This window comes from Lutra lutra, chromosome 5, assembly GCF_902655055.1.
Source record: "Lutra lutra chromosome 5, mLutLut1.2, whole genome shotgun sequence".
In the NCBI taxonomy this organism is placed as follows: Eukaryota; Metazoa; Chordata; class Mammalia; order Carnivora; family Mustelidae; genus Lutra; species Lutra lutra.
In genome coordinates, this window is record NC_062282.1 from 51,215,605 (window position 1) to 51,287,520 (window position 71,916).

The 71,916-nt window shown below is 45.6% G+C and overlaps 2 protein-coding genes across 2 annotated transcripts; both read left to right on the top strand.

Annotated features, from left to right (window-relative positions):
• Positions 1–3,249: 3,249 nt before the first annotated feature.
• ADRA1B (adrenoceptor alpha 1B) lies at positions 3,250–52,395 on the top strand. The gene is made up of 2 exons (XM_047731586.1): positions 3,250–4,584; positions 51,290–52,395. Exons 1-2 carry the CDS (start codon positions 3,636–3,638, stop codon positions 51,895–51,897), a joined length of 1,557 nt encoding a protein of 518 aa, XP_047587542.1. The 5' UTR covers positions 3,250–3,635; the 3' UTR covers positions 51,898–52,395.
• Positions 52,396–65,975: 13,580 nt separating this feature from the next.
• On the top strand, positions 65,976–67,580 carry LOC125100881 (actin-related protein 2/3 complex subunit 1A-like). The gene has a single exon (XM_047731368.1). It carries the CDS (start codon positions 66,094–66,096, stop codon positions 67,204–67,206), a length of 1,113 nt encoding a protein of 370 aa, XP_047587324.1. The 5' UTR covers positions 65,976–66,093; the 3' UTR covers positions 67,207–67,580.
• The last annotated feature ends 4,336 nt before the right edge of the window (positions 67,581–71,916 follow it).

The following is a 71,916-nucleotide window of genomic DNA, read 5'->3' on the forward strand; positions in this document are numbered from 1 at the left end:
CTGCCTCGACCACACATTTCTTAATATCAAGGAACCCTTGAAATTGTGTATTTTGTGCATTTGGGGATCTCTGGAATTTGGTGGGAGAAGTTTAAAGTCTTAGATTAAAACATAGAGAGGTGTGTGATAACCATGTATTTATATTTTGTATTATATATTAAATGTATTCATATTTTGTATTATAAGTTTTTCTAATAAAAAAGAGGTTAAGAACCTACCTCTAGGTTGAGGAGTTCAAATGTAAATCACCCTGAGTGACTTCCTGTTTCCCCACCTCTGAATATCAAGTTAAAGTGATTATCAAGGGCAGACAGTGGGAAGCCCTAGATGTGGGCTTCTGGACGAGAGGAAAAGAAGGCATCAAGCTAAAAAAAAAAAAAAAAAAAGAAAAAAGAAAGGATGAATACCCAAGTTTTGTAGCAACATGGACGGGACTGGAAGAGATTATGCTGAGTGAAATAAGTCAAGCAGAGAGAGTCAATTATCATATGGTTTCACTTATTTGTGGAGCATAACAAATAGCATGGAGGACAAGGGGAGATGGAGAGGAGAAGGGAGTTGAGGGAAATTGGAAGGGGAGGTGAACCATGAGAGACTATGGACTCTGAAAAACGATCTGAGAATTCTGAAGGGGTGGGGGGTGGGAGGTTGGGGGCACCAGGTGGTGGGTATTGTAGAGGGCACGGATTGCATAGAGCACTGGGTGTGGTGCAAAAATAATGAATATTGTTATGCTGAAAAAATAAAAATTAAAAAAAAAAAAAAACCTGGTGATTCACAGACCTGTACCCCTGGGGCTAATAATACATTATAAGTTTATAAAAAAAAAAAAAAAAAAAAAAAGAAGGCATCAAGCTTTACCTTTCAATCTACAGCTGTCACCACATTGCTCTATCACAAGTCCACTAGCTACATGACCTCAGCAATGTACTAACCCTCTTGGAACCACAGGGTTTCTATTCTGTCAATACACTATGGTTACGACCCTCTCAAAGCATTGTTGTGAAAAATAAAAGACAATGAGCAAATGCTTGGTTCTCAGTAGAAGCTCAATCGATGTGAGTTCTCGCTTAAAAATAGCCACTCAGGTCCCAAAATTTTACTACCTGGAAGACAGCTCCCTCTATAATAATCAATCCACTCCCTTCCTCAAATATAAATTGCTAGAGTCACTTTGGAACACAGTATGGAGGTTCCCCCAAAATTAAAAATAGAACTACTATATGATCCAATAATTCCACTTCTGGTTATATAGCCAGAGCCAATGAAAATATAATCTCAAAAAGATATCTGTACTTCTGTGTTCATTACAACATTATTCACAAGAGCCAAGATATGGATAGAACCTAAGTGTCCATCAAATGGCGGATAGATAAAAAAAAGTTACAGTATACATACACAATGGAATATTATTCAGCCAAGAGAAAGAAGGAAATCCTGCCACAGCTACAACATAGATGAAACTTGAGGGCATTATGCTAAGTGAAGTAAGATAGAGAGAAAGAAATACTATATGATATCACTTATATGTGTAATCAAAAAACCAAACTCACAGAAACAGGGTTGAAGGGTGGTTGCCAGGGGTTGGGGACAGTAGAATGGGAAGATGTTGATCAAATGGTACAAACTTTCAGTTGTAAGATGAGTAAGTTCTGGGTATCTAATGTACAGCATGGTGACTATAATTAATAATACTGTATTATATACTTGAAAGTTGCTAAGAGAGTAGATCTTAAATGTTCTCACCACAGGAAAGAAATTATATTTATGTGACATGATGAAGGTGTTTGCTAACACTAAAATGGTAATCATTTTGCGATACACATCAAATCAGCACATGGTATACCTTAAACTCACACAAGGTTATATGTCAGTTATATCTCAATGAATCTGGTGGAAAAAAATCCACCCCTGCAGTGCTTCCAGGCGAAAAGTGTGACACAGCTGCTGGGTGCTCAACTCTAGATAGACCTTTATTTGGATCAAGTCCTAGCTTCTCTCCATTATGGCTGTGTGAACTTGGGCAAAGAGTTAACCTTCTCTGTACCTTGTCCCATCCACAAAATGGAAATGATGATGAGAATAGCCCTTCCTTCTTAGGATTATGAGAAAATGCGAAATGTACTTAGCACGCTGTTTGTGACATGACAAGTGTTGAATAAATGTCAACCAGCATAAGGCTCTCCCTCAGCCAGTATCTTCTCCCCTAAGTACCATATGCTCACCTTTGGGAGTGCATCCCTATAACTGAATGTCCAACGGGAACATCAGACAGAAACGGGGAAAAAAATTAATAATCCAGATGTCACAAGTCCCTTCCCCAGATGCCTGGCCTCTGCCTCTGCCACCACCACCCTCACCTCCAGATAGCCCAGTAGCTCGTCCCTCATTTCTTCACGTCTTGACTCAAACATCACTCCAGTGACATCGTGAGAACCCCTTTAAAATTTCCAATACCCCTCCCCACAACACACACCATCCCACCTTCCCTTCCTTGCTTTATTTTCTATTACACTTGTCCGCATCGGACACTCCTCATAATTTATTTATTTGTTTCTTGTCTGTCTCCTCCCAGTAGATTGTAAGCTCCTGGAGGGCGGGGGTCTTTGTCTCCTTGGTTCAATTGCTATGCCCCCAGCTCAGGCAGTGGGGACTCGTTAACAATTTGTTGAAGGAGTGAGGGAGTGAGGGAGTGAATAAACGAATGAATGAAGAGGAGCCCCTGGACTTTACCATAAGACCAGAGAGGTTTCACAGGGAGCTGGGGGGCGGGGTGGGGGGGAGTGTCCAGATCTTACTCAAACCCCTCTCACCTGCCTAACCTTGCAATCCTTCTTCTAGGTGCCACACAAGTTGCACATCCCCCTAAATCTGGGCGCTGACTCCAGACGCCCCCCATTAGCGGCAAGCACCCCACGCCACTTTTGAGACTGAAGGGAGACTAGAAGGGGCAACAATCCCAGCGGGCCACCTCAGGGTGGGGGACGGGGGTCCTCACGCTCATGTCGCTCCTCCCCCTCCCCAGCCCGAGGCCCGCGTTGGGAGGTTGGGGGGTCAGCGAGTGAGGTGGGGGTGGGGGTGGGGGCCCGCGTCCGGCCCCGGGGCTGCCCAGGTGGCGACGTCGGGGCTGCGGGCGCCTTCGCTGGACCCGCATTGCCCCCTAGTGCCGCGCGGAGTCAGGGCGCCGGGCTCCCCCGCCTGATGTCACCGCCGTGCAGTGAGCCCAGAGGCGGCTCGTCGCGAGCAGACCCTCCTCGGCGCTGCCCGGGCTGGCCGCCACTGCCCGCACACCCGCCGCGGGCCGGGCCGAGCCGGGCGCCCCCTGCCCGCCGCCCCTCCCCCGCCGCTCCCCGCCCGCCCGGCCCCGCGTGCCTGACGTGGACCATTAAACTTGGAGCCGCCGCCTCGGCCCCTCTCTCGCCGCCTCCCTCTGACAGCCGGCGAGCGGGGCTCGGTGCAGGCAGGCAGGCAGGAGACGCGCCGCGGGGCTGGGCTGCCCGGGGGAGATGACTCCTCGCCGGGAGGGCGCCTCTGGGAAGAAGACCGCGGGCGAAGCAAAGTTGCAGGGCAGCTGAGGAGCTTGGCCGCAGCCCTTCCAGCCCGCTCACCCCAGGCTATGGAGGGCCGACTCTAAAATGAATCCCGACCTGGACACCGGCCACAACACATCAGCACCTGCCCACTGGGGAGAGTTGAAAAATGCCAACTTCACTGGCCCCAACCAGACCTCGAGCAACTCCACACTGCCCCAGCTGGACATCACCAGGGCCATCTCCGTGGGCCTGGTGCTGGGCGCCTTCATCCTCTTTGCCATCGTGGGCAACATCGTCGTCATCTTGTCGGTGGCCTGCAATCGTCACCTGCGGACGCCCACCAACTACTTCATCGTCAACCTGGCCGTTGCCGACCTGCTGCTGAGCTTCACCGTTCTGCCTTTCTCCGCGGCCCTGGAGGTGCTCGGCTACTGGGTGCTGGGACGGATCTTCTGTGACATCTGGGCCGCCGTGGATGTCCTGTGTTGCACCGCCTCCATTCTGAGCCTGTGCGCCATCTCCATCGATCGCTACATTGGGGTGCGCTACTCCCTGCAGTACCCCACACTCGTCACCCGCAGGAAGGCCATCTTGGCACTCCTCAGCGTCTGGGTCTTGTCCACGGTCATCTCCATCGGGCCTCTCCTTGGGTGGAAGGAGCCGGCGCCCAACGATGACAAGGAATGCGGGGTCACCGAAGAACCCTTCTACGCCCTCTTCTCTTCCCTGGGCTCCTTTTACATCCCTCTGGCGGTCATTCTGGTCATGTACTGTCGCGTCTACATTGTTGCCAAGAGGACCACCAAGAATCTGGAGGCCGGAGTCATGAAAGAGATGTCCAACTCCAAGGAGCTGACTCTGAGAATCCACTCCAAGAACTTTCATGAGGACACCCTCAGCAGTACCAAGGCTAAGGGCCACAACCCCAGGAGTTCCATAGCTGTCAAACTTTTTAAGTTCTCCAGGGAGAAGAAGGCAGCCAAGACCTTGGGCATTGTGGTCGGTATGTTCATCTTGTGCTGGCTACCCTTCTTCATCGCTCTACCACTTGGTAAGTTGGGGACTGGCGGAGGGGAACTGGGTATTTTCAGATCTCGGGTTTACTGGTGAGCTTACCGTAAAGGTTTTTTGTGGGTTTTGTTTTCTATGCGGTCTGTGTGTGTTTGGCGATTGAAGAATACTGTTTGTTCTGCAAAGGCTTTGCAGACTGGGTAGCTGGTTAAGAACCAACTCAGGTGTTAGTGGAACACGCTAAGAAAGGGGCTAGTCACTTGAAATAGAACCACAGGAGGAAAATCCGGTATGTGGAATGACTCATTCAACGGCGTCGGTTTAATAATTAAAAAGGACACTGGACTTGAACATCACACCAGCGTTATCTCAGTAGTAATGATGTGCCCGTTAAGGCAGCATAGCTAATGCAGCATACAAAATAGTTTGTAGTTACCGCAGACGCGGCATTTGGGAAGCAGGCAGGCAGCTCGTACGCAGAAAGGCAGTTTTCATTCAGCATTTCCAGGGCTCTTGCAGAGACCCACGCTCCCCATGAGCTTTGCAGAGGCTGCGTCCTCCCCCTCTCCGTTCACCGCTTGCTCTCACCTCAATGCACTCCTTTCGTTATGAGTTAATAAGAACATTTTAACAGCTGCACCGCCCCAATCAGCCCTTGAGTGAGCTAAAGCTTGAGATTTGAAAGAGAAGGAAGACAGAGGGTCACATGTTTTCAATTTTTACCCGAAAATGTTCCTAACTCTGGTGATTCCTGGAATAGCCAGATTTAAATTACAGGGGTCCCTCACCTTAGGCTGCCAGGCACCAAATCCTGCTGGGATGAAATTGAGTTCATCCTCTCCTATACAAATATGTCCATCTTCTTTTGTTTAGTGGTCTAAGTTGTTCAAAAAGCTTCCTGATTTTTCCTACGAAGATACAGTCTGGCTAGGAGGTAAACCTAGAGGAGGGTACCGTGACATGCTGTCCACATGGCTTGGGAAACACTTGTCCTTCCTCTAAGGCACTGATCTGCTGTAGTTTCCTCTTCATCCCTGGGGGACACTCCAGAAAATGAATGGAGGGAGGTGATCGTTGCAAAGTCATGTGCCATGATAGCAGAAGAGGTAACGGCTGCTACTTGCCATGGACCATATATGCCTGCGATCACACCCGGGGCTCCGTTAGAATGCAACATAACCAAACCCCTCAAATAACTAAAATTCTGTAGACACACTTCCTTCACCAGAAAAGGGCAAATGGAAGGAAAGCAAATTGACATCTGGGGTTTCCATTTTAAACAGATAAAGAAAAAAGGTATTTAACCTACACTCCATGTTGTCATTTCTGAGGCAGGTTTGCAAATTAATGCCTTTTGGAAATATTTTTAGTGTGTTACATGGGAAGCATTTGAAGCTGTATGTGCCCCCCAAGAGTGGTCACATCTCACTGCAGAGAAGCTTTCTTTTTTTCCCAAGGTCTTGGGGTCCTTTTGTAGGCCTGTTGGGTTAAAGTGGGTAACAGTTCACACTGCTTTGGGCTATATAAAGATCATGGTGGTTATGTGGAAGTGATTTGGTGATGCGTTAGCATGGACCTTGGGCAAATGACCGCTGGTGTGTGAGCCTCAGTTTCTCCATCTGCAAAATAGGGCTAATTACTGTTTGCTCCATGGGGTTTGCACTAATGCATGGAAAGGACTTAATGCAGTGTCTGGTGCATAGCAAAAGCTCAGTGAAAGTTAGCTTCGTACTACAAACTAAATCCCAATCACCCCTCAGCCATAAGTGTGTTTCTCCTGCTCAACTCACTTGTCAACCCCACAACCGTTATTAGAGGCTCAGAACTGAATCTTTCTCCTTTCTTCCTTCTGCCTCTGCCCCCCAGCCTGCAGAGGCTATGACCAGAGCATCTTCAGGAAGGAGAAGACCCCAGCAGGATGCAGGGAATGGATCAAAGGTGCAAGCTTTCACTTTAGAGGGTGATGGAAACAGGTCCAAATAGGTGAAGAAGCTGCCCGCATGCTGAAATGGAAAGAGCACTGCCCCAGGGGTCAAGTGCAATAGAGTTCTCATATGAGCTTTGCCATCAGTCAGCTCTGTTACCCTAAGCTTGTTGCTTTACCTCTCTAGACTTCAGATCTCACTTCCAGGGAACAGAAGGGTTGGACTAAATCAAGGGCTCTCAAATGTTAACAAAGATCACAATCATCTATGGCACTTGATAAACATTCAGCTTCTTAGACATAATCCACAGACAATCTGATTCAGTAAATCGGATGTGTCTCAGGAACCCTCATGTTTAACCACCTACCAGGTGATTCTGAAGAGGTGATCCACAGACCAGGCTTTGAGAATCACTGGCCAGAGGACCTCTCAGCTCCCTTCGGGTTCCAGCCTCCTGGACACAAGTTAAATGTTGCAGAGCTTAGCCCTTCTGCAGGCACCCGCTGGTGCAGGAGGATGTGGCTTCTCTGTGGGTCCTGCTCTCCAAACTCACCCTCAGTTTCTTCTCAAGCACCCTATCTCCATTTTTCCTCCTTTTCTGTTCATGACTTTCTGAGACCATAACCCCCTAACATCTCAGGTCCTTGGTTCCCATGGTCTGCTCTCAGAGCTTGTTTCTCCTCTCCTTGCCATGAAACCTTCCCGAACACCACTGCCACTGACTCCCAGAGATCTCCCAAGGTGCTATCCCTAAGCTACTCTGTCTGCATCCTCTCCCTTGGCTGCCCAAGCCTGGGCAGGTAAGAAATATGGACTCCAGGCATTGGGTTTGGGATGGACTTTGAAAGATACTCAAGAGCTTCAAACAGAGAAGGTGCTTAATTAGCATGTTCTTAATAATTTAGGAAGACCATCCCAGTAAAATGGTGGTGCGGGTTTCTACTTCCCCTGAGTTCAAATAACACCCAAACAATGGGAGCATGATGTAAAACAGTAACTCTTTTGGAATCTGAACAAGGTTCCAGATTTGAAATTTTCCATGAAATGCTTTTCACTCAACAAGGAGAGAAAGCAGATCTAGGGGGAGATAGTCATTGGCAAACAGGGAAGTGAAGGTAGGAGGAACATCCAATTAGCAACAGACTTCCAGGTGCTTGGATAGCATGAGATTTCCATAGCTGTGTTTGTCTTCTCTGTGGGAGAGAAGGGTTGGGATCCCTCCTGGGAAGGAGGGAAAATAGCCATGCCCTCTGCAGAGTCCTGGGCAAGGGCCCCATTTGTTTTCCTTCCTCCCTTGTTTTTATTTTTGGGAGCAGGGCTGGGCTGCCTGTAGGGCTGGGCCCCTCATCTCCTGTGGAGCTCTCCCCACCTGTAATACCCTGCCTACCCCCTCCCCACCTGTAATACCCTGCCTACCTCCTCCCCACCCTTCCCCTATGGCCTCAGACCAAGTCAGGCTGGGGACCAGCTCTCACTTACTTGGGAGCAAGGATGGACTCCATCAAACAAGGACCTCTTTATTCAGCCCCTGGAATTGGGCCATGGAGGGACAGGAAATAATTGGAATATAATATAGCAGCATTTCTACTCAAGGGGCCATATGCAAGATGTCCAAGGAATCTTCAGCCGCTGGGCATTAGAGTGAAGTCTAGCTCCCACCCACCTGGGGAAGACCTGGTCAGGAGTATTCCTGGTCAGGAGCCACTCAAGGAGTGGCTGGGCTTCTCGGGGATGTGCACTGCATTGAAGGGATGGATTGGAGTGGGGGTGCGGGCCGCTGCGGGTGGCAGGAAGTGCTGGGCAGCCAACTGGTAGCTGGATTTAGTGCGTTGTTTAGAAAACACTGGAACCTTGCCTTGCTCCAGATCTTTCTTCCGTCTTTCAAAATGCTGAAAGGCACCAGGAAGCCATTATTGAACTAACTGCTTTCCCCTCCGAATAGATGAAGGTCAATTTCAAAGAAACGGTTGTGTTCTCCTAGTACTGGGACCAAATAGGAATCCCTCTCTGCCTTGATTTGTTTCTCTAGTCCTCTCATTCAGATTGGAACTGATGAATTCCTGCAGAGGGGAGGGCGAGGGTCTCAGAGATGACTCAGGGCAGAGCCACCCCCACAAACACACACACACTAACCTTTCAGCTCTGAGGTTTTGAAACACGGGGATTTGAGGTGTCCGCAAGGAAAGCAATTACTCTGAATGAGGAAGAAATTTTTATACAGAGGAAAAGGAAAGTCCTTCTGAAGGAAAATACATTCAGCCATTTATGAAATCATTAATAAAGACTTCCTAACGCAACTACTATGTGCTACCTGGCCTCTGCCTGCAAGATGTTTACAGCTTCATGAGGTCATATTTTTACGAAGCAGGTACTATGTGCCAGATGTTCTTCTAGGCTCTTCACAGACATGATCTCATTAATCCTCACAGCTACCCTGACAAGGGAGAGTAATTACTCCCTCTCTAAAGATGAATATGCAGGAGCTCAGAGAGGTCAGTCTTCTTGCCTCATGTCACACAGTAAGTAGATGATAGAGCCAAGGGTTGAAACCCGGTCCATCAGGACAGGCACATACCTGTTCCACTGACTGCAGCTAGGACATGTCTGGCCTTCTTCCTCCCCAGTCCCCATCTGCTCTCCTCCAAATGTGCTCCAAAACTCCAGAGCCACCTTGTCAAAAGCTGGGTTATTGTACTTCTGTTACAAAGCCCTGTCTTTCTTCCACTCCCTGCTCACTCCTGCAAAAAGACTCACCCAGAAAATGTCAGGGAAGGTCATCCCAGTCTTGCTCAGGGCTAGATTTGCTCCCCATTTCCGACACTGTGTAGGATGTGGGTCTCCTGACGCTGGGCCTTTTATCACCCCGGCTCGGGGAAAAAGTGGAACCTTGCCCTCCATCTGAGAATCTAACCTTGCATCTTGAATCATTCATTCAATCATTCATTCATTCATTGAATAAGCATGTATTTATGGGATGCCTGCTGTGTCCAGGTATTGTACTAAAGATAGAGTGGTGAGCAAAACAGCTATGTTCTATGTCCTCATAAGATTTAGTTCTAGTGGGAAACACAGATCATTTGGAAAACGCATGCACACAAACTGCAACAAACAACTTGAAAGTAAAGGGCTGAGATGCTATTAGATGTAAATTACCAGAGTCAGCACATCATAGGAGTCCCTGAGTGACAAGCTGTGGAGGAGCTAACTCAGTGAAGGCGGCAGGTAGAAAGAGAGGGTCCGGACGGAAGGACGGGCCTGCCCGAGAGTCCCGAGGCTGGAACTGGTGAGGGAGTAACAAGGCGGGAGGGTAGGGAAGGACAAGGGCAGGTCAGGGCTGCAGGTGTGGGCAGAGGCCAGGCCGCACAGGGATTTTAGGCCACAACAAGGACTTAAGAGTTTATCTTAAGCTACACTGGTCACTACTGCAACATTTGAAGCAGACAGGCAATACCATCCGAGTTATGTCTTGAAACGATGAACCAGGCCTCTCTATGGAGCACGAGTCTGGGGCATGGCCGTTTAGAGGCCACAGGCCCACCGGGAGCTGAAGGTAATTCAGACTTGGCTGGGGGCAGTGAAGGCGGAGAGGAATGGAGACATTCAAGGACTCGGGGATGGTTTGGTTATATGATTTAGGAGGGTTAGTGAGAACAAAAAACGTGTCTGGAATAACTCTGAAGTTTCTGGGTGAGGCAGGTATCATTTGTTGGGAGGCCAACAAAACACAGCCAAGAGGATTCCTTCCAGAACCTTCCTCAGATCCTATTCATCAGGGTTCATAGGACAGTATGCTAAGAGTGATCTTCCAGACACTCTTGCAAGTAGGTAGAATGTCCCAACCCAAAAGCTGGGCGCTGTGACCAATAACTAACCAGCTGTTCATCAGAAACATCTGGCAGAGGGCTCTTCCCAGAAGCATAGATTCCTGGGCTCCACCACAAACCTATTGTATCAGAATTTCTCATGAGGGAGTGGAGAATCCCGATTTTTAGCAAGTTCCCAGGTGATTCCTATGCAAGGGCCTAGCACCAGTCCACTCTATGGCTGGGAAATCCTGGAATGAGCACCTCATGGAGAGCCAAGAAAACTTGCTTATGCTCTCCACAGTGTGGCTGGAAGCACCTCCAATCCTGCCCAGTCCCCTGGGCTAGTCCACATGGTGGAAGGCAGAAGGCTGGGAGGAAGGAAGGTGAATTCTTTCAACTAGAGCTTCCCTGGACAAGAAGAAGAGAATGAGCGCAGCAGGAGCATCTCTTCAGTGACCTGGGTCCACTGCTCACTGCTGAACACTATGTCTTGCTCGCCATCCTCAAAAACCCTTCTGCAGAGCAAGCATCATCATCCCTGCATTTATAGCTGAGAGAACAAGAGATCAGAGAGGTTTGGTAACTGGCCCCAGGTCACACAGCTAGTAAATGGTACAGTCTATCAGGCTCCACATTGGGCACTCTGTAAGCATTTGTTATATCGTTCTTATTGTTACTACAGAGCTTTCTGAACATTTGTCTGGGGTTTGGTGCCCATGGGCATAACATTTTTACTGGCTCGTGACAAAATGAGGAAAGCCATGAGAAAAAGCCTGTGTTTTTCCAAATGTATTCGATATAAACGACTGTCCTTTTATGCTAGACTATGTCCTTTCTATTTTGAGACACTGAAATAGCATTTCTTTGATGGAATGATGGTAATCAGTAGTGATGATACTCCTGTGTGTACGTGTGTTTAATGTCCTATTTGGAAAAAAAAAAAAAAAAAACAAGTTGTAGCCCTATGTCTATCCCCACCAAAGATGTTTTTGCAATTTTATTGTGAGTCTTTTAAACTCCTAGCATCATGGAAGATACCACGGTGGTGAGACACAATAAATATTCGGGGGAGAAAGCAAGAAGCAAAGGAGGGAAGGAGGGCACAAGGGAGGAAGGGGATGGATAACGAGCATCTGCTTTGCAGTGACATTCAAATGACTGGGGCAGAAGGGCAGGAGGGGGAGGGATGATGTGCAAAGGCTACAACAGGAGAGGGGGCCATTTGTGGAGGCACTGAATCCTGCTGGATTCAGGCCACAGAAATGCCAGTGGGTGTGGGTGTAGCTGCAGCCCCGTCACAGATGGGCTCCTTCCGATCTGTAATGCAGGAAATGCCTTTACCTGAGTGTGTATGTGGCTCATAAAAATAACTGATGTCTGCTGGGCCACACTGGGAAATTGCTTTCTCGGGTCTCTGCAGCATGTTTCCGCAGTCACTGTGCTCCCAGACCATGTCAGATAATAATAATACTAATAGATCCCATTTATGAGGTCTTGCCATGTGCCAGGCTCACTGTGCTACACAGGGCTGGGGGTTGCTTCTGGGCGTTCTCTCACTGACTCCTCTCCAGCGATTATTGTCCCCATTTTACAGATAAGGAAACTGAAGCTCAGAGAGGTTGAGTGATTTACCTCAGGCCACCCAGGTGATGAGGGATAGAATCTGGATTCACATCGAGGTAACCAGATAAGGCCAAAGGGTTATCACTGGGTGTACCCTGAATGTGGAGCTCTGAGCTGTGATTTGTGGAACCCTGAAAAGGAGTTGGGGGAAACCACAGTCTACTCAGAGAAGGAGGAAAGGGAGGGGACATGGCAGCTTATCATTCAGCAACCAAGAGGCACTGTGTCCTGGCAAGAACATAAGTATAAAAGTGATTGGGTCTTTCCCCTACCACGAGAACTCGAAATTCCTCTTTTATTATGGATACTTCAGACATTTTGCAGAGTCCTAACTTATGATTGGTAATTTCACATACTTTTTTAAGACTTTTATAAAATTTGGGAGCACCTGGGTGGCTCAGTTAGTTGAGCATCTGATTCTTGATTTCCGCTCATGTCATGGTCCTGAGGTCATGCAATCAAGGCCTGCATCTGACTCCACACTCAACATGGAGTCTGCTTTTCCCTCTCGCTATGCTCCTCCTACTGTTCTCTCTATCTCAAATAAATTAATAAATTTTTTTTAAAAAGACTTTTATCAAATTTAGGAAAACATAGAACTTGGAAGACTTTTTCACAGTTAAGTTGAGTTTCTGGCTGAATATATTTCAGACCATGATTCACCTCTGTCCACCCACATACATGTGGACCCAGCACTACAGGACTTATATCGCGACTTAGCCTCTGGCCCTACCTCTTAATGTCACAAGTCCAGGTGAGTCAGCAGATTCAGCATCATGAACAAGAGAGTATTTCTAGAAGCCATTTTTCCACCTTGCAGTAACTGACTAGTGATGACCAAACTATACTGAAAGAAAAATCTGCAAACTACATATATATACGTGTATATGGTATATATATATGTGTGTGTATACACATATATATGTATATATATATGATAAAACCCAATTGAAATATATCTCAACTCTTAATAGCTCCAAAAAATGCTCATGGCCCCTTCACCAACACCCATGTAATGGAAAATACAATAGAGGGAAGTCAGCCTGGAACAAGACAGAGGCCCTAATCAATTGCACTTAATAGATCTTACTTTTGAAAACTTTACAAAACCATACAGCTATGAAGAAAATTCCTGGGGTCCCTCCCAGTTCCTTGGAGTTCCCATAAAGAGATGGGTGCCTAGGGTACCTGGGTGGCTTAATTGGTTAAGTGACCAACTCTTGATTTTTGCTCAAGTCATGATCTTGTGGTCCTGGGATGGAGCCCCACGTGGGGCTCTGTGTTCAGCAGGGAGTCTGCTTCTCTCTCCCCCTCTCTCTCTCTATCCCCCCATAAAATAAGTAAGTGTTAAAAAGAGAGAGAGAGGAACACTGAGGCTAGGCAGGAGCCCTTCACCCACACCCAAGCACAGCAGGGATGACTGGTCAATTTACCTGTCTCCTCTACAGACTATGACTGTCTTATAAGCAGTAACCACATCTTTCCTCCCTGCCTAACACAGGTGTTCACAAAAGCTAAGTGAATGAAAAAATCAACAGCACTATAGTTTAGTGGGAGGATTAGGAGCGTACTGTAACTCGAATAGAATTAGTCGTCATTTCCCAAATACATCTTGTATCTTCCTTCCCCTGTGCATTTGCTCAGACTGTTTCTCTCTACTAGAAATGCTCTTTCTGTACCCTCTGAATATCCCAACGCTGCCTACCTATAAAACCCCGGTTCTGCAGACACCTGTCTCACGGAAGCTTCCTCGGTTCCCATGCCCTTCCTGGCAGCAATCCCTCCCTCTACCCTGTGTTTATGATGCTGTCCATAGAGGTGTTTATACACCTGTCCATAGAGATCAGGGCGATGTGTAAATCATTGGCAGTGCTCTCGGGCTGCAAACCTCTGGAGAATAGGGTCCAAGTTTGACTCATCTCATCCTCCACACCTGAAGACATGTACCCAGTAGACTCTCAGTAAAAATACCAATTGCAGCTATATGATTCATACAGTGCATTCCAGGCCTTATCTACCATTCTCCCATCAGACAGGTATTGGTGTCATGCCCATTTTATAAATAAGGAAATGGGCTTAGAGGCATTAAATGACTTCTCTCATTCCTAGAAATGAGCATAGGCACATTGAAAGGAGACTGTCATGACTGCTTCTTGTAAAACCAAATGCAAGTATGAGCCTTGTCATGGGGCCAGGGAAGAAAGATGGGCTATGTGAAGACCAGAGTGGACACAGGCAGGAGCTGGAAAATTGAACATCTTCATTCTTTATTAAAAGGTTACCATTCCACCCACTCCAGGGGGAGACCTTGTCCAATCAACCCCATTTCCCCTCACATTACTGGCCCTTGTCAAGTTCCTCTCACCTCTTGGAGGAATATGGCCAGACCTGGTCCCTGTAGAAGGAGGGGAGGAAGAAACAATTCTGGGGACTTTATAGCAGGGCCAGGTTAAGACCTTTATAGAGGTCCAAGGTAATGAGAACTGAATGATTCTCCCACCTCCACCTATAATTCTGAATTAAAACGCATACATGTATACACACATATGTAGCCCCACTACATTCTGGCTTATTACATGAAGACTACTTTGATTTCCTTGATATCAAATTATATCCCAAAAAAGTGGAGATGTCTCAGGTTTGCTAAAGCTCTAAAGATTTACTGGGTCTGCTTGTCGGGTAATACAGCATTGCTTACAATGACGTGTCCAGACAACCCAGCCTCCATTATGTCTGCTAACAAAACATGATGATGATGATTATCATAACCTCCTCTTATTCTCAAAATAAATTTATCACTCAAAATTTGAATGATACAAGTACCTTCCTATTTGAAACCCCAGAGTAAGAGCGTCTGCAGAGGAGCATGCAACATTGCCTCAGCATCACTGAGGAGCCAGAGGTGGGGGAGAAGAGAGAATCGGGCCCCACAGCCTCAACCATCTGGTGAAAGAGAAAGAATGAGAACTAAGTGAGCAACAATTTCAGGAGGAAAGATGAAACTTCATGTGTCTCTCCTTGGTGGGCAAGAGGAGTTACTGTAAATGTTGATTTGGGATTTTTAGATCTTCATTCAGCTAACTTCCCCTGGTTACACCAGTATTGGAGGCGGGATCTGGAACCATGGCTGGCTAGACCTTAAACGCTTAGTAAATGAAGGAATGGATCCATCTCACCCAAGAGAAGTGGTGTGACCTGAAGGACGCATGTCTCTAGAATGCAGAGACAAGAGAAGGGGTAGGCTGAGATAATAAGATCTGGGGAGCAGAGGGGAGAGTGAGCTGTGTCTGAAGGACTCCTAAGGTTGGACTCTCTCTCTGTAGGGGGAAGGGCATCTTCACTCCATCCATCATTCCCACTCCTGGCAGGACGGAGTGTGAGTCAAGCCAGGGCAGAGCGCTCACTGGCAGGCCGGTGTTCCTCCAACTCTGTCAAGAGTACGTCTGACCACGCCCATCAGCAGCACATCTGAGCCCCCTTTGAACCATCAAGCACCCCTCTGTTGTGAGCACACAAGTTGTGCTGTAAGTTTGCATCAAGGAACCATTCAGGCCAAATTGTTCAGAAACAAAATGTTCTAACACAAGGCAACCATTCCTCACGGATCCCCACTTAAGTTTTTCCAAGGGTATCTGCTCCCAGCATCTTGCTCCCCTGAAGATAGGATGCGTTGGGGCTTGGCTTCGCATGATTTTTTAAATTCTTCTTTAAGATAGAGCTTCTTGCCAGGCTGACGTGCATTGCTCAGAGGCTGAGCTCAGCACCCTGGCTTTGCCCCAGAAGGAGGTTAAAATGGGACCAAGGGCAAGCCGGGCTTACTGTCATTCGCAGGCATGGGCCCTAGGGCTCACACCACCGGCACAGCCGGGCAAGGATCCAGGGAGGCAGCTGGTGGGGGGAAGGAAGTTCCACCAACTAGAACAACAACAACAAAATTATATCTCCAGTTCATATATTCAGGCCATAAATCGCCCCCTGGCATCAAGAGAACGTGGTAGGGCCCCTCTCCCTGCTTCCAAGTACACCCTCACAGCAGCCATTTGTGACTTCTTGTCCCTAGCCTTTCAGAAGTTACCTTAACACTAGGGTTCTTGGGCTTTCTTGTTCCCTGGGCCCCTTTGGCAACCTGGTGAAGCCCCTTCTCACCATAGACAAGAAAAATAAGAGACAGGATTGCAAAAAAAAAAAAAAAAAAAAAAAAAATTATGTTGAAATGTTTATTCCAATGTCGAAAAAAACAAATTTATGATAGAATAAAAAATGTTCTTCTTTATTAACATATTAAATAAACAAGATCTAACAGCAAGTTAAATAAATAACCACTATCATTTTAAAGTAGTGACAAGTGCAAATATTTCTAGATATCTGCAACAAATGTAATATGATATCATAAATCTGATTTCTACTGGTGACAAATCCTGCTAATTCTACTGTGGTTTGCTGCCCACATTCCTCCTGAAGAAAATGCTAACTTTCAGCCAAAGGTTAGTTTAAAAATTTTTTAAAGAGTGATTTTCCCATCCAAGTTCACAGACCCCACCCCATAGCCCCAGAGTAAGAACCCTGCCACAAGACATTATAAAGATGTACTTCAGGATGTAAAGTTCTCTATACATTTTTCTTTCAAACAATGAAGTCTTAGGACCACAGGGAACTTGGACAATGCCATTGTGCTTTGTAACTATTTTGCAGAACTACTTGTAGCAACTTTTTATCAGCTAACTTTTTTTTTCTTAAGATTTTATTTATTTGGGAGAGAGAGAACATGAAAGAGGGGAGAAGCAGAGGGAGAAGCAGACTCCCTAATGAACAGGGAGCATGATTCAGGACTGGATTGCAGGACTTCAGGATCATGACCTGAGCCAAAGGCAGACGCTTAACCAACTGAGCCACCCAGGCATCTGCTGTTTACCTTTACAAATGGTATCATTTTGTAAAAACTATCAGATAGTGAAGATTACACTCAACATGGTGTCTTGCACGTAGTTCTATGTCAATGTATAGAGTTACTGCCTTCCTTTCCATGGCTGTATCATAATCAATTTTACGGAGGATCCTATTGTACTTACCAATTTCCTCATTGATTGACACTTAGGTTATGTTTGGCCTTTTACTACTACAAACACTGTTGCAATGAATATTTTTGTATATTTGTCTGTGCCCACATAGTCAGGATAAATTCCTAGAAATGGAACCACTGCAGCAAGGAATGTTTGGTATTTTAGGTTTGGTCTGAGTATGTTTAATTTTACATAAATAAGAAATTTAAAATATAGTAAAATGTAAAGTGTCATTAAAACAAATAGGTTAGGGGCATCTGGTTAAGCATTTACTTTTCATTTCAGCTGAGGTCATGATCTCAGGGTGGTGAGATCAAGCAAGCTCCTTGTCTGGCTCAGCTGGGAGTCTCCTTCTCTCCTTTTCCATCTCCCTGTGCCTTCCCCCAACTCACACTCATGCTCTCTCACTCTCTCTAAAATAAATAAATAAAGTTTAAAAAAAAACACAAATAGGTTAGGTCTATGTCTACTAATCTATTATTTAGGAAGATTATTCATGATATTTAAGTTATAAAAGTAACTTGTTTTGAAAGATCTTTTGAAAAATCTCATTGTTCAAAGCCATTAATTCCATCACCTTAGGGGTAGAATGAAGGAAAGAATAGTGCATTATTAACTTTTTTATATACTTTTTTATTATTTCATGTGTTACAACAAGCACATATTCTGTTTGTGATTAAGAAAATGTAATAGAATATAAATTGAGTTTCAATAGAGTTGGGATGAGCTATTCATTTTTTTATGATCTTAAGAGAAAAAAAATCAATGGCCAAAAAGAAAAAATTACATCATTTTTAATCTAATTTTACTTTACATACATTTAATATTTTTGATAAACATATATATGAGTGTGTGTATAGGTGTGTGTATATATATACTATTATGCGATCACCACATAATTTTTGAGTGGAAAATAACTTTTAAGTGGAACACTTAAAAATTCTTTGTCCCCTTTCTTTGTTGGATACAGCCCTGCCCGCTGCCCCAGTTCAAAAATATGTTGTCAAGTTGTTTGTTGTTTTTTGGTTTTGTATGTTCTTTTTCAAAATGAGAAGAATTTTGTCACTCTTGATAATGAAAAATAATTTAGACACAACAGCAAGATATAAAAAAGAAAGCAAAGGTCATCCATAATCCTTCTCTATATAATCAACTTCCCAGAATTTTCTTTTTTTTTTTTAAGATTTTATTTATTTATCTGACAGACAGAGATCACAAGTAGGCAGAGAAGGAGGCAGAGAGAGAGGAGGAAGCAGGCTCCCCGCCGAGCAGAGCAAAGAGCCCGATGTGGGGCTCGATCCCAGGATCCCGAGATCATGACCTGAGCTGAAGACAGAGGCTTTAACCCACTGAGCCACCCAGGCACCCCCAGAATTTTCTATATGAGTGTGTGTGTGTGTGTGTGTGTGTGTGTGTACATACAAACTGAATCACCTAGTGCTTTTATCACTAAGCATCAGTGTTGACTTCTTGCCATTTCAATAAATCTGAATCTTTTCATTTTTTTTATTTTTCACATTTTTAATGCTGCATTGCATTCCATAATGGAAGGTACCATAATGTGTTTAACCAATCCACTTATGACAACTCATTTATGTAAGGAGGTGAGACATACACAGGGTATCACATTCACAAAGTGTAGAGTGAGAAATATATATGTCCCTCTCACTTCAGTGGCCCCCAGCCATCCACTTCCCGTCCCTGGAGGCAGCTATTGTCAATTTCCTGCATAGCCATTCAGAGATATTCTATGAGATACATTTATATGTTCTTTTTAATGGCAATCACATACTAAAAACACTACTTTGCACTTTGGGTTTTTTCCACCAAATAATGTATCTTGGAGGTCTTCCTATATAAGTACTTCAATGTAAGTACAGCAACTTCATCCTTTTCAATAGCTGCATACTATTCCATTGTGCTTCCCCACCCCCCCTCCCCCCCCCCCCGACCAGTGGGCCTCTATGGAAGGATATTTAAGTTGTTTCATAATTTTCGTTATCACAAACACCACTATAGTAAATATTCTTGCACACACTTCATTATTTCCTACACCATCTATAGGACAAAATCCTGGAAGTGGACTATTCTGAGTAAATTTTTACATTCTTATAAATATTGCCAAGTCATCCTCCATAGAGATTATACCAATTTGCATTTCCATAACCAGTATTTGAGAGTGCCCACGCATTTGCCAACAGTGTGTTAGCAAGCTTCCTGACCTCTGCTGCCTTGATAGGGGAAATTTAGTGAAAATGAGGCTAAGCATCTTTTTATATGTTTGGAATAATCCACCCTCTCTTGATGTACCTTTATTTTGAGTTTTCAGCTGTGACAAATATTCTTCTATATCCATTTTTCCTTTAGGACTTTTTTGCACCTGCTCTTTAGGATTTCCTTAGGATAAAGGCCACTTTGAATGGTTAGATCAAAAAGGTAGATTCAGGTTAAAAGGCATCAAACATATATCATCAAATAACCTCTGAAAAGGGTGTCGCAATTTGCTCTCCCACTAAGTTGTCTCAGCATAGCGAAGGAACTGCTTTTCACACTGATAGCTTCTCACTGCCAGTGGAGAAGTTTCAGGCATTCTCGCATGACAAGTCAGCCTCCCCTCAGAGATGGTAAGATGGCTTGAAAGCTTCATATCCTTCCAACTAATTTGGTGTCAGCTTCCCAAGTTCAGGGCTAGCAATCTGCCCTCTTGGGATGCAACACCCCATCCATCAGGGGAGCTAGAGCAGGCAGCAGCTTTGGAATGTGTGTTATTTTACCCAGGATGTGAGAAGAAAAAGCAGTCACCCACGGTGTGTAACGGGTTTGATTTTTCACAAGGCTGCCAGGCCCACCACTGTCCACATCAGTGGCTCGAGGTTCCAGGCCTCCTGATTTAAATCTATAACAATATAAAAGAAAACGCAGTTCCCCACCCTTGAGGAAAACACTTGAGTTTGAGGCCCTTGGAGAATGAGTTAATAAGGAAGGATTTCTCTGGGCATCTGAACTTGCCCCGCCCCCTTCCCCCCCACCCCCCGCCCCCAACCATGAAGGCCTGTGCAGATCCAGGGAATGCAGTGGACAGTCTATATTTAGACAAGAGCGTGGCAAATGCACCACATTTTAGTTGCAAAATTCAAATTGACTGTGGAAGATGCCAGCCTCATGAACTGAAAATTCAGTTGAGCACTGCTCAAGAAGTAAGGAGATGGCCTGTGGAGCAGACTCGGCTGGGAGAGGAGGCTTTTTGAGAAGCGGTCAATGGGCCCTGGTCAGCCAGGGGTGAAATTTAATACTGACCTTGAACTGTTGATCTGGAAGGAGAGGCAGTGTTATTTTCAGACTGTACTAAATCTAGAAGTGTTGGAACCAGCATCTGGGACAGGGCAGGGATAGGACGAACTTTGACCCACTGCCACTGGGCCAGAGATCAAGGAGAAGCTAAGCCAGGTGTCTGGGACCAGCCAGGGGTTCTCAGAACTGACCAGGAAAACCTTTCCTGCCACCTGTCTCCTGTTGCTGCCATCTCACCCCCTCATCCAGTGGGGAGGGCTGGCACCTTTCCTTCTCTGGGACAGCCTTGTGGTCCTTGGTAACTCCTGTTTGAGTAGCAGCTTAAGGTACTAGAAAGAACAAGGATATTGAAATCAGACAAATCCAGGTCTGGAGTCCTGGCTGTGCAGCTCATCTTTCTAAGCCTCAATTAATTCATCTATAAAATATGACCAAAATCATCTTAGGATTGTAAGGCAAGCAACAAGAAAGGAAGGACGAAAAGGACTCAGGGGGGCACCAAACACTAGTAAACATTGCATAAACATGAGTCACTAACATACGTGAGGGCTCTAACACAGTATCCACTTTGGAGGGGATATTTAATAAGGTCCTGTCAATACTTTCATGATTATGACGAATTCTGCAAAGGAGCTATGCCTTTTGGGAAAACAAAAATATGATTGATTCCTTCACATTAGAAGGCCGGGGGATCCCTCTGTTAAGAAAGAGGAAAAGAATAAAACCTGAGTAAACAGAGTGCCAACTGTGATGGTCACATGCTCAGAAAATATCAGAAGATATTTGCATTTCTACTCGTTTTGCTCTTTTTAAAATTATTTTGATATTTAATTATGAGCTATCTCATTTTTTCCAAAAAGTACAAAAACATAATTTAAGAGATCCATGACTCCTCCCACCCAGACTTCACAAATGTTAACATGTTGCTGAATTTATGTATCTTTTTTCTTCTTTGAAGAAATGAAATGTTATAAATACATCTAAATGCCCCCACCCCTCTCCTGGGTTCACCTCTCTCCTCAGGAGCAACCACCAGAACACATGTATGTGATTAAATAGACTCTCCTCCCTACATTTTCTTAAAGTGAACTCTTAGAAGCAAGAAGAACATTCAAGACCGAGGCTCTGGATTATGTCAGTCCTGAGTTCAAATTCTGATCCTGCTCCTTTACTAGCTGTGTGGACTTTGGCAAATTGCTTGACCTCTCTGTTCCTCCTTTCTACTCTAAAATGAGACAAATAACAGGTCCTCCACTGGGCCCTTGTGAGGATAAAATAAGATTGCTCATGTAAAGCAATTGTTCTTTACAAAAGATGATTCCCCCCTCTGCCTCCCATGGGACATTTGGCAATGTCAGGAAACATTTTTGCTTGTCACAACTAGAGTGTGTTACTGGCATCTAGTGGAAGAGGCCAGGGACACTGCTTAACGTCCTGTGCTGCACAGGACAGACAACTATGTGGCCCAAGATGTCAGTAGTGCCAAAGCAAAGAAACATTCATACATATAAAAGCATGCTGTCACCATTTTATAAGGGCTCAAAAAACATTTATTTAATGAACATAGCAAATCATATTTTTTTATTTATAAGACATTATGCTGGACACTTTCACGTACATTATCTCACTGGTATCCAGTGAGATGACCCTTCTTGGTAAAAAGAATGGTGGAAGGCAAGTACTGTTGCTTCTGCGTGTCTGAGAATATCTGTCCTTTAAGCCAGTGAACAGCTTTTGAAACAATGTAAATTTTGAGGCTAATAGATGAATTAGAAGTTGTTACTTAGAGCCTAACCCCTCCTTGTTCTCTGTGAAGAACAAATTGTATCAGCGCATTCCACCACCAAATTGGTTCATTTAAACCACAATATCCCTTCAACCTAAGCAGGCTCAGAGAACAGCACGGCAAAAAATAAATAAGGCATCATAATTAAGTGAACATTTTTGGCCCCTGTTTGCAAGGGCTGGCTCCCAATGGCTCAAAAAACCACAGAACCAAGGTAAAAACGGGGGAAGATCTCTGCTTCTCTGCTTCATCCCAGACTCTGGGGGACTCAGAGTATGATGCCCATGGCCATCCCAGCTACTGGAGCGACCATCTATGTTGGTCAGAGAGCAACCTCTGTGAGTGACCTTACCCAGTGAGTTTCCAAGGCGGTCCTCAGTCCAGCAGCACCAGCATTGCCCAGGAACATGTTAGAGGTGATAGTTCTTGGTCCCCACCCCATACCTACTGATTCAAAGACTGGAGTTGCAGCCCAGGTGATGGGATGGGGGTGGGGAGGGGTCTCCTGAGCCCCACAGGTGATTCTGGTGTGCACTCAAGTTTAAGAACCATCAAACTAATAAGACTGGATCCCCCCCTTCTCTGGGAATCCATTTCCTATTGCCTATGGCCCTCCCGCTGTAGCCACACAGCTCATCAGTTTAGAAGTGGATAAGAGCTCCTTACTGGCACTTCCTTGGGCTGAATGCTTGACACATGGCCTGTAACTTCCACAACAGGAATATGAGGAAGACACCAGTATCCTTCTGTCCAGATGAGAAAATTGTAGCTGAGACAGCTTAAACACCTTGCCCAGGTTCAGACCTACAGAAAAGAGCTGGAACTGGCCTCTGTGTTGGCATCACTGAGGCCAAGCCCATGCTCTTAAGGCCAGCATATTGCCCACTGATGATGGAGGGAGACAACACAAGCACATCAGACCCATCAGGGTCAGAGGGTGAGCCCTGCCAGGTTTGTTTTTAGTGTCACTCAGTCACTTGTCCTGGGGTTTTTTTTTTACCTACCCACAGATAATACCACTCCACCCCCAAGGGCTGAATTTAATCCCCAGTGTCCTGGTACTGCTCCCCACACTGATACCCTCTCCAAGCCTTTGCCTGCTGTCCTGGGACTTCAAATCCCCACTCTCTCCCTTACTATCTGTGCAACTTTGATGTTGGCGAAACCTCTCTGTGCTCCTTGCTTCTTTCTGTAGATCAGTTATGATAATGCATTCATATCAAGGTCTTAAGAAGATTAAATGGGGATAATAAATGTGGAAGTATCTAGCCCAGTGCCTGGTGCACAATAGAAACTAACTCTTGATTTTTTTCCCCCGTCTTGCTCTACACACCTACAATTATCAAAAATACTCACTCCCCGGATTGATTTTCTTGAGTCTCATTTACTGGCAGATTAGCTAATATTATGAGCTAATCTTTGGTAAGATGTTAATTAATTCATAATAATCACTTTTTCTGTGTTTCCACCATACAATTGGCATTTTAAGGAGGGGGGCCCTAGTCCTCAAAATTGTGCCATTTGGGAGTGATTAATGGTGGAAATATTAGGAAATATGGGAGACCATTGGTGAGCCTTTCTTCATCCTTCATATCACTCCAATACAACTCTGGTGTGCAGGGAATCCCAGAGAAATGGGAAATCAGGTAAAAAAGGGAAATATGCCTTCAACATTGCATGTGGCTTTGAAGGAAAAAATCAACCATAGGCATCTGAATATCAGGTTAGGTGGGAACCATGCAAAAAAGAAGTGAAATCAAAGACTAATGGGTCATTTGCCAACATTTAATACAATTGCTTGGGATCTGCGTAGTTGAATGTAATAAGCCTTCATTAAAAAGTAGTTATAACAACTAATAAGACCTTAATTAAATTAGCTTTAACTGGGCAAGCAGCTTGTGAGGTCCTAATTAGGTTATTTGCTTTCATTGACCTAGTCTGCAAACAAAAAAGATTCTGTTATTTCTTCATTGATGCCTAGAAAGCCAGATCTCTGGCCTCGCTCAGGAAACACTAAGAGGCTCTAAAATCTGGGGACAGCCACTCACCAAAAATCATGGTGTGTAGCCACAGTGAAATCCCTTCATAGGTACCACTGTTTTTAGGAGCCAGTTTTAAAGATGGAAAGGGCATTTAGACACAGAAATTCCAGCAATTTCATTTTGCAGAAGAGGAAACTGGGAAATGATTTGTTCAAGGTCCTCTGGCAAGGAGCTGGGTCCCATGCCCCCAACCATGGTCTGGAATAGACACAGAACCCAGGCTGCTGCTACAGATTTTTACTAGGAAGGGGGACAGAGACAACAAGTGCTGGATTCTCAGAGGCTCCTATCACTGAAGCTGTGTGTGGGGTGTGTGTGTTGAGAGGGATTCAATCCCAGCTGAATTGCGGACCTGTTTACAGAGTGGGTGAAGGTCTCTCCAAAGCTGTCTTTGCATTACAGCCACAATGATCTCCCTCAAACACAGATCCAGTCACGCCAGGATCCTGCTGAACTCCTTGCGAGGTAACTTCTCAGCTCCCACATGTGGCAGAAAAGTCTCTTCATGACGGGGCTCCAGCCTACCTCATGTCTCAAGACTGAGCTTTGTGCTCAACAAGCCAGAATCCCAGCTCTGCCCCTCACGAGCTGTGCAACCTTGGGCGAATTACTTAGTTTCCCTCAGCTTCCACTCTCTGCCTATAAAAAACGGGAATGACATTTTACTTATCTCGTCAGGCAAATAGGAGAATTCGATGACACCAAAGTAGATAAGCTGCACGTGACCCACACTATTACCCCCTCCAACTGGACAGGAGCAGTCTCCCTTCCCTGATCACTGTGCCCTCTGCCGGCAATGCCCCTCTCCTTCCCTCCCTGTGTCATAAATTCTTCAGTTCAAATGTCTGACTCAGTGTCACTCCCCCTTTGCAGACTTCCACAACTCCCCAGGCAGAGGCTCCTCCTCTCCTGGACTTTCTTTTTTCTCTCTCTCCCCACCATCAGCACCTGGTCACCCTGGGCTGGAATGAGTTTTTGATGTTCAGCTTCCCCCAACAGACTCCGACTCCACGGAGCACGGGCCTGACACACAGTGAGAACTCAGTGTGTGAATGAAGTCTTCTCCCAGTAACTGTGAGGAAGAAGACTGGTTCCAGTGGCACTTCTGTTCCCTGTCCCCAAAGCTGAAGTAAAAGCAAATTGTGTGGACACACACACCACACACACACACGCGCCTCCCAAGATATTAACAGGAGTTGCCTGTGGTCATTTTTATTTCCCCTCATGCTTCTCTACAGTGAATATGTATTCCTTTTGTAGTAAGAAACAAAACAGTAAAGCCAGTCCTTTAAACTGAGTGAGCTAAAAAAAAAATAGTAATAATAAAATAGAACAATAAAATATATATATAAATAAATTGAGTGAGTTGAAATCATAAAGGAGATACACAAAGTACCAATTTCCCAAACACATCCCTGAAAAAGTTGGGAGTTACCTGAATTTCAATGTGGTGCAGTTAGAATTTAAGGCATCATAGTCTCCGAATTATTCCCTGTGATGTCCGTGACAGTCGCTAGTTCAGAGCTGTGCAATGCAGACCAGGAGGCATGTCATTTTCTGGGTAAATTAAGGCAACTATTTTGGGAACTGTGAGTTTTTACAGACAGGAGAGATTAAGCACTCTGCTGACCAATACAGTAGCCCCTGGCCACATGGGGCAAATCAAATTTGAATTTGTTAAAATTAAATAAAGTTAAAAATTACATTCCCCAGTCAGAGTAGTCACATTTTAAGTGTTCAGTAGCCACATGTGTCTGGTGACTGCCACATGGGACCACGCATATTTGGAATATGGTCACCATTACAGGAAGTTCTACCAGACAGCTCTGAGCTAGTGTGTTTCTCAACTTGCTGCACACATGGTTGACGATGTCTCAAGTCAATCAACATATCCATTTGCCCCATGAATATGTTCTTTTTTGTTTAAAAAAATATATATTCATGGCAATGTAAAATGATGTGGCAACTTTGGAAAATAGTTGGCAGTTCCTCAACAAGTTAAACCCAGAGCTGCCTTATGACCTGCAGTCCAACTCCTGGTTTGTACCCAAGAGAACTGAAAATACATTCACCCAAAAATTTGTACACAGCTGTTTACAGAAGCATTGTTCGTAATAGCCCCAAAGTGGAAATAAACCAAATGTCCGACAACTGAAAAATGGATAAACAAATTCCATATATACATACAATGGGATATTATTAGGTGCAAAAAAAAAAAAAAGTGCTTGAAAAGGATATGAGAAGGAAAGCCAAGCAAAAAGGTCCTATATTGTATGACTCCACCAAATAAAATGTCCAGAACAGGCAAATCCACAGAGAGAAAAAAAGTAAATTAGTGGTTGCTAGAGGCTGAGGGGAGGAGGAATAGTAGTGATTGCTAATGAGTACTGGGTTTCTTTCAAGAGTGATGAAAATGTTCTGGAATTAGATAGTGGTGATGCTTGTACAATTCCCTGAACACACTAAAAACCACTAATTGTACACTTTAAGATGGTGAATTTTATGATATGTGATATGTCTCAATAAAACTGTTATTTAAAAATGGGGCACCTGGGTGGTGCAGTCGGTTAAGCCTCTGACTCTTGATTTTGGCTCAGGTCACCATCTCAGGGTCATGAGAGCAAGCCCCGTGTCAGTCTCCACAGTGTGTGTGGAACCCACTCAAGATTCTCTCTCCCCTTCTTCCTCTGCCCCTCCCCTGCTCATGTGAGAGAGAGAGAGAGAGAGAGAAGAAAAGAAGTTATTTAAAAAATATATATTCTTATTGAAAAACAACATAAACGTCCAAGTATAATACGGCAAGTGAGGAAATTAACCCTGACATATCTGTACAGGTGACTTTGACACAAGGGTCAAAAAGAATTAATTAAATGTGTAGACTAATTAAGAAATTGCTCAGGGAAGAGGGAAGAAATTTTCATAGCGTTGCATATAGTATGAAATGTTACCCAAAAAATACAAAAAATTCCAAACATTCTATTTTCTATGAGTGTATATGTATGAAGCACATAGGAAAAAAAAGAAGAAGAAAGAAAGAAAAACTGGAAGGTTATGCACCAAAAAGATAACAAGAACTTCCTCTGAAGGAAGAGCTCAGAATTAAAGGTAATGGTCAAAATTGACCAGAAAATGGTCAAAATTGTCAAATTATGTTCTTAATTTTTACAGAGAAAAAGCATTCATTATTACATGTGTAGCTAACAATTTTAAAGCCTTCTTTATTGAAATAGAAGTATAAATCAGATCATCTTGGAGAGGGGAGAGAAGTATAATAGAGGAAATTTCAAAGAAAAACACCACCTAAGTATAATCAAATACTTTGTTAATTGAGCTCTTCTATTCCCCCTGGGGAGAACAAAATGCTTTTAAACTTTGCTTCGCCCTCAAAATACCCACAGAGGGCTACTCCCTCTGGTTTCCCTGACGAAAGAGCCCCAGACCTAAAGGTCCCCGACTCCCTGCTCCAACCTGATTAAAAGTTGTTAGTTGGATGACTTCCTCTTGGTGTCACCAGTCATCATCTCTCACTAACCAGATCTATCTAGGCAATGCCTTGAAATTCTTTCATGCTTCCTGGAGCCTGGGCCCCCACAGAGATGACTGAGGATGCTGCATGCGACCTACTTAGGGGATTTTTTTTTCAGGGGTTGGGGAAAAGAAGAGATTTGCTTTTCATTTGCCTTTTCCCCATTTTTTCCCACATTTTCTTCCCTGGATCATAAGGGGGGAAAAGGATAAAATGAAAAAGAACACAATGGGACACTTTCTCATTTTGCAGCTAAAATTCTGTGATGATTTTCTTCCAATCACTATATTATTACCTGGGTGGCCGGCTTCCTACCACAAATGGCTCTCATTTTCATTCATTCTCCCTCCCTCTCTCTCTCTGACTTTTGCTACCTGATTTTATTTTTCTGGGTTCTCTCTTCCTTGCAAATTCAGTTGCTTTTATCATTCCCGGAGGTTCTTCACCCAAGATCTGCCCATTTATTTACATCATCATCTGACAGAGATCACTTTACCTTTGTGAACTTCTTAACGCACAGAGGTCCTGTTCCCTCTGAACATTTTGAACATTTTTTTGGTGGTTGTTTGTTTTTACAGAACATTTCGAAAGATGCCAGTTTACTTGGGATGCCCCATTTGCCCCGTGGAGAGCCCCCTGGCGATCTGCTTTCTCACCAGCCACTGTCTCCTGGCCTGAGTGTTGTGCTCCTGTGTTTTCATTTCTCACGTATCTGACCATAGACAGGGGCCCCACATGCTGCTCATTCTTCTAGATACAAATTCCATCTGCCCTATCTTTTGAAGGATTATCAAAGTAGCACAAAGTCTGTATTCATCAGTTAATATTTGCACAGCACACAGAGAATCACTAACAGCCAAAGAAACATCAGAACAATGTCGGGAAAGCTGGTCTATCAACATGCCTTATTAAAACTTCGTCCAAGTGCCCCTAACAAAAGATGATTGTTTGCTCATGAGAAATCAATCAGAGGCCTCTAGTGGCTATAAGATTAACAAAGCCTCGCAATTAGCACCCAGGCGCAGCAGCCACCATTTGTACGTGGTGCCAAGCCCTGTGCTAAACCCCTCATTCACATGCTTTATCTCCTGTCACCTTTACAACAACCCTAGGAATGGGAGGAGAGGCTTATCAGTAGCCTAGTTTTACAGGTTTGGAAATTGAAGGTCAGAGATTGAGAGGCTTATCACGATCCCAGCCAGAGTCTATCAAGTACCTACTCTGTGTCAAGCACTTGTAAGTAGGGTAGATCAGGACAGCAAAGTACCCACCTTCATGAGGGTCCCAGCCTTGGGGGGTGTACATGGATAAATAGTACACATACAAAGGAACCATATGGGGGGCACCTGGGTGTCTCAGTGGGTTAAGCCTCTGCCTTCAGCTCAGGTCGTGATCTCAGGGTCCTGGGATTAAGACCCCGCATCAGGCTCTCTGCTCAGCAGGGCGCCTTCTTCCCCCTCTCTCTGCCTGCCTCTCTGCCTATTTGTGATCTCTGTCAAATAAATAAACAAAATATTTAACAAAAGAAACAAAGGAGCCATATGATATCGAGTCACTGCAAGTACCCTGGAGGAAATTAAATGAGGTGGTGTGCTAGAGAAGGACAGGGCAGTGAAGACCGTGAGAAAGCCCGAGAACACTGGGAGGGCGGGCAGCAGGCTGGTGAAGGCCCTGGATGGAAAGCTGAGTGAGATCAGAAGGAGCCCAGCCCTGCAGGGATCAAGGGGGAAGCCCTGCGGGCCACAGGGATAAGAGATGCAGAGGCCCTGACGTAAAAATGTGTTTGGCATGGTGGAGCAGGAATGATGGCAGCCAGAATGCCGGGGTGAAGAGAGACAGGAGGAGAGAGGTCATAGGGGATGCCTGATAGAAGGATAGCATGGACATTTTATAAGGTCTTGTAGGTCATGATAAAGAGCTCAGAGGAGCACCTGGGTGGCTCAGATAAGCATCTGCATTTGACTCGGGTCACAATCTCAGGGTCCTGGGATAGAGTCCTGAGTCAGGCTTCTTGCTCAGCGGGGAGTCTGCTTCTCCCTCTTCCTCTGTCCCTCCCCCCTGTTCATGATCTCTCACTCTCAAATAAATCAAATCTTTAAAAAAAAAAAAAAAAAGAGCTCAGAGTTGTCACTACATGCAATAGAAAGTCACTGGAGGATTTTGGAAAGTAATATTATCAGGTTTATGTTTTTTAAAGATTTCTGTGGATAAACGGGGAATGGACTGTAGAGGCTCAAGAGTGGAGGCAGGGAGATGATGAGGGAGGCTGGAGCAGTGGTCCAGGAGAGAGGTCAAGGCAGCTTGGGACGGTACTCTGTTCTCACACATAGAAATCTAGACCAGGAGCATGGCAGCCGACTCTTGATTTTGGCTCAGGTCATGATATCAGAGTCCTGAGATTAAGCCCCACAACAGGCTCCACAATCAGCAGCGAGTCTGCTTCAGGATCCTCTCTCTTCCTCTCCTTCTTCCCTTTCCCTGGCACTCGAGTGTGCTCTCTCTTCTCTTTCAAATAAATAGACAAATCTTTAAAAAAAAAAAAAAGAAAGAAAGAAAAGAAAAGAAAAGGAAAGAAAAAACCTAGGTGATCTAAGAGCAAGCAGCATCTAGGATTTACAGAGAATTTCCCACTTTCCTCAGTAGGTTGACTTGAGACATCTTTAGGCCTTGTCCCATCTCAACTGAACGTGTGTCAAGGCTGTATCACTTACTTTTCCTTAAATTTTTTAGCAAAGTGTGACATATACACAGAGAAGCTCACCAGTCGTAAGGGTAAGTCCCTACCTGCTTTCACAAAGTGAGCACATCTGTGTAAACAGCACCCAGAACAAGAAAGACAAAATTATCCACACCCTCACCCAGGGGCTCCCCACATGTTTCCTTCCAGTCACCGGCTGGCATTCCAAGTGTGTTTTGCCAGAATGACAATTTTCTCAGTCTTGCTTAACCCATGACCCCCTTTATCTAAACCAAAAGTCACAAGCCCTCCGCAATTAGAGATCCACATACCACCAGCCAAGATTCACACTTCCTTTTGTGTTGTGTATTATGAACACAACACGGTTTTACATAAAATGTTAGAGTATAATACTGAATATGGTTTTTTCAAACATGACCCAAATTTCCAGTCCCACATTCTGTTAAGCCCCCTCTTCAGAATCACGTGGTTCGAATTCTGGAAAGACTGCCAGTTGCCTCATCAAAAAGAACAGTCTGGAAGTCCAGCAGCACAGACAGCAGGCCTAGCATACACGAGTCTGTCCTACAGAATGAAGACACGATCTCAGGGCTTCTTTCAGGGAACAGGACACGACAGAAAAGTAGTATTTACTGAGCACTCATTACATCCCAGGCACCAAGCACGGGGTTTCAATATGTTCTCTTATTTAACGTGCCCAACCCTTTGAAGATGGCGTCGTTGTCTCCGTTGTATGAATAAGAAAACCGAGGCTCAGGAAAGTAAAATAATTGGCCACGTTCTCAGGGCTGGAAAGTGACAAGAGCTGAGTTTTTCTGTCTGTTCCTGAACTCCACACTCATTTCATTCCACCACAACAGCCTCTCTCTTTCTTTTCTTCCTTTGATCTGTACTAAATAAATGGAAAATGCCGGTCTCAACACTCGGTTGCTGAAATAAGCCTCATTTCTTCTAATGGTTTCCTTTTTACATTCCTTTTTAATACATTGACTTTCAAATTAACAGTGAAGCTCTTCGTAAATGAAATGGGAGCCCTGGCTATTACTTTGCTTCTTTCCAGAAAGCAAGGGCTCCTTAAGCCTGATCAAGTTTAATGCTTGCTGTAAATCCAGGAAAGAAATGAATGAGCTCAATTTACAAGGCCCAGCCCAGAGCCTGGCCACAGGAGAGACAGGGACGAGGGAGCCACATTGCGTCACCGTATCATCCATTATTGAACAGGGAGCCGACAATTAGCAAAGCAATCTAGATTAACCATGTTAACATCTCTGGGAAAGGGATTCATGTTCTCTGGCTTTCTGGAAGCTCTTCCAAGCTCCAGCTGTCCCTGGGTTCTTAGGCTTTGCGTCACGAAGGGAATTGATTTGATCAATTTACATTGCTGTTGCCTAATTAGTAAGCATGGCCACACTTGCCCATCGGTTTCACAGAGATTAAACTTGGGATCCTGACTGCAGACTAATTTTCGTAGCTGAAAGTCACTCTACCTTTCATCCTCAATCCATGCCCAGTCCCCCAGAGTTAATTATAACAGGACTTTAGCCCAGAGCCAGACGCAGGCTTTCAAAGTCCAGAGAGCGGGGTCTAGGGGTCCTGGTCCTGCATGACAAGGCAGATTGTTTTATGAGAGCTGCTCTGGTTCTAAGCGCCAGGTGTCACCCTTCACAAAGCATGCTTACCCTCGCCCTGTCATTTGAGGTGCCCCTCTCTCAAGAAAGAAAGAAGGTACAACTTTCCATTTCAGATCTGAAGAAAGAAACCCTCACAGGAATGACTACTCAAGATCACAGTTTCCCAACTCAGATTAGTCATCCTTTTTTTAAAAAAGTTACTTTCGGGAGTGCCTGGGTGGCTCAGTTGGTTAAACGTCTGCCTTGGCTCAGGTCATGATCCCAGGGTCCTGGGATTGAGCCCCACATTGGGCTTCCTTCCCAGCAGGGAATCTGTTTCTCTCTCTCCCTCTGCCCCAACCCACCACTTGTTCTCTCTCTCTCTCTCAAATAAAATCTTTTTTTTTTAAAGTTCTTTTTATTGAGGTTAGTTTTGTCTTTATTGCAAAAAGTTATAATGCTCATTGTAGAAAATTTAAAAGACATAAAAAAACAAAAAGAAGACCATAAAAAGCCACCCTTCCAACATAATCATTGAAATATTTAATGCGTATTTTTCAGCCACTTTTCTGTGGGCATAATACATACTGTTTTGTAAGCTGCTTTGTCTTCCGATATACTATGAACATTTTTTCAATGATACTCACTAATTTAATCTTTACTAGTTGAGTTGTATGGTTCATGAAACCAGTCACTTACGTTGGCTATTTGGGGCTGTTTCTAATTTCCATTTATGATAAATAATGTGACAATAAAATCCTTATATCTAAATAATAATCCTGATATTTATTGTGTCTCATGCATTGTCCTAAGTGTTTTGTGTGTATATCTATCTAGACGGATAAATAACATTGCCTCCATTTTACAGATGAGGAAACTGAGGTTCAGAGAGCTTAAGGAACTTGCCCACAGTGACATAGACAATGACTCCAGAGGCTGCACTTAATCATTAAGATCAATTTCTAGAATTATAATTTCAGGGTAACTAAATACATAAAATTGTAAAGTCTCGGCATCATACTCCCCAACTGCCCTCCAGCAGGCCCATCCCAGTTAATACTCCCACCATCAGAATCTAAACACCTATCACTTGCCTCATCACCAACACAGGGCAATATTCACTTTCATTAGAGACATGCAGCCCAGACTCCCTGTCGCTGATCTGCACTCTTCAGAGCATGCGCGCAACCCAGTTCCTGGCGGAGACATCGATTTTCTTTAAATCAAAGGTTCTTAACCCTTTTTATTTTTTGGTTGATGGAACCCTTTGAGAATCGGACAGAATTTAGAAGGAGCTACACAGAAAACGCCCACGTGCCCAACAAATAACCGCTTTTTTAACAGGGAGTCACAAACGCCTTTATGAACAGCTGTGCTTACTAGTGGACTGATACACCAAGAACACCAGAACTAAAACTAGCCCCAGGCAGAGAGGTCCAGTCAAATGCTGGCTCACCACTTGTTCCTTTTAACCATCCTGCAGCATACAGAGCCAGATCAGAAGGAGCGGCAGTAAGATGTCCGGGCACAACAATTCACCACGGTGGGGCAGAGGCAGGTCCCCAGGTCAAGACTCCCTCCTGAGGTCATGCTGTCCTCCAGCGAAGCAGCAAGAGCTCAGAGCAGATGGGCGGGCCAGCCCCGGCCGGCCTCCGCCAGGCACTTCCACAGTCTCCAAAGAACACGCGAGGGACCCTGCGGCCAAATGGGCTTCTTCTTCACAGGCTGCCGTTTGTCATGATCTCCCCCCACATCTGTTCCTTTATGGTTTGGAGAGCCTCGTCCCAGATCAATCAAACCTCCACCAACCCTACCCACTGGCTCCCGTCACAAGCAGTGGATGAGGACAAGAGGGGAGGGGACATGAAGGCCAGGGCCTCGCCTGTTCACCTGCTGGAAATGCCTCTTTGCCAGGCAGGCTTTTCCGGGAGCGTTCCTTGGCCAGAACACCTGCTTCTGGAAGTAATGGACCCTTTTTTATAATGATCCATTGAGGTTCAGTGATATCTTCAGAATTGACACCTTCCCTCCTGTCACAGCCTGGAGGGAAGGAGGTGGACAGAGGAATTAGCACCCTTAAGTGAATTGCCCTTTTGGGTGACCCCATGGAAAATTTAGCTCTATCTGGATGGACAGGTTGGGTGCCAAACCATGGTGAGATACACATGGAGAATGCAGGCAACCTCTCAACCTAGAACCTGAAGTGCCCTGGCTTTGCCGCCCAGCCACGGCCAGCTTTGGGGTTTCACTTTGCACAAGACCGCCACATCTTTGTCAGAAAGATGGCAGAGATGTGATGGGAAAAGGGGCTGTTCTGCCTTTTACGGCTTCATTTCCATGTTTTGAGCTCTACTTATTTTTCCCCAAACCTATGAAAACGTTGCCCTAGTCTCTCGCTTTTGCTCTTGGCATTGCCCCTCTGCAGAGGATGGAAGAATCTGTGGTTTAAATATCCCTTCTCCCCCTACCTTTGTGGGCCCCTGGGGCTGACTTACTTTTTAAGAAGCCAGGAGATGGCAGAAGGATGACTTTTCAATTCTAAATAATTACAGTTCCTCCTGGATTTGGCAGGGAAGATGAGTCATCTGAAAACTAGTCTATTCACACCCAAACATGGCTCTTCTGTCTCCCCCTGCACGCCCCACTCCCCTACAGAATCTGCTCCACTTTTTAAAATGTTCTTTTAGTCTTCCGCTCCTTGGTGGCCTGCCTCACAAAGTCAAAACAGCAGATGAGAGGAGAACAAAAACTCCTGGGTTGCAAAAAAACTCTACTATCTCAGAGCTCTGGGACTGGGAGCGAATGACTTCTCTTCCAACCCTCAATTTCAACACCTGTCAAACGGGGACAGCAGCTGTACCTGCTCCCTTGAATTGTTCAGATCCTGAATGAAATAATGCACATCAGGGATTAGATACGGAGCTTGCAGCCTCTAAGGTCTCACCAGGTGGAATCTGCTGTGGTCATTGTTGTGGTTAAATTCGGATCAGCACCCTCTTCTTTCTTTTCTTTGGAACTATCATAAAGATTGAGCCCATTTCTGTTGTGAGAGTCAGCATGCCTTCTCCACCTTCCTTGTGATCAGGACGCTGTGCAGGAAGTCAGGCCTCTTCTCCAGGACCAAAAACACCCTTACGCTACAGGCTCTCTAAAACACACTTACTTCATTGCCTTTGCAACCTCAGTGCACCCCTCTCACAAAGGGGATGCAACTCCTTGCCCTTACAGTTTCTGGCTCCTCAAAACGTGTGAGGAGGGAATTGTTCTTTGCAGAAAAGCTCTCTGAAAGTAGCAAAATCAAATAACACCTCCTTCCCGAACTATCGCCCACACACTTCTCTCCATGCCTACACATAACCAGCACCTCCTGGTTTCCTTCCAGGCACCCTCACACTGAACGTTCTAGGGAAATAACGATTCTCTGGTCTGTGGGAATCGGCCTCGAGGTAGCAGAGAGATCAGTTGCTCTGGTGTCAGGCCTGGAACTGAATCCCATCTCCATCACTCTGTAATCTTGAGCAATTTCCTAAATCACTCAAAGCCATAGTTTTTCATCCCAAAAATGGGCACCTCGTGGCTTAGGGGGACTGAATAAAATCATCATTGAAATCTCCCTGCTTCCCCAGTCAATGTTAATCTCCTGGATTAAATTCTCAGCCACTTCTAGGCACCAAGGAAGTGCTCAGGAAAGACTTGCTATGAAGTGGAGAAAAGCAGGGGCAATGATCTGCAAATTTAAAAAAAATGGAACGGAGCATTTTTTTACATGGGAAGAGATGGAGAAAACTGTATTTTCTGAAAAATCTAGATTTTCTGTGAAGAAAAGAACTGTCTTTGGGAAATATCTTAATTAGAGCTAAGCGTGGAAAATTAAACCCATCTCCCTCAATCACCATCCCCAACTGTCCCCTCCCCCACTGCCCTCCACAAAGCCAATGTCAAAACAACTAGAAGAGAGATGAGAAATATGCACCTTAAGAACGAAAGGAAAGAAAAGGAAAAGCAAAGATTCTGGAACTCTTGGAGCAATCTGGGAGGAGAAGAGCTGGGACAGGAGAGGCAGGGACAGGAGCAGGGAGCCCAGCATTAAAGAGTGTTTCAAATGCTTGGCCCAGGTGATTTTCCTCTGGTGGGATCATGTTTTGAGGGGAAATTAGCAGAACACACTGTCAAGAGAAATGGAGCCCAAGAAGCAGGAGAGACAGGAATGAAGTTAGCCCTCCCAGAGACTTTGAGGGACGATTCTGAGGACTTGACAAGGTTAAGGAAAAGGGACACTCACGATAATCCCAACTCACTTTCAAGGGGCAGGAATGCTCCCTGGTGACATCTAGGCTACACATATATAAACAGCACAAGCCGTAAATATTGAACCCATCGGTCCCGTCTTCGTGGAAATTCCCAGAAAACATTCCCACATGGCCTCAGCAAACCCAGCCAGCTCTCTGTCCTTCAGGCACTTCTACCTGGAAAGTTTCCTAGCAGCAATGAGCCTTCGAGTTCTGAAAAGGGGCTGGAATTTCAGGGTCATTCTGTGGCGTGCCTCTGAACTGAGATTGAGAAGCAAGATAAAGTCCCCTTTTGCAAAAATCCGGAGAGTGAATACATTCAGCAGCAAAGACTAATCGTGTTATTATACAGTATAATTCACGAGACCAGCAATGTGCCTAGCTCTCAAGATGCTCCAAGGCAGGAAAGGGCTCTGGCGAAAAGACAGGACCACCTAGAGACAACGGAGTAGCACAGTCACGCTCTCTGTGGTTAAGGAGCAGGGAAAAGCGGGTCCCAGACCAGACCATACAAGTGGAAAAGAGACACAGGGCTCTCGTGGGTCCCAGGCCCAACCTGAGCCTGTAAACCAGTTTGGAAATAGGGAACAGTTTTGATTACCACCAGCCAAAGGACAGAACAGAAGGATGAGTCAGAGAGAGGAAGGCAGGGAAGTCGGCAGACAGCTGCTGAGGGAAGGGATGAAAGGCCTCGAATGGAGTCTAATGGCCTAAGTGGCCCAATCTCGCCATTTCACCATCTGATTCCCCAAGGCTAGTCATTGTCCCTGTTCTCTCACGGAGCCTTTCATCCAAACACACCAAGCCTCTCCGCCACGCGGCCGGCTCACGTGTGCCTCGGAAGGAAGGAGCAAGTGTGTGCGGCCTGTTTGTTCTGGGCTCAGAGACGCTCTAGCTGCAGGTGCATCTGTACATTTTCCCCTCCTTTTCATTCCACCTCTGAAACCAAGCAAACATAAAGCTTAGAATCTGAGAAGGAGGGGGCCTGGGAGCCCCCTGGTTGCATGACGTGAAGAAATGGGAACCCGGAAAGGAAATGATCTGCCAGCTACTCACCGTGTACTTTGGCCCTTTTCTTCCCCTCTGTGCTCAAAATTACTCTCCCTTCCCCTCCCTCTCTGCCTCCCTTCTCTTTCCACTTCTCTCTTGCTGTCTCTCTTTCGTGACAAAAGCAATGTTTGTTCATTGCACAAATAATTCAAAATACAAAGTGAAAGTCTTCCCATAAACCCATCCTTCAGAAATAACCACTGAAAACAATTTGGTGTATATTCACCCAGATTGCCTTTTCTGTGGACGTGCTAATGCACACTCATCACACACACACACACACACTCACACACACTCACACAGAGTTTCTTTGTAAAAATCAGATCATAGAAGGCATTGTTTCCTGAAATTTGCTTCTTTCTGGCTAATTCTGTCATGGATAGCATTCCTTGTAGACTTGGCTCACCATTTCAATAATCTGTGATTTTTTATCGTGTGATGATACGCGGCTCATTTCACAACCCCCTATTGTTAGAAATTTAGGTAATTTCCTATTTGGAGGGAACATTACAGCAGTTCCTTGTACTTTTATCTCTCCTCTCTTTTAAGAGTTCTTCTCTAAGCTAAATTTCTGGACATGGAGTACTTAGATCAAAAGCTATGCTCATTTTAGTTTTTTTAAATAATGCCAATTTTCCACCCAAAATCTACACTCCCACCCAGAATATACAAAAATGTCTGTTTTCCCACACCTTTGTCAGATTGGCCATAAGCAATATTTTAATATATCCTAAACTAATAGACCTGAAATATTTTGCTTCTGTTTAATTTACATTATTTATTTTGTAAAGGAATTTTACTATGTTTTCACTAATTTACTTGCTGTCTGTTGTACTAATTTTTGTTCTTTGCATACCCATAGTGATTTGCTTTGTTTTCTATGGAGTTATTTTTTCTGAGATTAATTTGAAAGAGAGCTTTGTGTCTTGGAAATATTACTCCTTTTACTACTGCTTCAATTACAAATATTTCTCTCAATTCTTCCTTTAACTTTGTTTTCAAAGTTTGTAACCTTATTGAAATGTCTAAGTAAACTCATCAATGCTCTTCTTTACAACTTTTGTCATGCTTAACAAGTTCTTTCCTATTTCAAAATTATAAAAATATTCACTTATACCTTCTAATATTTTAATAATTCTTACACTTAAAATCTTGGATGCTTCTGGGTTTTTTTTTAATTAAGAAATAAAGTCGGGGGGCGCCTGGGTGGCTCAGTGGGTTGAGCCTCTGCCTTCAGCTCAGGTCATGATCTCGGGGTCCTGGGATCAAGCCCCGCAGTTGGGATCTCTGCTCAGCGGGGAGCCTGCTTCCCCCTCTCTCTCTGCCTGTCTCTCTGCCTACTTGTGCTCTCTCTCTTTGTCAAATAAATAAATAAAATCTTTTTAAAAAAAAATAATAAATAAAGTCGGGATCCAGTTTTAATTGTTTCTAACTAGCCAGCCTGGTGTCCCAAAACTGCCTAGAGAATCTCTTCTTTCCCATAAACATTGAAATGGCATATAAAATTCTTATAGGTATTTGGCTCTCTTTCTAAACTATATAATTTCATTGATCTATCTGCCTTTTCTTTCACTTCCTGCTCTGGTAATTTTTTTTAAAGATTTTATTTGAGAGAGAGAGAGCATGAGCAGAGGGAGGGACAGAGAGAAAGCTAGAAGCTGACTCCCCACTGAGCAGAGAGCTGGATGGATTCAGACTCGATCTCAGGACCCTGGAATCAAGACCTAAGCCAAAGCCAGACACTAACTGACTGAGCCACCCAGGCACCCCTGGTATTTTTTTACTTACTGTGATTTTATGATACGTTTTGATATCTGTAGGAGTAGGTTTACTCATCTTCCCAATATCACCATACTTTATTTATTTCAATTGACCTGGCTATTTTTTTCATGGTTATTCTTCCACATTCCATATTCTTCTATATCTGGATCATTTAGTACTCCCTCCCCCTCAAAAAAACAAAACAAACAAAACAAACAAACAAGCAAAAAAGCCCGCCTCTTGTTTTTTTTTGGGGGGGGGGTGTTTTGTTTTGTTGTTTTGTTTTTATTTATTTGACAGAGACAGACACAGCAAGAGAGGGAACACAAACAGGGCAAGTGGGAGAGGGAGAAGCAGGCTTCCCACAGGGCAGGGACCCCTGATGCAGGGCCCAATCTCAGGACCCTGGGATCATGACCTGAGCTGAAGGCAGATGCTTAATAACTGAGCCACCCAGAGGCCCCTCATCTTGGCATTTTAATGAGATTGTCTAGAATTTACAAATTAACTTGGAGAGAACTAAAGTTCTCTTGCATAGAGACTTCCTGTACTAAAGCAAGCTATGTCTCTCCATTTATATGTCTCCTTTTATGTAAGGTTTCACACAGGTCCCACTGATATGCAGTTTCTAAAAGCATTCTTCAGGGAAATTGCTATTTCCAGTGAGGTCAAAGCATGGAACACATTCAGTGTTTATGATGGTATCAGAGATGGGTCTTTAAGTGCTGTGGAAACCAGTCCATCCCATCTGCTCTCCGCTCTGGGCCTACACCGGGAAGTAGCTTCCCTCCTGGGAGATGAAATGTGCCAATCCGTTAATCAGTAGGTGATTGATGGCACTGACTGCATGTCCAGTGTTGTGCTAAAAGTGTAGGACAAAGACCCCTCTTCAAAAAGCTTTGACGCTGCCTAAGGAGACAAGGAGCTCATCCTTTAATATTGGCATCCCATATTAATCTATGTGCTGCAGACTCTGTTCTGGAAGGAAATAAAGAGGAGGCCTGCAGCAGTTGGGTAAGTTTCCACGAAGGAGGTGGGAACTGAACTGGGTGTTGGCATGTGGTTACCACTTAAAGAAAGAAAGAAAAGAAAGGAAGGATAGTATAAGCAAAGGAATCACTCAACAATCATTTACTCAGCACCTCCTTCAAATCTAAAGCTGGGGGGCGCCTGGGTGGCTCAGTGGGTTAAAGTCTCTGCCTTCGGCTCGGGTCATGATCCCAGGGTCCTGGGATTGAGCCCCACATTGGGCTCTCTGCTAAGCGGGGAGCCTGCTTCCCCCTCTCTCTGTCTCTGGCTGCCTCTCTGCCTACTTGTGATCTCTGTCAAATAAATAAATAAAATCTTTAAAAAAAAATCTAAAGCTGGCCAAGGCACGGGAAGAGGAGGTTATAGGCTCAACAAATGTTTTTACACATTCACTATAAGGCAAGTACAGTGTTAGGTGTCAGAGGAACCAAGACAAGTAAGACAGACCCTGGCCTTGAGGATCTTGTAAATAAGGGAAAGAGACTCTCAGCTAAAGTCCAGCAATTGTTATGAGAGGAATCTGCAGTGAATAGCAAAGACTGTTAATCTGGTGATGGCACACCTCCTGGATACCCATGGATGGGACTCAGTGGGTCCTATGAGCCCCTCAAATTAGATCGTGCTAAGTTATCTGCATAACCAGCATTAGCAGGTTAAGAACCACTGGAGTAGAGTGACATAAAACTCCTGGTTCCTAGATCCTGGCCATCTCAATGGCCAGATACAATAGATGTAAAGTCACCATGACAAATAACAAGCAAACAGTTCTAGACTTCCCCCATCCCAGAGGTGTTCTAAGAGTTCAGAGGCAATGCCCAGCTTTGGACCAGACAGATTTGGGTCTGAGTCCCAGCTTTGCCATTTAATGGCTGTATGACCTTGGGTGAGTTCCATTCCTTTGGAGATTCAATTTCCCCATCTGTCACAGAGAATGGAGAATTAGAGAACCCCCTCTCCTCCTGTGAAATTAGGTAAGATATGTGGGTCACCGGGATCTTAGCAGGACTTCATGGACGGCTTCTTCCCTCCTCTTGCTTCTGCACATCCGAGGAAGCCATGCAGCATGGGCTGTGGTCGTGTGTAGAAGAAATCTGAGCCAGGCGTGGAAAGGACGGAGAGCGGGAGGGGAGAGCGAAAGGCATCTCAGACCAGTGGGCGGTGTGAATAAAGGGAAAGGAGCCAGAAAAGTCAACTCGTGTTGTGAAGATTCAGTCCACTGCAACCAAGTTGAGAAGGTCCTTAATTCCAGCCTCAGCAGTTTGAACTTTATCCTATAAACTATAGGAGCCACTGGAGGGTTTGGGGCAAGAGTGTCGACCTCATGGCGAGGTGGCTCTCAGCCCAGCCGCTGCTCATGCATAAATCCCAAGATACCCAGGGAAACAATTTTAAAAATAAAATTGTAACATGAGCTAAAGCAGTGCTTTTCACTTCAGGACTTGGTTAAAAAACTGATCCTGAAAAGAAAAAAAAAAAAAAAAAAGATCTTGATTCACTGGATCACTGAGGTTCTGCATTTCTAACATGCACCCAGGTGACGTAGGAGCTGTTTATCCCTGAACCTCACTTTGAGTAGCCAGGGGCTAACATATTTCCATTGCATTATTCTTATTACTATTATCATTCCTGTAACACATGTTGGCTGAGTGACTATCACGTGTCAGGCATTGTGCTAGGCCCTAGGGAAAGAGAAAAATCAGACATGAACTTTTCTAGAAGCTCACAGTCTAATCAGAAGAGATGAGGCTTAGCCCTCAGCAGCTGTAATTCAAGGTAGAAAGTGATAAATGCCGCATTTCTGGGTTCAGATAAAGTGCCTTGACAATTCAGCAAAGAGAGAGATTGTTCCCGGTTGAGGGAGGAATTGCCTGGTGCTTAAGGAAATGAATAGAAGCTTCTTTTTCTCATTCTTAAATAATGAGTGAGAACCCTGACTTCGGAGTTGGATTTTAATCCTTACATGTGACTTTGTTCATCTCTTAAACCTCAGTTGCTTCATCTGTAAAATGAGATACAGTAACAGCAAGGCTGGGGAAGGATTGCATGAGCACATGTGTGTAAACATAGTACCTAATAACTGGTTCCTAGGTCATTGTAAATAGTGGCTCGGGTAACTAATATTGTTCACCTCGTTTGCTTGAAAACTTGGCATGGGTCTGTTGGCCCCAAAGATATTGTATTTGTTGGACAACTTTATGATCTCGTTCCAGAGTTAAGTGGCAAATGAAAATGGAAAACTTAAAGGGAATTTTCAAATCCAAGGAAACCTCCTTTATAAAACCGATGCTGAAAGAATTAGCAACTATTTCAAATTTGTGAGTTTTTATTGCGCCAAACTGTTTCAGCTGGGGAGGCTTGGCTTGGCTGTAGGTGTAGCTAAATGCTCCTAAGGAGAGCCATGTTGAAAAGGAGTTCCACTCGATTAACAAGCTGATCAGAATGGTTTTATCACCCACTGGCTCCCCTGAGGTCATCAGTTTGTCAGATGCTGGCAAATAAGTCAAATCTATAATCCTAGAGTCTCAGAATGTCAGTGCCTGGGGGGATGTTACAAGCCACCCAGCCTCTGGGGGACCGGGTGCATGCTGCCTTAGGCCCCAATGCGTTAGGGCATCTCCAAGGCCACCTGTTGGCCATTCTTCCAGCCAAAGTTTAATGAAGGCCTATAGATGTCGGAATACATAAGAATAAAAAAAGCTCCCCTTTTCTACCCTGCAGGAAGAGGATACGGACAGGGTGCCCATGGCCACCCCAGGAACTAACAGAGGAGACTCCTGGGCTTAACAACTAAAGATCTCATTTTACACCTCTTTCTTCGTGTTACCTGTGGGAGACCTTGGACAAGTGCCACCTCCACTTGTACCTCCAGTTCTTCTCTGTAAAGTAGGGATAATCCCACTATGTTCATAGGCTGTTGTGAGAATTAAATGACATAGAGTCTAGGAAAGTTGGCTGACATATAACAAGGACCCAATAAACACAGTATCTTTCGGTTTACTTCTTATTTTTTGAATAATATTTATTGGATTTTTTTTTCCCAATTAAAAAAGTAATTCATGTTTGTGGAGAAAATTTTGGAAAACACTGAAAAGCACACAGAGGGAAAATTTGCCCATGAGTCTACCACCCAAGGATAAACACTGTTGACATCTCCACATCCACATGCACATTTTGTCTCCCCATGTACTATATTGGTGGTGACTGAAGGTGGCTTGCATTCAAATTCGAACTCCATCACCCATTGGCTCTGTGACATGCAGGGACTTACCTTCCCTTCCCCTGAGTGCAACAGTCATGGCCTCCGGGGGCACATGCAGGTTGGCCAAAGTCGCCTAAATGTGCTGTAGACTACCGAGTGGAATGGCGCCCCTAGCGCTGCTCCCGGCACAGGTTAAGCATTTCCCCAGTGATTGGCACAGAGTAAGAGCTTGTCAAATGGTAGCTACTATTCCACAAACGCAACCCATGCTTTTGAAGACTGGAGGCTCACAGAGGGTTGAGACCTTGTTTCCACTGCTCTGATTGACTGAGTGGCATTTTAAGGGTGACCCACTGGGACCACATCCAGCCAAAAGATACTTCTCCCTGAACTGATCCTGCTCAGCCTTGGCTTTTGAGCCTTACACTTCCCAATCCCTCTAAATCGCCCTTGCCCTCAGGCAGGCAAAACCCATGTGGCGTGGGAGGGCGGGCTCGGGGCACCTTCTGCTGGGCTCTCCGTTCTCCGCCTCCTCCAGGTCCCCCTCCTACACTTCCCACCCACTAGAAGTGTTCCAACGACTAGTTGTCCCACCGGGTCTGCTTAAAAGGCCTCAGTAGGAGGCCACCAGGAGGCATCCGAGTAGAGCGACAGCGTTTCCCGGGGCTGCTTCTAGACTGCTGCTCAAATTCACTCTGGATGTGAGCCGGTGTGCAGGATAGCTCGAAATAACAGAGATGGCACAAGAAACTGAATCACACACTCGGTCCATCAGTCCGTCATTGAGCAAATATTTACTCAGCAGCTACCACGTGCCCTGGGCTGGGTTCTCCCGTGAGAAAAATTTTCCCTGTTCACTTTTCCTTCAATCCCTTGAGCTCCTCAAAGTGGAATTTGTCTTCATTTAGCAAATAGTTAATACCCCGCAATCCCAGCTAATCTTCCTTCTGGAAAAAAAAAGAGGGCCTCAAGCCCACCACTGTCTGGAACAATCCAGAGATACTAATATCATTTTTTTCATCTTATTTTTCTCTGCTATGACATTCTATTTATAACAAGTGGTGCCGATTTAAAAATAGTGCCAGAAAGCGTCCTGAAAAATTTTTAGTTAGACACCAAAAGTGAGCTGATCTAAGGAAAAGCATGAAGTAACCAGTGCTGAGGGAGCCCCAGACTTGAGACGGAGTCTTCCCCCAGTAAACCAAGTGAACAATTTCAGCATGTTTGAGAACGACGGGGTGCCCCTCCTTGGGCCTGTGTGGGCCAGAGCAGTAGGGTGGGAGTCCCTACACCCGCTCCACACAGCAGATCCTGTGCTTGTTGCCACATCCCTCATCTTCGCAGCAGTAATGCTGCCTTAACAGCAGCATGGGCAGTAATAACAGTGGCTGCGTTTGAAGCCGTCAGAATAGCTGTGCTTATTGGGTGCTTTTGACATGTCTGGCACTTACCAAGCCTAACTTCATCTCCTCCCCACAGAAAAGAACTGTCACTGTCCCCATTCTTCAGGAACCTGAGCCTCACTGAGCACAAGTAGCTTCTCCAAGGTCACACAGCTGGGAAGCCAGCGTTTGCACTTGAACCCAGACCTTCCTACCTATGACATCTGAACAGGTCCTTAACCACTGACCTACACTGCCTCAATCCATGTTTGTTGAATCAAATGATGCTTGAACATGTTCTGGCAGTCATTCTGCTAGTCACCAGCTGAGGGACCTCCAAGACCCTTATCTCACTGAGCTTCAGTTAAGGAAGGTGTCCCAGCCCTGTCAAGCCAGGATTCTTAAGATACAGGGCAAGGAGCCTCACAGCATTTCATGAGCAAGAGAAGTGGAGCCAGCCTCAAGGACGAGCACCATGAGCTGGTGGCCGTGTCAAAAAGGCTGACGCAGCCCTGACCTAAAGCGGAGAGAGCAGGCTTCCAGGAACCTGCATTTCCTGTTGATATTTGCTTCCCTCTCCTCATGGCTTTTTGGGTTTCCCAGAGGTCTGTTGGGTTCCAAGGAGAAAAGATCCCTGTCACTGATCCTCTTTCACACCAAAAAGGCTCAGCACCTTCCCTAATTAACTACGGCTTCTTGGCCACATCTGGACCAGCCTCTGTAGCAAACAAGTCCCCTCAGCCTAGGAGCTTCTGTGTAGCTGGGGGGAGGGATGGAGAGAAGGGGCAGAAACATGCCTGGAATCCGAGAGGCCCCTGGTCCAGGCCTTGACACACACTGCCCCTCTGTGGTGGGTCTAGAGAAGAGGGTGCATCCCAGCCAGGATGGGCAGGGCTTCTATCTCCGGCTTCCTGGAAACTGAAGTTTAAAGCTGGAGAGAACCCGGATCAAATCGGTCAACTGAAGGAGGGAAAGTGGGGCCCAGAAAGGGAAAGCAACTTACTCAGAATGATACATCGAGTTACCAAACATAGGACCCACCTAGAGATTTCCTGTAATTAAACTTCCAGCCCAATCAGTGATTGACAAGAATAAGAATTATTGGTGGGGGTGCTTGGGTGGAGCAGTCAGTTAAGCCTCTGACTCTTGGTTTCAGCTCAGGTCATGATCTCAGGGTCATGAGATTGAGCCCAAAGTCCAGCTTTGCTCTAAGACTCCACCAGATTCTCTCTCCCTCTCCCTCTGCCCCTCTTGTTCATGCTCTCTCTCTCTCCCTCTCTAAAATAAATAAATCAATCTTTTTTAAAAAAAGAATTATTCTGTTCATTAGCCTTAATCCAAAGTTGATTGGATGGCAGGCTCCTGGTACCCTGAGAGCTAATAAGCACCTTATATGTTTTATCTTCTTAATTCTCAAAATAACCCAGAGGCATGGTACCATCATTACTAGCCCCATTTTACTGCTGAGAAAACTAAGGCTTAGGGACACTGTGAAACCTGCCCAAGGTCACTTGGCTGCTGGTGAGAGAGCCTGGATTCTATCCTAACGAGTCCAATTCTAATAAGGAAAGAGACTCCCTATCAGAAGTCACCAAGGGTTTGCTCAGGGTGGGCATGCAATACATGTATCACCCCATTAAAAAAAAAAATCTAAAAGGATAAAAATAAAACTGTGAATTCTGGTCCTCTATCTGAATGGAGAAGAATTTTCAATTTATATTATATATAATTTTTTTCATAATGTAATTTTTTTTAATCAGTACATATCACTTTTTTATTTTAAGTGAGGTGGTTGCTGTATTTTTTTTTAAGATTTTATTTTAAGTAATCTCTACACCCAAGGTGGGGCTCAAACTTACAACTCTGAGATCAACAATCACGTGCTCTACCTACTGAGCCAGCCAGGGGTTCCAAGTGAGGTTTTTTTTTTTAATAGACTATTTTTTAGAGCAGTTTTATATTCACACCCAAATTGACAGGAAGGTACTGAGATTTCCCATACGCCCAGTGCCCCCCCACACGCACAGCCTCTGCCATCATCACCAGCCCATACCAATGTGGTACATTTGTTACAGTGGATGGACTTTGCTGACACATCATTGTCGCCCAAAGTCCGTAGCTTAGATTAGGGCTCACTCTCGGTGTTCTGCGTGCTGTGGACTTGGATGAATGTATAATGACATGTATCCACCATCATAACATCATGCAGAGTAGTTTCACTGCCCTAAAAATCCTCTGTGCTCCCTCTACTCAATCCTCCATCTGTTATTTTTGTAATAAGAATATACAAATCTGGAGAGGGAAAGAAAAGAAATGAAGAGGTAGTTCTTGCCAAGAAGGAATTTCAAGTCTGAGTGGTGAGCGGGAACTCAGCCAGCCCTGGGATGGCTTTACAACTTGAACAGGCAAACAGTAAAATAACAGAATAAGATGTGATTGTATACCTTCTGAGGAATACAGAAGGAAGAAGTCAGTGAGCTGGGAGGGGTTCATCAGAGCAGAGTTCCTGGAGAAGGCTCCTGACTGGGCCAGGATATAAAGTATTTTGGAAAATGGCCACTATTTATGATTTATTATCCCTGTGTCAAGTACTTTACATGGGTATTTTTATGTGTTCAAAATAACCCTATGGAACAGATACTATCCCCAATTTATGGATGAGAAAATGGAGTCTGAGAGGGCCAATTAGCTTTTCTAAAATCAAACAGCCAGTACACAAAAAAGGAATTCAAAACTAGGTTTGAGTGATCCCATATCCTGTGTTCAAGCCACAGGATCGCATTGCCTGCATCGGCAGAAGAGTGACAAAGGTAGGCAAAGAATGGAAGGCAGAGAATGACCTTCTCAGAGGAACAAGTAAGTAGCTCGGGGAGCCCAAACTCACAATGTGGCTATAAATAAATGCCATGAAAAAAGTCAGCATCATCCCTTTACTTTGGGCTGAATATTTCTCAGAGCTACAGTACTTGAAGAATACTTTGTAAGAAAATAAAGGCAAAGATCCAGCCATCTTTGTCCTTGATAAGGGGCTTCGAATATGGTAGTGATGAAGAAGAACCAGAAAGAAATGCCACATGGGTCTAGGGGGACAGAGTATCATTTATGCTGCTATCGTGATGCCATGTATGTTCTGTTACAATGACCTTTTAACACACCTGCCTCCCCACTTGTCAGTGGGCTGCCCTGGGACAGAGGCCACACCCCAAGTCATCTCTGTATCCCCGCAGCCTGGCCTCATCCCTGGCACTTGACAGGAACTAAGTATTTGTGGAATGAATGAATGAGCAAAAGAATGAGTGTATAAAAATGTGAATAGCTACTACTATTATATGTTGGTGTCCCAATCCATAAAATGGGACTGATGATAGTACCTTCATCAAAGGATTATTGTGATAATTAAATGGGCTGATGGTATAAAGGATTTAGCACAAGACCTGTACAGAGCACACACATACAATATAAACAGTGGTTCTGAAGAATATTAGCCACTAGTATTATTGTTGTTCGTGTATCCTTTAAAAGAGCCAGTCCCTAAGGAGTGTCCCCATTAAGCACTTCGATTCTACAATCATCTTCAATGGGGTTGGCAAGCACAGCTATGAGTTTGTTTTCAGGGAGCTCTCCTACTCTTGGTCTCCTCACTTTTGCATGACTGTCTTTGCATCCCCAGTCCTGGACCCTAAGTGTCCTCATTAGGGTGGTATGCCCACCTGTATACACGATCATCAGCATTTACCCTCCAAGGTAATATACAAGGTTTCCTAGCTCTTCCGCCTTCTCTCCACTTCTCCCAAAATTTATTCTCCAGGTTTGCATTTGTCAAGGCCAGTACCTAAGCCCTTCAGACTCAGTAACAGAAACAAGAACATCCCCACGGACAGAAACAACCCATCCGGTCATGGGGACTAGGTGTTCACATGCCAAATGTGCATTTCAGCCAATGCCTTCCATATAGCATCTTAATCCAAAGGAGTATCTGGCATGGTGGGATGAAAACCTGATGGTGCCGGCCTTGTCACAAATCAGCCCATGAAGTGTCGCCCTCATCTGCCTCCTTTAAACCAAACCAAGAATCTAGCTCACTCCCACATTTCCCCCTGAGTTGGGAAAAGAATCAGCATAACAGGTTGTGTGGCAGGCTCAGTCTGTACCGCACACGCTTCTTGGGGTTGTGAGTTTGAGTCCCACATTGGGTGTAGAGATTACTTAAATAAACTTAAAAAAAAAAAAAAAGAATCAGTACATACAGGTATGGATAGCCCTCTTTCTTTCTTTCTTTCTTCCTTTTTTTTTTTTTTAAGAGTTTATTTAGAGCAGGCAGGGTAGAAGGAGAAGGGGAGACTCTCAAGCAGACTCTGTGCTGAGCCTGGGGCCCAACATGGGGCTTGATCTCAGGATCCTGAGATCACAACCTGAGCTGAAATCAACAGTCAGACGCTTAAACCACTGAGCCACCCAGACAACCCTGGATAACCCTCTTTCTAAGTTTAAACCCTTGCCTGGCTTAGCCCTGCACCAGGAGCCCAGGAACATGGTTTGAAATAACCAAAAAAGGGAGGAAGGAAGGAAGGGGAAGGAGGGAGGGAGGGAGGGAAGGAGGGACGAAGAAGGAAAGTTCTGTAAAGTATAACTGCATTTATCGAAACATTTAAAGATGGATGTACAACAGAAAAAAAGATCTGAAGGTATATGCACCAAATTTTATTTCTTTGCATTGCAAGGTTATGTGTTTTTTCTTTTTGCTTTTTTTATATTTTTCTCATTTTTCCACAAAGGGTATTGTAAATAGCATTTTAAAAACATATTTTGTATTCAAACAGAGTTTAGCTTAAATCCCAGCTATACTACAAACATACTGAGTATCCTGGGGCAAGTCATTTACCCTCTCCAATCCTAGTTGCCTTGCATTTAAAATGGAAGTTGCTTTTAATTAAATATTGCCATAAAATATTTTTGGCTCTGAAATTAGAGGGGTGAGTTAATCATGTTTCTCCATCATAGCACCTCATTGTAAGCCCTCTATCTTATTTTATTGATTTATTTCCTTTTATTTCCATTTCCCTCTGCCTTCACCCTTAGGCAACTATTTTGTGTTTGACATTATTTGAAGTGTTTTTGTAAAATGTGTGTGGTTGTTTGGTGTGTTACTTAAATAGTATTATGTTGTAAATCTTCATTCTATTTCCTATTTGTTCATAAAGAATGATATTTTTTAAGATCTTTCCCTAGTGCTATATGGACATGCCGTCCAGGGCTCTAAGTGGGACACAGTCACTGTGCTAGGCACCCACCCTACTCTACTTTTCCATAATTCCCAGTGAGGGACACCTAGGTTCTGTCCAATTCTCTGTTACCATAAGCAACAGTGCTCTGAGTATACTTGTGAATGTCACCTTATGGACCTGTGTGAAAGTTCTTTGAGATCTATGCCCTGGAGCGGAACTGCTGGGTCAAGAAGTCTGTATATAGGGGCGCCTGGGTGGCTCAGGTCATGATCTCAGGGTCATGGGATGGAGCCCCACATTTGGCTCTCTGCTCAGCAGGGAGCCTGCTTCCCCCTCTCTCTGCCTGCCTCTCTGCCTACTTGTGATCTCTCTGTGTCAAAAAAATGGATAAAATCTTAAAAAAAAAAAAAAGAAGAAGAAGAAGTAGTAGTAAAAGAAGAAGAAGAAGAAGTCGTGTGTATATATAATTAATGACATCAAGTGGGGCCAGAGTCTTGAGTAGGGCCTCACAGTCTATGCCCGCACTAGCCATGCAGAAGGCTCCCCCTGTCCCCACAACCCTGCTTACACTTAGCACTCTCCAGCTTCCTGATTTTGCCGGCTGAACAGACATGTTGTATCTCTTTGTGGTTTTCATTTTACTTTATTTGAACCCCTAATATTTTGAGCATCTTGACCTATGTTCTTTAGCCCTGAGGTTTCCTGTTTTGTAAATTGCCTGTTCATTTTCTTTGCCCACATTTCTACTGGGAATGCTCTTTTTCTTGCTGATTTGCAGGAGTATCTTTTATATTCTAAATATTGATCCCTTGACTGTCTTAAAAATTGGAAATATCCTCTCCCGTCCTTGCCTCGTAATTTATCTTTTTGCGGTATTGAGTCGTTTTTCTTTCACTGCTAGATCAAAAAGATCGTCCCTAGATCAGAGAAGAACTTTGTCTTCTTTTGCCTTTAAAGTTTTACCTTTCACATTTAGGTCTTTAATACCTCTCATATCTACTATGGAAATAAGTCGGCATCTGCGTCCAGGCCATTCTGTAGAACAAAATAATATAGCTAAGCGCCTAGCACAATGCTTCCCACCTAAGAACTATGCCAGTGCCGGTGATGATGATTATCGCTGGCGTCAAAAGTGGTAAACGCTGTCCCGGCAAGTCGAGAGAAATGGGAACCTAGGGGCTGGTTAACTAGCCCAAGAAAGGTTTTAGAGGCGTAGCGGAAGTTACGGAAATTGGCCCTAAAAGGAATGTCGGATTCGCTCACTTAGAGATGGAAAGGCGAGGGCTCGGGACAGAGAAGGTGGCCTGGGCAAAGACCAGGCGGGGGGGTTTGCCGCGCGTTCGCGGCGTTCAGGCGGAGCGCAGGGAGAGGAGGGCCTGAGTACTCACGAACTGCTGTCTGTCTTTCTGCCCCTGTGCCCACCCCACCCCTCCCCCGCTGCAGGCTCCCTGTTCTCCACCCTGAAGCCCCCCGACGCCGTGTTCAAAGTGGTGTTCTGGCTGGGCTACTTCAACAGCTGCCTCAATCCCATCATCTACCCGTGCTCCAGCAAGGAGTTCAAGCGCGCCTTCGTGCGCATCCTCGGGTGCCAGTGCCGCGGTCGCCGCCGCCGCCGCCGTCGCCGTCGCCTGGGCGGCTGCGCCTACACCTACCGGCCGTGGACGCGCGGCGGCTCGCTGGAACGCTCGCAGTCGCGCAAGGACTCGCTGGACGACAGCGGCAGCTGCCTGAGCGGCAGCCAGCGGACCCTGCCCTCGGCCTCGCCGAGCCCGGGCTACCTGGGCCGCGGCGCGCCGCCGTCCGTCGAGCTGTGCGCCTTCCCGGAGTGGAAGGCGCCCGGCGCGCTCCTGAGCCTGCCCGCGCCCGAGCCCCCCGGCCGCCGCGGCCGCCACGACTCGGGCCCCCTCTTCACCTTCAAGCTCCTGTCCGAACCCGAGAGCCCCGGGGACGACGGCGGCGCCAGCAACGGTGGCTGCGAAGCCGCGACCGACGTGGCCAACGGGCAGCCGGGCTTCAAAACCAACATGCCCCTGGCGCCCGGGCAGTTTTAGGGCCCCGGGGGAGGAAATATCGTGGGGGGGAGGGTGGGCGGAGGGGGGGGGAGGGGGCGTCGGCCCCCAGAGACGCGGGCCCGGGGGGAAACGGGGGGAGGGGGGCGGGGAGAGGGGCAGCTGCTTTTCTGGCAGGGGCATGGGTGCCAGGTACAGCGCGGAGAGCTGGGCCGAGCATGCTGAGAGCCTGGAGGACCCGACGCCGGCCGGGATTTCCGTCTCTCTCTCTCTCTCTGTACATATCCAAACGAGTCCCTCTGTACACGTATTTAATCGTGGGTACACGTGCGTGTGTCTGTGCGGTGTCCGTGTGGTCTGCATGTGTGCGTGTGTGGGGCCGCCCGCGCGGGGGCCGAGCGAATGTGCGCCCGGGAGGCAGCGGGGGCGGTGTTTGTCTCGTGACTTCGTACCTCTCAAGCCCCTCCTTGTACTTTACTGAATGATGGCACTTGGGCGGGGTTGGAAACACATGGGACATTAAAGGTCATTTCTCCTGTGCGCCTTTGAGCGGTTTGTGAACAGGGTGGTGGGCAGGATCTGGAGTCTCCTCCTCCTTCCCCTTCAGATTTGTCTGCGTCAGTCCCACTGGGCCTATGGGCGATAGTTGTGCTGGGGCCCCTTGGCCCCACTTCTACCCTTGCCATTATGGTCCTCCAGGGCTAAACAGATCTGACCCTGTGGCTGGAAGAGAGCGGGTGGATTTGTCCCATATATCCTCCTTGCCTGCTTTGGACCCTCACTGGTATCTAATCCTCCTGCTGTGGGCAACACTGTGGGCAATGCCTGGCTTGGTAATAGGGACCCCAATCCTAGCTGGAGCTCTGTAGCCGGGAGGGTAAGGTGGGCCTGTCACTTGAGAGGGGATGGGACTCAGGCAGAGAGATGGCTTAGTTCCTTTCACCTCCTCCCTGCATCCCTAGGCCAAACACTCCATTGTTCACCCCCGTCCAGGGAGCTCGATTAAGAAATGCAAACTGAAGGGACGCCTGGGTGGCTCGGTTGGTTAAGCAGCTGCCTTCAGCTCGGGTCATGATCCCAGCGTCCTGGGATCGAGTCCCACATCGGGCTCCTTGCTCGGCAGGGAGCCTGCTTCTCCCTCTGCCTCTGCCTGCCACTCTGTCTGCCTGTGCTCGCTCTCTCCCTCTCTCTCTCTGACAAATAAATAAATAAAATCTTAAAAAAAAAAAAAAGAAAGAAATGCAAACTGAAGAATTTTCTGGATAAGATATGGATCCCTGTGACCAAGCAACATACATGAGCACAAGAACCCTCAAAAGCTCTGCTAGCTGGGGAGACTGTCTGGGGAAGAAGCACTGAGGAAAGTCACACAGAGAGGTGGAGCACACCTGGGAGGAAGTAACCTCCATTCTAGCCTCAGGTCTTCTGCTGATTTACTGCTTTACCTCGAGAAAGTCACATTCCCCTTTCTGGATCTTGGTTTCCCATCTGTGTAATGATGGAATTGATTCCAGGGTCTTCTCTGCCTCTGAAAGCCTCCAGTTTGCTAAAAGAATAATAATAATAACAACAATAACAATACTAATAATAAATATAAATATATAGGCTAGGGAACAAAACAGAGCATTTTTCTTCCCGGAAATTCAAAAAAAGCATAACAGTAACATACCCACCTCAATCCCTTTCTCTTCCCACTTTGCTTTTTTTTTTTTTTTTTTTTTGCTGAGCTTCATACTTTCTCAAATGGCAGGAGACTTTTCCAATAATGTTAGTGCATCAGACATTTATTCTATAGGTGACTGAATAGAAAATGCTTAGTGAAAAGAAGCAGTAGTTCATGTAACTGAAAAGTGTAGGGGTATCAGGTATGGCCGCATCCAGGAGCTTAAGACTGTCAGCTTGCTCAGAAGGTTCTGACTCATTTAGCTTTCATCTTAGCTCTGCTTATCTTTCCTCATTTCCTTCTTGCAGATAACTTTTTCACACCATTCTTATAACTTGAAACTCCCCCAAAAGGAGAAATATCTCCCACCAGTTCTGACCAAAAAAAAAAAAAAAGAAGTAAAAAGTCCTGAGAAGCTAGATGTTCCGTGCCAGAGATCCCTTTGGGATTGATGAAAGCTGTACATTCTTCTGCCAGAAAAAAAATGCACTATATATATAATATTTTTATACAATTTCAAATGACTCATCCCTGTTTAAAATCCCATGAACCAAGCATGATACCCCAGATCCACAGGTTATTCAAGCTAAACTGGATTTTCAGAATTATCTGGGCCAATTACCTCATCTTTACAGATAGGGAAACCACGGTAAATAACTTGACTAAGTGACAAGGAACTAGGACTAGGACCCCAGTCTGTTGCCTCCCTGTCCAGTACCTTTTACACTCCCTTGTGCTGCCATGTTGGAGTTGAGTACATCCTCTAATAGAGAGCAGATGTCTTCTTGCCTCAATACAGATAAGAGTCCTAGGAAAAGAAGAGCCTGAACCTAATTTCCAGAGAAGCAGCAGCAGTTTGGAGCAGTTCCCTGAAAACATTTTGTTAACAACCCAGATCTTTCAAACAGTCCTTACACAGACTCCTGACATAATTGGGGTCCAGAGTGAAGAAGGAAAGGACAACAGAGCCTCAAGCCCTTGACTGCTCTCCTCCTCAGCTCCTCCTTCTGGCCTGCCCTAAGCACCCAAGGAGTCCACAGAATGAGATTTGAAAAGCACTGGTCTAGTGCAAGCAAGGGGGACCTGGGTCAGTTGGACCTGGGTTCAACTCTTGGTTCTGTGTCACCTTGAGCAATTCACCCCTGCCTCTCCTGGCCTGTTTTCCCATCTGTCAAACTATCACAGACTATCAGGAAACCCAGGGATTCAATGAAATAATTGTGGTATAAACACCAAACTGTAGCTTGCTGGGCAGGACCAAGCTATAATTTGGACCAGAGATATCTGAAGCCACAGGCACCAAAGGCATTTCCTGAGCTGCTCAGTTCTGAAGACTTCAGACATCACTGGTGTTTGGAGGCCACTCAGGCAGCACAGGAAGGCAGCAGCAGCCCCCTGCCTTTTTCCAGAAGGAGGGTTGGCCCAGCAGTGGCTCACGTCCTCATAAGGTGCTTGGTTCCAGATCGGACCCGAGTCAGAGTCTGCGTCACGCTACATCTTCAGGTTACCTCACTGTGGCCAGGCTGAGCGAGGGCATGGAATTCAAGAGCCCTCAGGGGAAAATGGCCTCTCTACTCTGACCTCCCCACCAGCAGCAAAGCAGTCCTACTGAATCTTCTCCAGCCACCCAAACACTCCTGGGTCATTGTCCCCCCTGGGACAGGCACAAGAATACATCTGCCAACCAAAGTAAAGAGGCAAGTGGCTTGGCAAGGTGCGGTAATAGTTGATCCTGCAGATCCGGGTTCAAAGCCCATTTCTGCCATTTAATAGCTCTGTGACCTTGAGCAGCTCATGTTACCGGTCTAAACCTCAGTTTTTTTAACTATAAAATAGAGATAATAATAGTACCTACCTCGGAGGGACATCGGGCAGATCAAATGGGTTAATGAGTATAAATCAACACTTTGTCCGTCACTTGGAAGTATCTGATGAGCGATAGCTATTAGCAGAGGCATTAACTATTCAGTCTTTACTTTGATACGTGAAGTTTAGAAAATCTGAATAAATGGACAAAGAAAATAAATTCTCTGTCATTCACTAGAGTCCGGGGTTTTAGGACTCAGTGTCCACCTTGAAGAAGAAAGACAAGTTTATGACAGAGTAAAAGAATTTTGTGTCCTACAGCATGAAGAAACACATTACTCGATGAGGGGATCAGCCCAAATTTGAAGGGAAAAAGGAAATTTGATAAAAGTTCTAGAACATTCCAGGGTGACAAAGCCAGAATGGGTGCGTGAGGGAAGTCTGGATGTCTTAAGGCTTGTGCATCCTATGATGGCAGACAAGGGCAGGGGCAGGGAGGGGGCTGTGGGGCGCAGAGCTGCTCTGGGCACACACCTGGGTTCAAGGCTCAGCTCTACTACCTGATCCAGGTGCCTTGGCCTCCCTGTAGCCAATTACCTTGCATGTAAATTGAGAATATAATTAGCACATGCCCCACAAGTTTGGGATGCAACAGAACATGAAAGAGCTTGGCCCAGAGTAGGCACTATTTTTATTACTTGTGGGTGATGTTATATATCCCCCATTCCAGCAGTTCTCAACTTTTCCTGCATCAGCAGCTCCTTTAAGAATCTGATGCAAACTAGAACGAAGTGAGTATAACAACCCAACTTCACCTACAATTCATGCCCCCCAAATCCCAACACGTGAAACCCAGGTTATAAACTTCTCAAGAGATTTGACTCCCTGAGAATACAAAAGTAGTCAAATACAGAGCGAGGTACACACAGAGAAGAATGTCTTCGACCCTGCTCTCCCAGAGCTCAGCCTGGATGAGAGGTGGGCAGGCACCAGCAATCCCACTGGAGTGTACAACTGGAGTCAGGGAACTAGAAGCTTCCTTACTTGGTGAGCCCCTGAGTGTCAGGCTCCATCTTCGGTCTGGAGCTTGGTGGTAATGGTTAAGTGCCTTGGGTTCTTGGAAAGGGGTTGGATGGCACTCGGGCAAAGCATTGAGCATCACTCCTCCAGCTGAAGAACGGGCCTTGTCCTGGCTGTCATCAGCCTCTTGGTGGCAAGAAGTAGAACAGCAACCACTCCTCACTGCAGATTCCAGGTTAACTTCCGCCTGATCCTGCAAGCAGACGTGGAGGCCTCCTGCTGCCCCACCTCCTCTCAGTAGGTCCCTTCAGGACCCTCTCGACCCTACCTCACCACACCATGGAATCTTTATATAGCCCAGCTGAGGGTAGGGGGAGGATACAGAGGGAAGCTTGGGTTAATATGGAAGAGCTTGCGTCCTTCTATGGTTTTCCCATCTTATACCTGGCCCTGCCTTCTGAAACTCTAAAGTCAAGAACTTGACACTGTTTCTTTGGCTTTCCTTAGAAAATCTTCCCCTAGGAAATGAGTGACTTACTCCTTGCTGGCTTGGCTAGAGTCAGAGAGCCTTGGTTTGCCAGTTAATTTGTTAAAGTATGGGTGTTGGGAGGTGGGATGGTGGGACAGGGACAGAGGTGTAATCTGCCTCCCTTCCCTCCCCTTCTCCCCTGCTCCTCTCCCCTACCCTCCCTCCCTTGCAACCCGGCTACCTCTGTTGCTCCTTAGGTCCAGGGGAGCCCAGCTCCCCACTCAGGGCCTTTGCACATCTGGTCCCTCTGCCTAGAGCCCCTTCCTCCCTCACCTCCTTCACACCTGTGCTGCAGTATCACTTCTCACTGGTCACCTGATTTCTCTGACCCCACCACCAATGCCACCCAGCCCGCCCTGTGGCTCTCCTGCACTTTATTTTTCTCCATAGCTCTTGGTACTACCTAGCGTGTTATGTAGCCCACCTGTTGACATGTTTATTTGTTACACACACACACACTAAAAGCCCACACTCCACCGGGGTGGAGATTTTGTCTATTTTGTTCACTATTATAGTCTCAGCCTCTAAAGCAGTGCCTGACACATGGTAGTTGCTCAAATATCTTTTTCCAAATTTTTTTGAATGGATGAGTTTCTATGTCCCTAGCATGAGTATGGACGTGCTATAATAGCAGAACAGGGGGCTTGGGGAGCTCCTGTCAGGGGCTCCTGCCTCTAGTCTGCCTCTAGTCTGATGACAGAGGAAGGGACAATTCTGATTAGGGAAGGCTTCCTGTAGGAAATGACATTTAAAGAATGTCAGCTGGGCCCCCACTGCCTAACACTCCCTGTGTTTCCATCATTAGTGCTCTCACACGCCCATCAGGGGAGATGGGAGTCTCAAGGCCAGGCCCTACGTCCCCACCCTTTTCTAGGCCTCTGTCTACTGACTGACCATCAACACTGAACCAGAGACAACCGCTAAACTGTGCCAAACTGTGACTCCAGCTTTTCTTCTCCTCCCACAAGGTACAGTCCTCAGGGACAAGCCGTTTGGGGCAAGAACTTTTTTGGGATTAGTAAAACAAACAGCTTTGATTCCTGCTAATGGGGTCATTCAGAGAAGTAGTGTCCTTATAAAAGGCCTGCTTGAGAGAAGAGGACAGCACTAAAATCTGGTGACTGTCCTCACGTGTATGCACCCCCTCGGGAAGCATATTCCGTCTCAGTCAAGTGCCCCCTGAGCCAGCAAGCGCTCACCCCGTACACTCCACGGGCTCCCGTACCATACTTCATTCACCCTTCTCTTGTGTGTTCTCTTGTTTATTTCACAAATGATTCTGGAGCACCCACACAAACTGGGAGCCAAGGATACAAAGAAGATCACCCAGCTTTGCTCTCATGAAAATTTCAGTCTGGAAGAGGACATTGGACTCAAAAAACCTTATTATATACCAGGTAGAAAGAGGTTCTGGTAGCACAGGGGTTAAGCCTGAGAACCAGAGAATCAGACAGAACCGGGTGTGAAATCTGATTCACCCATTTATTAGTTTTATCTCCTTGAACAAATCACCTGCTGTCTCGGAGGGGCAGTTTTCATGACCTGTGAAACAGGAATGATCATACCTGTCTTCGAGGGGTTGCAGGATTTCTTCTCCTTTAGTGCCCATGGTTCTTGGTCACACCACTTGGAAGAATGAAGAGGTAGACCAGATGAAGAGTGGTGGGCAGCAAAGCAAAGCACCAAAGCTCAAATACTGAGCCATAGTAAAGTGATAGCACAAAGCTCTGGAGGAGGGAGGGGACCCAAGAGAGTTGCCACTGAATTGGTTTTTATGGGCCTGTTTATGGGCGTGTTACAGGCAGGTGTAATCTGATTAACCCAATCAGGTTTTTGTCACCTATCTATCGCATGGGAAAGGGTGGAGGGCTCCTTCCAGGGTGGTGTAAAATCCTTGTAAGAGTGATTTCCTCTTAGGGCAGGGGTGGGAGGGGTGGGGGGGAGCCCCTTGTTCCTGCCTGCCTTTCTTCCAACTACCCTTCATCAGAGGGTCATTGTGAAGATCAGTTTCAATGGGTCTTGCTGTGTTTAGTATAGCCTGCAGCACCTGGTAATTGCTCAGTAAAAGGCCATTGTGATACTCAGTGCCATTGGAGCCATGGAAATAAAGGACTTCAGGAATTTGAAGGAGAAAGGGTTCCTGTCCATCTGCACAGAATCAGAAAGGCTTCACGGAGGCAGTGGCATCAGAGCTGGGTCTTAAGATGTGGCTAAGTAGTGATGAGCAAGAAATAGGAGCAGGGGAAGCCATCTGCTGTTCTATGAGGAAGCTGAGGCCACGTGTAGATGTCTCTGCCAGCTGAGGGTCCAGCCAGCCTCCACCATCAGACCTGTAAGTGATTCTCGAGTGAGAACTGCTCAACTGAGCCCCATCAACCCCCAGAATCATGACATATAACAATCAATCACGGCTGCTGTTTCCCACAAGTTTCTTACACAGCAACGGACGACTAGAAAGGAGAAAAGATTTCTACGTAGGCTGTCTGACCCGGGAACCCCTGCTTATAACCATTACCCTTAGTGCCTCACTTGGTGTCCCAAATGCGTTCATTCTCTCTTGACAGAGCTAATGAAATGCTGGGCAAAATTTGAAGTCTGGCACCTTCTGATCTTGATTTGCCAAGGAGATGGAGGATGATAGGAAAGAACAGGAAATTGGGCCAGGAAGGGATGTGCTTTGTGGTTTGATTATTTTTCTCCAGCTTTACTGAGATGTAATTAACAAATAAAAATGATATGTATTTAAGGTGTACACATTGATGTTTTGATACATGAATACACTGTGAAATGGGATTACCACAGAGTTAATTAACATACCCATCACCTCACATAGTTACCTCCTAGGTATATGGGTCAACAACACTTAGAGTCTACTCTCAGCAAATTTCAAGTATACAATGCAATCTTCTGAACTATAGTGACCATGCTGTAGACAAGATCTCCAGAACTTACTCGTCCTGCATATCTGGAACTTCGTACCCTTTCACCAATATCTCCCTTTCTTCCCCCACTCCAGCAACCACCATTCTACTCTTCACTTTTTATGACTTCAACTTGTTAGATTCCACAGACAAGTGAGATCATACAATATTTGTCTCTCTGTGTCTGGCTCATTTCACTTAGCACAATGTCCTCTAGGTTCATCCATATTGTCTCAAATGGCAGGATTTCTTTCTTTTTTAAGTTTAAATAATATTCTTTTATAAACATCTACATGGTTTTATTTTTCCCCCCACCCAAATTAGGGGAGGCAAAGGGGAGATAGGCTCCCCTATCTCCAGGACCCTGGGATCATGACCTGAGCTGAAGACAGATACTTAAGGACTGAGACACCTAGGCACCCCTCCTCTTTTTTTTAACACTTCTGTCACACAGCTTCCAATCTGGCTGATCACTCTCCTTCTGAACAGCAGAGAACTTTCTCCTCCCATCCCCTCAGTGCCAAAGCCCCCCAGAGCTCAGTTCTTTGGTTCTTCTCTTTACTCCCCAATGACGGCCTCCACTCCTGTGGCATTAAAATTTATCCACACAGTGACCACTCCCCAACTGTGTCACCAGCCCAGGCCTTTCATTGGCATCTCAAACTTAACAAATCCCCAACTGACCTCTTATTTCTCTTCCACAACTGCTTCTCCCCTGGTTCCATCTGGTGATCGGATGTCATCACCTCAGAGAGGCTTTCTCTGATCACTTGTTCTAAAACAGATCTCCTCTCACTACTGCTCCTTACCTGGCTTTCCCTTTTCTACAGCACTTGTCATGAACTGATCCTGTTTATTTATTTACTTACTTGTTTATTGGCTGTCTCCTCCATCAGAAGTGTGAACTCCACCCAGGCAAGAACTTGACCCATTCTCTTTACTTCTGGATCCCCAAATCAGAGAGTAGTAATCAGCACACAGCAGGCACTCACTCAAAATTTGTTGAATGGGGCGCCTGGGTGGCTCAGTCTATTAAGCATCTGCCTTTGGCTTGGGTCCTACTCTCAGGGTCCTGGGACAGAGCCCCATATCAGGCTCCCTGCTTGGCGGAGAGTCTGCTTCTCCCTCTACCCCTGCTCTCTCTCCCTCTCTCAAATAAATAAATAAAATATTTTTAAAAATTATATTAAATTTTTAAAAAATGTGTTCAGTGAGTGAATGACGTCTTAGTGTCTGGTCCCTGATCAGGCCTCAGGTAGTGGTGTGCTGAAGTTGCCTTTTACCAGCTGTGAGGCCGATTATCAGCATGTCTTTCCAGCTTTGCACTCGGTGACATCACACCCGTGACTTAAAGCCTGCAGCCCTGGGAATATTTATGCCACAGAAACCGGCAAACGCTGCAAATCAGGGATTTGGTTTTCTTTTTTGGAAGGCAGTTTACCAGCACACCACTTCTAATCTCTGAAGAAGCGCTTTCCTCAAAGGACTTTGGGTCACTTGGGACCCCAAGCAATGCCACCTCTGGGCCCTGGTGACAAAATCTGACCCTGAGCTAGAAACAGGGGCATTGTGCTTGGAACAAAGCCTGGCTGGGGCCCCTTGAGGCCTGAAGGGAAGACATTTCCAGCTGGCCCTGGAGGGTTTGAAGCTTTGAGAGGGCTGGGTCATAGCCCCAAGGTCGAGAGCTGAGGAGACTGAGCTGGGTAGTTACACTTCCCATGACTCCCTCAGTCAGCTTACAGGAAGCAATTATTAAGGAGGTGGAAGGAGAAAAGGGATTCACAAGAGTCCCCCAGAAATACTTGGGAAGACTTTTTAAGAGAATCTGAAGTGTAATAGGTGGGGATGACTAGACGGAAACATTGATTATTCGTACTCACAGGACCCTGCCACGGGTTGGACTAGAGTTAGTCACTTTGGAAGGGGACGGGTGCTCTTGTAGAGAAACTACCTGCTTTGGGTAGCAAGAGCTGGGGCTGTGGTTCTCAAACTCAGAGTAGAAGAACCGCTCAAGGGCTTAGAAGAATACACACTCACCTCTGCCCTCCTCCAGCTGATATAATAGGTGAAGGTAAAGCCCAATAATCTGCATTTTTAGCAAATGTTCCAGGTGGTCATTTTGAGAAGCACTGTGCTTCAGTACCGCCCAGACAGGAACAGGACTAGGTTTTACTCCCTCAGGATCCCCTATACGTCTACTGTCTGCTGGGACCCACTTTGCTAAACACCCAGTTGAACGAGCCAATTCCTCTCTCCCTAAGTCCTGATGGGGTGGCTTCCAGGGGTGACATGCCTGCCATCTGCCTTAAACTCAGGATGGCTTCAGAGAAAGTGAGCCTCTCATCTGACCCAGTATCTCCATCGAGGAAAGAGCCAGGACTGGAGGCGAAAGGGCAGTGTCCTAAGAAGCTCCAGGAGCTCATTTCCAGAAATCAAACAGCAGTTGTTTTCATGCTTTAGTTTAAATCACGCCAAGAGATTTCAATCTGCTCCTTTCGCAGGCTCACAATAATATTTGGCATTAGGTTTTGGCGTTTACCGCCACTGCACAGAGCTGGGATCGCCGGCCCAGGACGGGAGCGCAGTGCCCAGCCGCCCATGAGCGGGTCTCTCCCGCGAGCGCAGCGCGCGGGTGCCTTGGCGTCTCCAGCCACGCACAGCAGAGGACGAAGCCTCCCGGGGCCGCTCCAGGACGCCCTGAGCCAGGCATCCTTCCTCCGTACGTGCGGTGACTGGAAAACAGTTCTGTAGACACTGCAGTGACGGAGACCATTCCACGCTCCCTTCCCTGAGCAGGTGCTCCGCATGGGACAAGTTTGGCGTTGAGGCGGACCCGGGCGCCACCTGCTGTCCCGCACGCCTAAGCGACCGAGTGTAAAAGAACCACGCTCCTTCGCAATTCAGCTTGCCCGGCTCGTCTGCTTCCTCTGAGCCCTGCAGAGGTGTTTCAGCCATCCAGGCATTCTGGAAATCTGAGTTAGGACAGAAAGACATTTGGAGAAGCAGCGCAGCTGACTTTGAAGATCAGAGAAGGGGAGCCGGAAGACACTGGCGGCCTTTGGAAGCTGGGAAGGACAAGGAGACAGTCTCCTCTACGAGCTTCCAGGAGGAAGCTGACACCTTGACTTTAACCCAGTGAAACTAATTTCAGATCCCAGCCTCCAGAAATGTAAAAGAACACGTTTTTAGTGTTTTATGCCACAAAGTTTGTAGTGATTTGTTACAGCGGTAATAGGAAACTAATTAGGAATTACTAATTAGTAATAGGAAGCACATCTTAGCAGGCATCACACCCTAAAAGTGATTTGAGACTCTACATTCAACAACCGTTTACACTGCTGAGGGTCTCCGTGTGACTGGTCCTTCCCCTCTCCAGGAGGAGACAGGTCAAAGAGGCAGGAAGTGCAAGTAACAGTGATGTACTGAACTTCCGCCCTGTGAGGGAGAGGTTGGGTTCCTTGGGTTCCTGGAGAGCCTGGAGACTACAAAGGAGGTTAAAGCCCAGCCTGCTTTTTTCTACCTGGGCTATGTGGAGGTGTGCTAGGGACCACGCAGTGCTGGAGGACAAACGCGGGGCATCTCCCCGATCATCGATTTTACTGGATGAGACGAAATTTAAAACATTTTCAATATAAAACTAGAATTTTAAGATCAAATAAGAAACTTCAAAGACATTTTCCTCTCCCTTCAGCCATTTGCAATTGTGCTTCCCAGGTATACATTCACCCTGAGGTTAGGGCTATTTTGGTGGGAAAATCCAAAAAGCTCCAGATTAAGTGATGTTGGGCAAAGTGTGGAACGTGCAGTTGGATAAACCTGGACTGCACAGAGGCCTCCAGGCCAAGAGGCTGCAGCAGGAGCATCTGAAGAGGGGGGTACTGCAGCCCACCTTGAAGGATCTGAAAAAGCAAATGGAGCGGAAGGGAAGGCATTCCTGGAGGGAGAAATTCCCAGAACACAACCTTGCAGGTTGGTTACTGTGTCCTTAGGGGAAAAAAAGAAAGAAACAAACAAACAAAAAACACGTGCAGAGTGGCCTGGGTTCGGCAAGCCTCTGAAAGCACAGCAGGGAGTATTTTTTTTCCATTGATCATCTAGTGAGCGTGTAGAGACAGAGACAAATGCATATAGTACCGGGGTTGGAGGGTGTGAGGTAGTACAGATATTTTGGAGGGCAACTTGGCAATGCCTAAAACATTTTTTAAAAGATTTTATTTATTTATTTATTTAACAGAAAGAGACACATGGAGAGGGAACACAAGCAGAGAGAGTGGGAGAGGGAGACGCAGGCTTCCCGCTAAGCAGGGAGCCCGATGTGGAGCTCGATCCCAGGACCCTGGGATCACGACCTGAGATGAAGGCAGAAGCTTAACAACTGAACCACGCAGTGCCCCTGCCTAAAACATTTTAAGTGAACGTCCTTTCAGGAGTACATGTAGGCCCCTGACCTACAGACAGTGCTACATGCATACAAAGATGTACAGGGTGTTAAATGACGCATGGTCTGCAGTAGAGAAAAACAGAAGTGATGAACTGTCTACCCTTGTCTCCCCTCAGCTATGCAAGAAGGAAATCGATCTCATTATGCCCTTCTGCTCCTTACTTTTTAAGATGCTGTAAGTGCTCAGGTGGTTTGCCCTGGGCCCACTTCATGATGATTTAAGCAAAACACTGAATGGGCCGTAATACTGAACCACAGAATGAGAAAGTACTCTCTTTTCAGCCTCTTTTACTTTTGATTACGTGATATTAGAAGTCTCACTTCAGTGCTCATAAATCCTTAACATCCCTCTCACACTTGCCAATCTCTCCCCACCACCTCAGACCCCTATTTTTTTTTTTAAGAGGTGGCAGAGCTCTCAGCAGACCACCTCAGAATTCCAGTTTAATAATGCTGTTCTGTTTTCACTGTATTCAGTTTTACTGAACACTTCTTTTTAGAGCAAGTGGCACTGGTGTTTTAACTATGCAGATGACATAAAATTTTCCTTTTAAAACAAATTTTATTAAGTGATGAAATCAGTTTCAATTTACATAAGTAATAGAGGACCTCAGAAATGGCAAAAATCATGATGTGGATATACTATTGACTGTGGTTTTGGGAGATGGTTAGTACACTATTCAATTACTGCTATTAATTCTCAGGAACCATAGCTCATCAGACCTTGAGAAATTATAGGCTGTGGACAGAGTTCTGGCTTAGACTCAGATTTTGCCGGTCCCCATTCTCCCCCACGCTGTCACTGTGTCACTGTAACGGAACAAGGAGAGTGAACCAAGGAGGTCTGTGGTTTGGAAATTAAAGCTGAGCAGATAGGAGCTGGCTTCTGGTCCAAGGCTCTTTGAGCTGACCCTGTAGGTAATGGGGAACTCTGCTGTGAATCCATCATAGAAGGGCCCAGCAGAGGAAGGGATGGCAGTCAGCAAAATGAATGCCTGGTCAATCACACTGCCTCCAAAAATCCTACCTCACCCTTCAGACATGAAAGAATCTTCTAGAAAGAGATTTTCATTAGTTGGGCTCACATTACTAATCCTAGTTATCTTCCCAAGAGGATGCCACTGGCAGGATCAGTCCCCAGGAGAAGTGAGGTCAAGATAACTCTGCGAGCACTCGAGTTTTTTCTTGTCTTCCATTCTATTCCAAGAACCCTCAGAGCAGTGATTACTAAGAAGCCCCCAAATGAATACCATCTCTATATCTAAGAGCTAAAGGGCTGTTCATTTTAAGTTATAACAAAACAACTGTCTGTGCTTTACCCTTCAGAAAAATCTTCCTAGATAAGAGAAAACATTGTGAAGGTTTCCCAGTTCATTCAGACTGATGACTTGAAAGCCCTGGGATTTTAGAGTAGACAGCAGGGTTCAGTGGCTGACCAGCTGTGTATCTTCCTGGGGGAGAGGGGACTCTAGAAGAAATGCTAAAACGTCACTAGGATGAATTCGTAGAATTCGTAGAATTGGTCTCATTCCTGTTCCAGAAGATAGTTCTTGGAGATTAAAAAAAAAAAAAAAATCAACTCTTTGCTAACACAGACCTAACTCTGTACATGTTTGGTTAGAGTCAACAAAATGTTGGTAATCACAGCATAGAGCATATCACAGCATAGTTCTGCCTGTGTTTGGGAACATTCTCATACAAATGCTTCTGCTCCTTTTAAAAATAAAAAAATAGGGTCTCCGCCCGCGCCCGCCGGAGCCTGTTCGCGTCGACTGACCAGAGTCCGCGAATTCTCCGCTCCGAGCCGGTCCGCACTGCCCCGATCCCAGCTTTCTATCCTTTGAAAACACTAAGAATAATGTCCCTACATCAGTTTTTACTAGAGCCAATCACCTGTCATGCCTGGAACAGGGATCGTACCCAGATTGCTCTTAGCCCCAACAATCATGAAGTCCACATCTATAAGAAGAAAGGGAGCCAGTGGGTGAAAGCTCATGAGCTCAAGGAGCACAACGGACACATTACAGGTATCGACTGGGCTCCCAAGAGTGACCGCATCGTCACTTGTGGGGCAGACCGCAATGCCTACGTCTGGAGTCAGAAAGATGGTGTCTGGAAGCCAACCCTGGTGATCCTGAGAATTAATCGTGCAGCGACTTTTGTCAAGTGGTCCCCGCTAGAGAACAAATTTGCTGTGGGAAGTGGAGCACGACTCATTTCTGTTTGTTACTTTGAGTCTGAAAATGACTGGTGGGTAAGCAAGCACATTAAAAAGCCCATTCGCTCCACGGTCCTCAGCTTGGATTGGCATCCCAACAGCGTCTTGCTGGCCGCAGGATCCTGCGATTTCAAATGCAGAGTGTTTTCTGCCTACATTAAAGAAGTGGATGAAAAGCCAGCCAGTACGCCCTGGGGCAGCAAGATGCCTTTTGGTCAGCTGATGTCAGAGTTTGGGGGCAGTGGCACCGGTGGCTGGGTGCATGGGGTCAGCTTCTCTGCCAGCGGGAGCCGCCTGGCCTGGGTCAGCCACGACAGCACCGTATCCGTTGCTGACGCCTCAAAAAGCGTGCAGGTCTCAACTCTGAAAACAGAGTTCCTGCCCCTCCTGAGTGTGTCATTTGTCTCAGAGAATAGCGTTGTAGCTGCGGGCCATGACTGCTGCCCAATGCTCTTTAACTACGATGACCGTGGCTGCTTGACCTTCGTCTCCAAACTAGACATTCCAAAACAGAGCATTCAGCGCAACATGTCTGCCATGGAACGCTTCCGCAACATGGACAAGAGGGCCACAACCGAGGACCGCAACACAGCCTTGGAGACGCTGCACCAGAATAGCATCACTCAAGTGTCTATTTATGAAGTGGACAAGCAAGATTGTCGCAAATTTTGCACTACTGGCATCGATGGAGCCATGACCATTTGGGATTTCAAGACCTTAGAGTCTTCCATCCAGGGCCTCCGGATAATGTGAAGCTGAGTGAGCCTCCCAGATCCAGCATGACAAACTGACAGACTGACAAACTGACACATGCGCTGACACAGCCCCGCCGTGTGCATGGTGGTGAGGAGAGCCAGCCGCAAGGAAACACTGAAGACACGTTTTTCGCAAATACCGTGTGTGTGTTTTTGTTTGAATATAATTGGTGACAGTGTTGGTTTTTTAAAAGCAGCAGTGATATGGGGTTATTTTGTTTTTGTTTTTGCTATTTCATTCCATTCTTGACCAAAGCTTCTCTTTAAGTAGTTTATTATGGAAAATTGTCACACTAACTTAAAGGAGAGGGTGGGAGATACGTCGTTTGTCGCCTCAACAGTTAAATAAAAGTACTGAATGTGAAAAAAAAATAAAAATAAAAATAAAATAAAAATAAAAAATAAAAAAATAGGTGTTCAAACAGTGATTGTATTTTGGCTCAAAATATGTCACAAATCAAAATATAACTTTGTACAGCCCCCTAGCGGAGCCCAGCTGAAAGAAAGCCCTCACTAATTAAACTCAGCTCCTAGGATAGAATAGTCGTGTTTACAAATGTGCAAGAGATGGGCAGTTAGAAGCTGGCTCCAGTCTGAGGGACAAGACAAGGAATTCAGGCATAGGTGGAGGTCCTTGCCACATCCTTGTACGGCTCCTTTGTGTGATCCTGGTCTTCAGCACCATTCCTCTCAACCAACCCTGTCCTCCACTCTTGCAGACATGAGAGGGAAGATCAAAGTTCTGACACTGGTCCAGCAGAAGCCACCAACTCTGGGTAAGAAAACTCCATCCAAAAAATAGCTCTCCCCACCAAAATAGGCCCCAGTCCCTGGGTGTCTTCTGCCCTGAAGTCAGGAGACAGGAGAATGAAAGATAGACAGTTGATGCCACTTTTTGCTGTTCCTTTTTGTCCACGCCAGAAAATAATGAATTTCTTTTCTTCCTAAGTGCCTGCCGGTAAAGAGTGATTGGTTCACTTGAACCATATGGGTGGACTAGAACAAGAACACGCCGCAAATAATTGATGTTAGGCTCACAGAGTCAATGGGTACCTCACCGTAGCTGAAATTCTGAAACCAAACAATGCATAGTTTGGGCCTGTTTCTGAGGACTGGGTGATTTGTTTCATTATCTTAATTTTGCACCCTTTAACCTGCATCTCCAAAAGTTATCCAGTTCAGAACAACCACAAAAGAGACTGAAAAAGAGAATAAGATCCGGAAACAATGAGAGATGCTCTCCTGGATTTCTTCTTGGAACAGTAGTTCTGCTTTACCAGTGCAAGGGGGCACTATTGGGTGATTTATCTGATTCTATGAATTTTTATTTATAGAAAATCAGTTCTTCCTCATCCTCACTAAATGACATCTACAGGGCAAACTTGACAATTTGCTTTTGGGGCGAATGTGGGCAAACAATTATTTTAGTGACGTATTCATGGGAATGGAAACAAAACTTCTTAAGAGAAGGTACACATTAGCCATCCCTGAGCCAAGGAGTTTCAAAAGCTGATTGAAGGGGGAAATAAAGAGATTGAGCACATATTTCATATTTTGATGAATTGTCCTGCTCATATTTTTATATAATTAAGTTAGTGTATTAGTCAGCTCATGCTTCCATAACAAAATATCACAGAAAAATTTATTTTCTCACAATTCTGGAGGCTCAAAGCTCAAGATCAAGACATCTTCATGGTTTCTACAGAGCTTCTGTTTGCCTTGCAGATGGCCACCTTCTTGCTGTGCTCACATGGGTTTTTCTCAGCGAGCATGCATCCCTGGTGTCTCTTCCTCTTCTTAAGGCCATCAGTCCTACTGGAGTGAGGCCACGCCCTTGCCATCTCATTTAAGCTTTATTGCCTCCTTATAGGTCCTGTCTCCAAATACAGTCACATTGGGAGTTAGAGTTTCAGCATGAATTTGAGGAGGACATAATTCCGTCCATAAAGGTGTATTGAAATCTTCTGAAAGGATACAGAGCACACTGTTGTTAATGTCACTTCTGGGATATGGCACTGGGATTCCAAGTTAGGTCTGCCCTTCTACCAAATTTTTTAAACAGTGCTATTTTTTAAAATTTTTTAATTTTTTTTATTTTTTATTTTTTATTTTTTTAGAGAGGGAGAAAGAAAGAGGGAGGTGGAGTGTTGAAGAGGAGGGAGAGAGAATCTTAAGCAAGCTCCATGCCCAGCATACAGTCCAATGTGGGCCTCAATCTCACAATCATGAGATCATGGCCTGAGCCCAAATTCAGAGTAAGACACTGAACCAACTGAACCACCCAGGTGCTGCTAAATGGTGTTATTTTAAAAGACAATGATGATAAAAGGATATTAATTGGAAGGAGTGCCAAGTGTTAGCCTGCCCAGCACATCTACAAAGGCCCCACCAGCCGGGAGTGCAGAGAGCCATGGGCGTCACTTCTAGGCCCCACACAGAAGGAAGCCTGCTTTGGCAGACATTAGCATCCCACTCGGTCCCCCCAATCCATCAGTGCAAAGGGAAGAAAAAGGACCCATTGGGGAAACAGCTCTGTCCCATGACAAGCCTGTAGGCCAAGCGTTTCTTTGGGAACCCCAACCACATCTTTACCCATCGCCCCCCCCACCAAGGCCCATGGGCTTCCGCACACCCTGACTGCCACCAGCCCCCTAGCTTTGGGAGGGGAAGATACAGCACAGGGGCCACTGGAATGGGGCAGGGGCGGTATTTGGTGTTGAAGGGCCCTTCTCAACCTCCCTACAACCCCTCCAATCACTTCTCATACCACACTCTTCCTAGAAAGTTAGCACTGCTGGCAGGAACCACTCTCAGGGGCTGATGCAAGAAACCTGAGGAATATGGAGAAGTTGCCTTCGTCCCTGAATTTATACAAACCACCTAATTGCTCCCATGTCTGTATTTGCTAGCCACTAATTATTAGGTGTTTTGTCTCTGTCAGCATTTTTCATCAAGTGTTCCTCTCGCTGAGACATGATAGGCATTAAATCAAGGCTGACCTGGAGGCCTGTGTAGCAGAGCCATGACGGGAGGGCGGGGTGGGCTGGTGAGGCTGTGTGTGGTTTGGAAGCTCAGAGCCAATCTGCCGGAAAGCACACTGAACCGTGGGGCCCTGGAACAGTGAAGGTAGTAAGAGCTGCCTCCTTCTGTGTACCTGAAATCCAGCCAGACACAGCCTTAAGTCCTCTCAGCCTTGAACCCTCACCAAGCAACCTTGCTTGGGGGTCTTCTAGAGGAGAGCTTGGAGAGACTCTGTCATCCAGCCAGAAAGAGGACTTTGTCAGTGAGGGAGTGAGTTTGGCTGCACATAAGAGAACATAAGTAGCAGAGGCTTGAATACTCATAAGATTTCTTTTCTCTCTCATGTGGGGAGTCTGGAGGTAGGTCATCCAGGGATGGTGTGGCCTCCCCATACTTCCCGGAAAGGCCCTTCTAGTGTTTGCCTGTACCATCCTTCTAATGTGGCCATCATGTCCCTCTCCCACTCCCAGATAGGAAAGGGATGAGGGCAAAAGCACAAGGTCAAAGGGCTGGCTCTGTCCTCCCTTTAAGGAGATTTCTAGAAAGTCCCATCTGATTGCTTCTGCTGTGTCACTTAGACACTCTTTTCTGCAAGATGGCTCTTGTATGTCTGATATTGTGCAAAGTATTTACATATATTAGTGTGTTTATCCTTCATAACAGCCCTGTGAGGAAGGTCTTTCCAACCCCTAGGTTCTAGTTGTTTGTTTGTTTGCTTGTTTGTTTTAATGTAGGCTCCACACCCAATGTAGGGCTTGAACTCATGACCCTGAGATCAAGCATTGCATGCTCAACTGACAGAGCAGCCAGGCGCCCTCACTCCAGGTTCTAGCTTAGTCCCTGCTAGTACATGGCCAAGTCATCCCAGAGAAATCTCTTTCTCTCCCTGGACCTCAGTTTCCTCATCTGTTTATGAGGGATTGGGCTAGAGTTAAGAGTTCTTACTTGGGGTCTACAGACCCCTATAGGGCCATGGATAATATTCAGGGGGGAGGGTTAGGAATTCAAATGGGGAAAAATATTACATTCTTGTATTCACTGACCCCTACTTGAATTTTAACATTTCCTTTTATTATCACTGTAGGCAACAGACCACAGTAATATAAGAATCTGTGACTTCTTCAGCAAAAGAAATTACAGACTTTTTATAGCGTATTATAGTTGTTTTACATATGTTAAAATATTGTTTATGCTCATCACCACCGCAAAATTATGATAGTTATTATACCTGCTATATTTAATGGGTTAACTATATACAGATATAACATATGTATATCACAAAAATTTATTTTTTAATATTTCAGTAACTGTATTTCAATATAATTTATCTTGTTCATAACCCTGTGTATTTTGTATTATGCATTTAAAAATTTTTCTAAAAGGGGGTTCATAGGGTTCAGCAGACTGCCAAAAGAGTCCATAGAACAAATGAGGTAAAGAACCCCTAAACTATGAGATTTCTATGTCCTTCCATCTGTAAGTGAAACTCTGCCAGTAGTTATCATGGCCATGCTGAACAAATCCCCTCAGTCTTGTCTTCTGTAGAATGGGAATAATGTATATTTTGCCTAGCTCAGAGCTGTTAGGAGAACAGAAGTAATTACAGTAAGCACACTCAAATACAAAGCTTATGGGTGTTCAAGACTCAGGGTCACTCTCTAAAATGCTAAGTAAATGCTGAGTATTG

Excerpts from the sequence above, each read along its gene's own strand:
- ADRA1B (XM_047731586.1), top strand. The coding sequence starts at position 3,636 with ATGAATCCCGACCTGGACACCGGCCACAACACATCAGCACCTGCCCAC. Across the intron at positions 4,585-51,289 it reads CTTCATCGCTCTACCACTTG|GCTCCCTGTTCTCCACCCTG; the intron begins GTAAGTTGGGGA and ends CCCCCGCTGCAG.
- LOC125100881 (XM_047731368.1), top strand. The coding sequence starts at position 66,094 with ATGTCCCTACATCAGTTTTTACTAGAGCCAATCACCTGTCATGCCTGG.